This window comes from Triticum urartu, chromosome 3 (assembly GCF_003073215.2).
Source record: "Triticum urartu cultivar G1812 chromosome 3, Tu2.1, whole genome shotgun sequence".
Lineage (NCBI taxonomy): Eukaryota > Viridiplantae > Streptophyta > Magnoliopsida > Poales > Poaceae > Triticum > Triticum urartu.
The window spans coordinates 623379782-623444392 of record NC_053024.1 but is presented as its reverse complement, the minus strand read 5'-3'; the positions used below and the strand labels follow the sequence as shown (position 1 = coordinate 623444392).

Genomic DNA, 64611 nt, shown 5'->3' with positions numbered 1-64611 from the left:
ACTGTTGGTAAGAGTGAGAAGGCAACATTGACCTTATAGAATGGAACATAAGCCAGTTATCAATTGAGTCAAAAGTGCAGGATAGCTCAGTTGGTATAGCCTTGAAGATCTTAGTTCTTTCGCGAACTATTAATATTGGAAAGTCGAGGTATTTGAATTCAAGAATTTCATTGAGCGGGAACAAGAAGAATTCTCACGACCGTGTCTGAGCCCTCTTTTCCAAATCTTGTACTTTTACAGATTATATAATTTATATCGATTCGAAAGATTCTTTTGATCTCCTTTTTTGGCGTCTATGCATGCAACTGATTTCGTTTTGTTGAATCTCAACCGATGTATCTCGTCCGCATGAATGGATCAAGGGACTACCTTCTATTTGGCACATGGTCTGTTTTAATAGGACAATCTAGCCTATTTGTCACTTTACCCGCCTTTCGAGCTTTCAAGGGGTAGGCAAAACCAGCTCTTTGTTACTCGGAAGCCGTTACGCATCTGTTTTCTCGCTGCAAGCGAAGCATTAGAGATAGATTAGGAATGAAAGTAGGCGATCGATCGAAGCTTAATGGCGGATCGATAGAATGCCTTTCACTATGCGGCGAAGGAAAAATAAGAAAGAGATGAACTCCCTTGCTTTGGCCAACTAGATTAGTATGATTTCACTTCCACAGTCTTATGCTTTACCGCCATCTTCGAATTATGATTCCCGCCATTAAATAACCTATTACTATTTATGCATTAATGAGATTGTTTCAGATGTTGAATATAACCTCCGCAATAACAGGGATTCATGTTTCCAATTTCTAGAGAAGAAGGATCCAACTAGCCGGTTGGGCAACGCACAACCCCAAAAGGTGTATTTGAGTAAGAGGCGTCCCCCTCCCTAATCGATCAGAAGTGAAGAGATAGGGGTCATGGATTCAATACGCCCGCTAGACCCATTCTTAAAGCAATGCGTAAGGCTTTCGGCTTTCACCATATGTTAGGTTCCTCATCTCTCTCAGATGTAGTGGTTCCAGTTGCTCTGGTTGTCTCAATTCATTCTATTGTGATAAGGCAAGAAAGCTAATAGTTGAACAGGTGGTGAAGTCACCAATACGGTAATGATGCTCGGCATGTGGAAGTTCTCGTTTCTCAACGTGCCATTTGGTCTAACGAATTGAACTACAAACTGGCTTTCCTTTATCCTCCTTGTACGCAAACCTACTGACAAAACATGATTTCTAGCTGCCTCCTCCGGTGAAAACGAACCAGTAAACATATTATTAGACCTAGGAAAATCTGAACTCGTCGAACAGAAGAACCGAGTACTATAGAATATGAAACACACATATGGTCTTATCAATGAGATTTCCATTTACACAGGATCTAGGCATAATTCCTAACCCATTCTATATAGAATTGTTTTCATTTCTTCACAAAAATAACATAAAAACAAACACATTCGGCGCTAGGGTTATGAACTTATAATCATGAAATCGACTCGGTCATCAGATTATAAGTTCATTCCATACCGAACCAGACGATGCACATTCTTATTATGAGAAGGGGTCATTCGAGCCTATGGAAATAGGATACTCTGTTTACATAGAAATCCCTACGTCCTTACATAACAAAGTAATAGAACTTAGTAGTTGGTTGAAGTTCCTGCATTTGTTATTGCAGACCAATAAACATTTTTAATTTGTAGATTCAACCTAACTAGTATATATCTTTAAGATGTTTCATTCTGAACAAAATATTAAACACTTTTTAAATTCACACCGAGTTATTTCTCTTGTTTGACAATTTTCTGGAAATAAAATGTATATGCACACCTCTACAAAATATTATTTGCGCTTCATAATTACTATGTGATATGATATAACATAGCAAATATATTGGCATGTTAATACGATTTCTCAAAGCATCCGTCGTAAGATCAATTTTGTAAATGTGGCACGCTATATTTATACAAAATGGGATTAAATGAATATTTGCTACTACCTTTGTAAAGGTCCTATATCACTTTACAAAGGGAGTACATCTTATATGAGTTCAGCTACTCAACCTTAAAATCCTATTGGGTTTCCAAGTTAAATAGACCAATCGGCAATATATAGAATCCATGTCCGCTCTTCCATTGGGGAAATATTTACTTTTTAATGACATGAAGGGGAGTCATCTAGAATTGCAACGTGGGCATGATATAGTGCACAATGAAGTTGATGGAACGACCAATGATGCTTATGTGTTGATCTGACTTTTTTTAGGGAATACCATCATGTGTAGCTTTATTAACATTAAAAAACATTTACATCGTTTACGAGCTTACTGACCAGTCAATCAGAAGGCTCGTCCAACTAACTAAAAAAGGACTTACTACAAAAGCCAAAGTTCGCTAGCACATGAGCCGATTGATTATAAAAATGAGGACAATGCTTATAAATGTCCTTCCCGATCAAGAACTGATATCAACGCACTCCGCAAAATTTGCCGCCGCCGAATCCCACCGTCTTGTTTACCCGGAGCAATGCGTTGATCTGACTTATTATTAGCAGGTTTCTCATTTCTACTCATCACTAGAAACCTTTTTATGTGGCATCTTCATACCATAATATTGGAGCATCCACAAGGCAGACCTTAAACATGGGCGTCGGGATTTTGATCCTAGCTGGTGAGCAGTTTGGAGGTAGAATCCCGATCTCTTATATATGGTGTCAACGCAAAAAATAGGATTGGGCACTTCTTTTTTTTTTGAAAGATTTAGCAAATTGCTTACTTCAATTAGATTTAGCAGAAAGCAGCGGAAGAATAATATAGGGAGGATCCGAAGATCAAAGAAAAAAGAAGAAAAACGGTAACCCTATTGGCTGCAGAACAACACTACGCTTACACGGTGGATCGCCCTCCACCCACAAAAGAACAACACAGCTCCGACTCCAGTGAAGAACTACAGAGAAACTAAGACAAGATTGGCGTCACGAAGATCGCCGAACGGACCACCTGTTGCCAGTCATCGTACGCCACCGGGGCCCCGCACCGCAGCTTCAACTTCACAGCAACAGACATCCGAGGTAAACTCATGGACACGCCAGAGAAGAGCCGACTACCACGACCAATGCCACGCATCCAACTGCTCACCACCATCATCGTTGCCAAAGAAGCCCAACCGAACACGACCGGCAGCAAGAAACACCTCCCACCTATCACGGGTCTCCCTGGCCGGCAAGAAGCTCCTAGAACGATGCCCCAAGAGGTGTGACGCACGTCGCCATCATCGCCCGATCCCACGGGATCGAGGGTTTCCCCTGAACTTTCTTGCGTAGTGGAGCGAGCAAAGACGCCTCAGCGACGCCTTCTAGAAGGAAGCGGCGCCCGCAGGCGTCACCGTCGCCTGCCCCGGCTCCAAGTCCGGCAGCAAGGTCTTCACACGGCGTGCCGACAACCACCAACCCGGCCAGTCCACCACCACAGCCACCCGTCCGCCGGCCGCCGGCCCCATGCGCCCCACTGTGACACCCTCGATTTGACCGTACACTAATCATACACGCAAATGTATACGATCAAGGTCAAGGACTCACGGGAAGATATCACAACACAACTCTAGACACAAATTAAAATAATAGAAGCTTTATATTACAAGCCAGGGGCCTCGAGGGCTCGAATACATAAGCTCGAATACACAAGAGTCAGCGGAAGCAACAATATCTGAGTACAGACATAAGTTGGACAAGTTTGCCTTAAGAAGGCTAGCACAAAAGCAACAACGATCGAAAAGGCAAGGCCTCCTGCCTGAGAACCTCCTAACTACTCCAAATCGTCATGCGGTCGTCATGTAGTAGTTGGCATCCTCCGAGTAGTAGTAGTCATCAGTGACATCGTCTGGCTCCTGGGAGGCCACAGGGAGGCCACTGGGCGCGGGCGCGCGCGTTGTACAGGCAAAGTAGGAACGAGGCGGCGCGGCGCACGGGGACAAGGGGCGCGAGCGCGGCGCAGGCGAAGCAGAGCAGCTGAAGCAGGGGGGCGACACGGGCGGGACGCGGGCGCCGGTGCGCGGCGCGCGCGGCCACGAGGCCATCAGGGGAGCGAGGGGACGCGGACGGGCGTGGTCCGCGCGCGGTGAGCGCGAGGCCACGGCGTGGGACAGCGGCTAGCGGCGGCACCGGCAGCAGAACAACGAGCAGCAGGGGGCGGGACGCGCGAGCTTCAGCGCGGGCAGGTGCAACGTTCGGGGCGCGACTCGGCGCGCGTATGGTGTGGTGTGTGCATGCGTGCTGTGAATGGCGCCGGCGACAGAAGGGAAGGAGGAGAGCTCACGGCGATGCGTAGGGACAAGGGCAGCGGTGCTCGGGGAGGTTGACGGGGACGGTGTGACAGAGAGGAGGCAACGAGGTCGGGGTGGCGCGGGGTTCCGGCAATGTCCGTGGAGCTCCGGGCGGCGGTGAACAAGGACGAGGCGGCGGCGTACGGCGGGTCGGGCGCGGCGTCGGGGCTCCCAGATCGGGAGAGGGGGAGGCGAGGAGGACGGCGGTGGGGCGGCGCCGGCGGTGTTCGACGGGGCCGGAGCAACTGGCCCGAACCAGATCCAGACGGGATCGGGTGAGGGAGGGGAGTGGGGGACGAGGAGGAGTGGGGGGGGGGAGTAGTGTTGGGGAACGTAGCAGAATTCAAAATTTTCTACGTGTCACCAAGATCTATCTATGGAGAGATCCAGCAACGAGGGGAAGGAGAGTGCATCTACATACCCTTGTAGATCGCTAAGCGGAAGCGTTCAAGAGAACGGGGTTGATGGAGTCGTACTCGTCGTGATCCAAATCACCGGAGATCCTAGTGCCGAACGGACGGCACCTCCGCGTTCAACACACGTACAGCCGGTGACGTCTCCTGCCTTGATCCAGCAAGGAGGAGGGAGAGTTGATGGAGATCCAGCAGCACGACGGCGTGGTGGAAGTAGCGGGATTCCAACAGGGCTTCGCTAAGCGCTGCGGGAGGAGGGAGATGTGTCACGGGAGGGAGAGGGAGGCGCCAGGCCTTAGGTATGGTGCTCCTCCTTTTCTCCACTATATATAGGGCCAAGGGAGAGGGGGGAGGCGCAGCCTTGGCCCTTCCTCCAAGGAAGGGTGCGGCCAAGGGGAGGAGTCCCTCCTCCCCAAGGCACCTCGGAGGTGCCTTCCCCCTTTAGGACTCTTCCTTTTCTTTCTCTTGGCGCATGGGCCTCTTGGGGCTGGTGCCCTTGGCCCATATAGGCCAAGGCGCACCCCCTACAGCCCATGTGGCCCCCCGGGGCAGGTGCCCACCCGGTGGACCCCCGGGACCCTTCCGGTGGTCCCGGTACAATACCGGTGACCCCGAAACTTGTCCCGATGGCCGAAATAGCACTTCCTATATATAATTCTTTACCTCTGGACCATTCCGGAACTCCTCGTGACGTCCGAACAGCTTTCGGGTTACCGCATACTAATATCTCTATAACCCTAGCGTCACCGAACCTTAAGTGTGTAGACCCTACGGGTTCGGGAACCATGCAGACATGACCGAGATGACTCTCCGGTCAATAACCAACAGCGGGATCTGGATACCCATGTTGGCTCCCACATGTTCCACGATGATCTCATCGGATGAACCACGATGTCGAGGATTTAATCAATCCCGTATACAATTCCCTTTGTCTAGCGGTATTGTACTTGCCCGAGATTCGATCGTCGGTATCCGATACCTTGTTCAATCTCGTTACCGGCAAGTCTCTTTACTCGTTCCGTAACACATCATCCCGTGATCAACTCCTTGATCACATTGTGCACATTATGATGATGTCCTACCGAGTGGGCCCAGAGATACCTCTCCGTTTACACGGAGTGACAAATCCCAGTCTCGATTCGTGCCAACCCAACAGACACTTTCGGAGATACCTGTAGTGTACCTTTATAGCCACCCAGTTACGTTGTGACGTTTGGTACACCCAAAGCACTCCTACGGTATCCGGGAGTTGCACAATCTCATGGTCTAAGGAAATGATACTTGACATTAGAAAAGCTTTAGCATACGAACTACACGATCTAGTGCTATGCTTAGGATTGGGTCTTGTCCATCACATCATTCTCCTAATGATGTGATCCCGTTATCAACGACATCCAATGTCCATGGTCAGGAAACCGTAACCATCTATTGATCAACGAGCTAGTCAACTAGAGGCTTACTAGGGACATGGTGTTGTCTATGTATCCACACATGTATCTGAGTTTCCTATCAATACAATTATAGCATGGATAATAAACGATTATCATGAACAAGGAAATATAATAATAACTAATTTATTATTGCCTCTAGGGCATATTTCCAACAGTCTCCCACTTGCACTAGAGTCAATAATCTAGTTCACATCGCCATGTGATTAACACTCACAGGTCACATCGCCATGTGACTAACACCCAAAGAGTTCTGGGTTTGATCATGTTGCTTGTGAGAGAGGTTTTAGTCAACGGGTCTGAACCTTTCAGATCCGTGTGTGCTTTACAAATCTCTATGTCATCTCCTAGATGTAGCTACCACGTTCTATTTGGAGCTATTCCAAATAACTGTTCTACTTGGAGCTATTCTAAATTGTTGCTCCATTATACGTATCCGGCATCTCTACTCAGAGCTATCCGGATAGGTGTTAAGCTTGCATCGACGTAACCCTTTACGACGAACTCTTTTACCACCTCCATAATCGAGAAAATTCCTTAGTCCACTAGTTACTAAGGATAACTTTGACCGCTGTCCTGTGATCCATTCTTGGATCACTCTTGTACCCCTTGACTGACTCATGGCAAGGCACACTTCAGGTGCGGTACACAGCATAGCATACTGTAGAGCCTATGTCTTAAAGCATAGGGGACGACCTTCGTCCTTTCTCTCTATTCTGCCGTGGTCGAGCTTTAAGTCTTAACTTCATACCTTACAACTCAGGCAAGAACTCCTTCTTTGACTGATCCATCTTGAACACCTTCATGATCATATCATGGTATGTGCTCATTTGAAAGTACCATTAAGCGTTTTGATCTCTCCCTATAGATCTTGATGCTCAATGCTCAAGTAGCTTAATCCAGGTTTTCCATTGAAAAACACTTTCCAAATAACCCTATATGCTTTCCAGAAATTCTACGTCATACTGATCAACAATATGTCAACAACATATACTCATCAGAAATTCTATAGTGCTCCCACTCACTTCTTTGGAAATACAAGTTTATCATAAACTTTGTATAAACCCAAAATCTTTGATATCTCATCAAAGTGTACATTCCAACTCCGAGATGCTCACTCCAGTCTCAGAAGGGATTGCTGGGAGCTTTGCATCCTATTAGCATTCTTTTCAGGATTGACAAAACTCCGGTTGTATTACATACAACCTTTCCTCAAGAAAAACATCGAGGAAACAATGACATCCTATCTGCAAGATTTCATAAATAATGCAATTAATCGCTAATATAATTCCAACAGACTCTTAGCATCGCTATGAGTGAGAAAGTCTCACCGTAGTCAACTCCTTGAACTTGTCGGAAACTTCTTAACGACAAGTCGAGCTTTCTTAATGGTGACATTTACCATCATTGTCCGTCTTCCTTTTAAAATCCATCTGTACTCAACAACCTTACGACTATCGAGCCGTTCTGCCAAAGTTTACACTTTGTTTTCATACATGGATCCTCTCTCGGATTTTATGGCCTCGAGCCATTTATCGGAATCCGGGCCCACCATCGCTTCTCCATTGCTCGTAGGTTCATTGTTGTCTAGCAACATGACTTCCAAGACAGGATTACGTACCACTCTGAAGTAGTACGCATCCTTGTCATCCCACGAGGTTTGGTAGTGACTTGATCTGAAGTTTCATGATCACTATCATAAGCTTCCACTTCAATTGGTGTAGGTGCCACAGGATCAACTTCCTGTGCCCTGCCACACACTAGTTGAAGAGACGGTTTCAATAACCTCATCAAGTCTCCTCCATCCTCCCACTCAATTCTTTCGAGAGAAACTTTTCCTCGAGAAAGGACCCGATTCTAGAAACAATCCCTTATTGCTTTCGGATCTGAGATAGGAGGTATACCCAACTGTTTTGGGTGTCCTATGAAGATGCATTTATCCGCTTTGGGTTCGAGCTTATCAGCCTGAAACTTTTTCACATAAGCGTCGCAGCCCCAAACTTTTAAGAAATGACAGCTTAGGTTTCTCTAAACCATAGTTCATACGGTGTTATCTCATCGGAATTACGTGGTGCCCTATTTAAAGTGAATGTGGTTGTCTCTAATGCCTAACCCATAAACTATTGTGGTAATTTGATAAGAGACATCATGGTATGCATCATATCCAATAGGGTGCAGTTATGATGTTCGGACACACCATCACACTATGGTGTTCCAGGCTGTATTAGTTGTGAAACAATTTCCACAATGTCTTAATTCTGTGCCAAACTCGTAATTCAGATATTCATCTCTATGATCATATCATAGATATTTTATCCTCTTGTCACGACGATCTTTCAACTTCACCCTGAAATTACTTGAACCTTTCAATAATTCAGACTCGTGATTCATCAAGTAAATATACTCAACATCTACTCAAATCATCTGTGAAGTAAGAACATAACGATATCCACTACATGCCTCAGCACTCATTGGATGCACACATCAAAATGTATTACTTCCAACAAGTTGCTTTCTAGTTCCATTTTACTGAAAACGAGGCTTTCAGTCATCTTGCCCATGTGGTATGATTTGCATGTCTCAAGTGATTCAAAATCAAGTGAGTCCAAACGGTCCATTTGCATGGAGTTTCTTCATGCATATACACCAATAGACATGGTTCGCATGTCTCAAACTTTTCAAAAACGAGTGAGCCCAAAGATCCATCAACATGGAGCTTCTTCATGCGTTTTATACCGATATGACTTAAGTGGCAGTGCCACAAGTAGGTGGTACTATCATTACTATCTTTTGGCATGAACATGTGTATCACTACGATCGAGATTCAATAAACCATTCATTTTAGGTGCAAGACCATTGAAGGTATTATTCAAATAAACAGAGTAACCATTATTCTCCTTAAATGAATAACCGTATTGCGATAGACATAATCCAATCATGTCTATGCTCAACGCAAACACCAATCTCGATGGTAGAGGGAGCGTGCGATGCTTGATCATATAAGCATTGGAAACACTTCCAACATCTATCGTCAGCTCACCTTTAGCTAGTCTCCGTTTATCCGTAGCTTTTATTTCGAGTTACTAACACTTAGCAACCGAACCGGTATCTAATACCCTGGTGCTACTAGGAGTACTAGTAAAGTACACATCAACACAATGTATATCCAATATACTTCTATCGACCTTGCCAGCCTTCTCATCTACCAAGTATCTAGGGTAATTCTGCTCCAGTGGCTGTTCCCCTTATTACAGAAGCACTTAGTCTCGGGTTTGGGTTCAACCTTGGGTTTCTTCACTAGAGCAGCAGCTGATTTGCCGTTTCATGAAGTATCCCTTCTTTGCCCTTGCCCTTCTTGAAACTAGTGGTTTCACCAACCATCAACAATTGATGCTCCTTCTTGATTTCTACTTTTGTGGTGTCAAACATCACGAATATCTCAAGGATCATCATATATGTCCCTGATATATTATAGTTCATCACGAAGCTCTAGCAGCTTGGTGGTAATGACTTCGGAGAACCATCACTATTTCATCTGGAAGATCAACTCCCACTCGATTCAAGCGATTGTTGTACTCAGACAATCTGAGCACAAGTTCAACAATTGAGCTTTTCTCCCTTAGTTTGCAGGCTAAGAAAATCGTCGGAGGTCTTATACCTCTTGACGTGGGCACGAGCCTGAAATCCCAATTTCAGCCCTCGAAACATCTCATATGTTTCGCGACGTTTCAAAAAACCGTCTTCGGTGCCTCAACTCTAAGCCGTTTAACTGAACTATCACGTAGTTATCAAAATGTGTATGTCAGATGTTCGCAACATCCATAGACAACGTTCGAGGTTCAGCACACTGAGCGGTGCATTAAGGACATAAGCCTTCTAAGAAGCAATGAGGACAATCCTCAGTTTACGGACCTAGTCCGCATAATTGCTACTATCAACTTTCAACTAATTTTTCTCTAGGAACATATCTAAACAGTAGAACTGAAAGCGCGAGCTACGACATAATTTGCAAAATCCTTTTGACTATGTTCAGGATAATTAAGTTCATCTTATGAACTCCCACTCAGATAGACATCCCTCTAGTCATCTAAGTGATTACATGATCCGAGTCAACTAGGCCGTGTCCGATCATCACGTGAGACGGACTAGTCAACATCGGTGAACATCTTCATGTTGATCGTATCTACCATACGACTCATGCTCGACCTTTCGGTCTTCTGTGTTCCGAGGCCATGTCTGTACATGCTAGGCTCGTCAAGTTACCTAAGTGTTTTGCATGTGTTCCGAGGCCATGTCTGTACATGCTAGGCTCGTCAACACCCGTTGTATATGAACGTATGAATCTAACACCCGATCATCACGTGGTGCTTCGAAACTACGAACTGTCGCAACGGTGCACAGTTAGGGGGAACACTTTCTTGAAATTTTAATGAGGGATCATCTTATTTACTACCGTCCGTTCTAAGTAAACAAGATGCAAAAACATGATAAACATCACATGCAATCAAATAGTAGTGACATGATATGGCCAATATCATATAGCTCCTTTGATCTCCATCTTGGGGCTCCATGATCATCTTGTCACCGGCATGACACCATGATCTCCATCATCGTGTCTCCATGAAGTTGTCACGTCATCTATTACTTCTACTACTACAGCTAACGGTCAGCAATAAAGTAAAGTAATTACATGACGTTTATGTTGACACGCAGGTCATAAATAAATTAAGACAACTCCTATGGCTCCTGCCGGTTGTCATACTCATCGACATGCAAGTCGTGATTCCTATTACAAGAACATGATCAATCTCATACATCACATATATCATTCATCACATCCTTTTGGCCATATCACATCACATAGCATACCCTGCAAAAACAAGTTAGACGTCCTCTAATTGTTGTTTGCATGTTTTACGTGGCTGCTATGGGTTTCTAGCAAGAACGTTTCTTACCTACGCAAAAACCACAACGTGATATGCCAATTGCTATTTACCCTTCATAAGGACCCTTTTCATCGAATCCGATCCGACTAAAGTGGGAGAGACAGACACCCGCCAGCCACCTAATGCAACTAGTGCATGTCAGTCGGTGGAACCGGTCTCACGTAAGCATACGTGTAAGGTTGGTCCGGGCCGCTTCATCCCACGATGCCGCCGAATCAAGATAAGACTAGTAACGGCAAGCATATTGAACAAAATCAACGCCCACAACTACTTTGTGTTCTACTCGTGCATAGAAACTACGCATAGACCTGGCTCATGATGCCACTGTTGGGTAACGTAGCAGAAATTCAAAATTTTCTACGTGTCACCAAGATCTATCTATGGAGAGACCAGCAACGAGGGGAAGGAGAGTGCATCTACATACCCTTGTAGATCGCTAAGCGGAAGCGTTCAAGAGAACGGGGTTGATGGAGTCGTACTCGTCGTGATCCAAATCACCGGAGATCCTAGTGCCGAACGGACGGCACCTCCGCGTTCAACACACGTACAGCCCGGTGACGTCTCCCATGCCTTGATCCAGCAAGGAGAGAGGGAGAGGTTGATGGAGATCCAGCAGCACAACGGCGTGGTGAAAGTAGCGGGATTCCAACAGGGCTTCGCTAAGCGCTGCGGGAGGAGGAAGATGTGTCACGGGAGGGAGAGGGAGGCGCCAGGCCTTAGGTATGGTTGCTCCTCCTTTTCCCCACTATATATAGGGCCAAGGGAGAGGGGGGAGGCGCAGCCCTTGCCCCTTCCTCCAAGGAAGGGTGCGGCCAAGGGGGGAGGAGTCCATCCTCCCCAAGGCACCTCGGAGGTGCCTTCCCCTTTTAGGACTCTCCCCTTTTTCTCTTCTCTTGGCGCATGGGCCTCTTGGGGCTGGTGCCCTCGGCCCATGTAGGCCAAGGCGCACCCCCTACAGCCCATGTGGCCCCCGGGGGCAGGTGGCCCCACCCGGTGGACCCCCGGGACCCTTCCGGTGGTCCCGGTACAATACCGGTGACCCCGAAACTTGTCCCGATGGCCGAAATAGCACTTCCTATATATAATTCTTTACCTCCGGACCATTCCGGAACTCCTCGTGACGTCCGGGATCTCATCCGGGACTCCGAACAACTTTCGGGTTACCGCATACTAATATCTCTATAACCCTAGCGTCACCGAACCTTAAGTGTGTAGACCCTACGGGTTCGGGAAGCATGCAGACATGACCGAGACGTTCTCCGGTCAATAACCAACAGCGGGATCTGGATACCCATGTTGGCTCCCACATGTTCCACGATGATCTCATCAAATGAACCACGATGTCAAGGACTTAATCAATCCCGTATTCAATTCCCTTTGTCTAGCGGTACGGTACTTGCCCGAGATTCGATCGTCGGTATCCCGATACCTTATTCAATCTCGTTACCGGCAAGTCTCTTTACTCGTTCCGTAACACATCATCCCGTGATCAACTCCTTGATCACATTGTGCACATTATGATGATGTCCTACCGAGTGGGCCCAGAGATACCTCTCCATTTACACGGAGTGACAAATCCCAGTCTCGATTCGTGCCAACCCAACAGACACTTTCAGAGATACCTGTAGTGCACCTTTATAGTCACCCAGTTACGTTGTGACGTTTGGTACACCCAAAGCACTCCTACGGTATCCGGGAGTTGCACAATCTCATGGTCTAAGGAAATGATACTTGACATTAGAAAAGCTTTAGCATACGAACTACACGATCTAGTGCTATGCTTAGGATTGGGTCTTGTCCATCACATCATTCTCCTAATGATGTGATCCCGTTATCAACGACATCCAATGTCCATGGTTAGGAAACCATAACCATCTATTGATCAACGAGCTAGTCAACTAGAGGCTCACTAGGGACATGGTGTTGTCTATGTATCCACACATGTATCTGAGTTTCCTATCAATACAATTATAGCATGGATAATAAACGATTATCATGAACAAGGAAATATAATAATAACTAATTTATTATTGCCTCTAGGGCATATTTCCAACAGTTAGGGTTACTGGGAGGGAGTGATAAGGAGGCCCGACTGGGCCTGGTGGGCCGGCCGATGCGGCTGCCAGCTGGGACGTTCGGTCCAGCGTGGGGGGGGGGGTCTTTTCCCCTTTTTAGCATTTTCCCTTTTTAAACCAAAAACCTTTTCTGTTTTCCTTATTAAAGGGCATGTAAACACTTTTAAAAAAATGGTTCCACCAGCAAAATTAGTTAAGGATTATTTGCCACATGACGAACATTTTGGATTTCATGTGTGAGCAATTTTGAATTTCCCTCATAATTTGAATTTGAAATTTGACTTTAATTTTTCATCAAGTGACAATTAGCTCAGTAAGTATGGTGACCTGGCATCATTAATAGGTGATTACTGTAGCATGACACTGGGGGTGTTACACCCACGTCCACCGAAACCTTCAGATCTGAACGTCGGGTCCCAGATCTACACCATTGCTGCCGGTCCACGCCGGAAGGCCGTCAGCCCCATGCGCCCGACGTCCATCGCAGCCACCCGCAGAGTAGGACACCGGGGCCCGATCTGCCACAGCTCCCGCTGGAGCTCGTATGGAGCAGCGTGACCGTGCCCAACTCAACCCCGTGTGCTCCAGTATGCGGCATGACGCGTTGCCGCCATCATCGCCTTCCCGCCCGCGCCTCTCACCAGCACCTCCCCAGGCGGAGGAGCTCCCCCTGTCACTTCCACACGCCAGATCCACGCCACGCGCCAGATCCGCGCCCTGCGGCCTGCGCGCCCGCGCCTCCGTGCGCTGCCTCGCCGGCCTGCTGCGCCGTCCCGAGCGCACGCAGCCACTCAGGCTCCCACCGGAATCCACCGGCCCGCGCCAACACCTTCGAGCGAAAGGAGGAAGGGGCCCGCCGCCGCCGAGCCGCACGGGCTTTGCCCGGCGACCGCTGCCGGCGACGGCGAGGGGAGGGAGAGGTGGTAGTGGGTTGCTGGCGGCGGCGGATAGGTTTGCTCCCAAGCCGCCCGCGGGAGCGACACGGGAGCCCGCTTCTTGTTTTTTGGCTTGCGTCATGAAAATCAGAGGGGTTGGTCGTTGGTGTTTACCACCTCCTTTTAGCGCACTGCGCTAGTCAGGACTCGGGAGTGAGTAGCTTCGTTTTTTTTGAGTGTTTAATTTTGGTATTTTATCTATTTAAGCGCGTACTTAAGCGTCCTGCGATGAAAGATGACCCTACTATACAACATCGGCGGTTTGCGCATTTCTCCTCGCCACTTCTAATAGAAGGGAGAAAGGACACCCATAGATACATCAGTTTACCTTATACATCCTGTGTTGTTTTAAATCCCCGCAGAGTTGCAGATCAAGTATGTGGTTATTTCAATTCATTTGACTCGGTATATCATATGTACAGACGTCCAGTAAAATATTCCGGGAGGGTCTGAGGTGCAGTTTTCTTGGGCAGTTCACGCTTCCATTCTATCAAAAAAAAAGGTTTTATTTCCGGCGGCTATGTACCGATCGTACGTGGTGCTACCTGCAACAAGGCCTGGTTAGGTTTTTTGTCAGCTAGCTAGCCAGCCAGTGGCAGAAAGTAAATAATTCTTTAAAGCAGCCGAGGAGGGGAAGAATACATATATAGCAGAATAACGCTGAAATGATGCGACAGACATATTTTATTATCTTAAAAAAGAGCCAATTGTTCAGCCAAGTACTGTTGCGAGTTTTTCTTTCTCAAGGAATCGGTACTGTGGCGGGTTGGGAAAAGAAAAGATCTCTAGAGCAGAGACTCGACAGAGAAAGATTGGCGCTCCGCCGGGCCACCCGCCAGCAGCATGGCCAGCTTGTCTTCACATGCGTACAGTCGGTCAACTCGGCAGCAGACTTTCGTCACAGTACCAAAGCCGTGACAAGTTCTCATTTTTTACCGCTCCATGCCGTCCGACGTAGTACCCCTGCCGCTCTGACCTCGCTGCGCAGAAATTAACCACCCACCGTCCAGTCACGCTCACAGGGAGCCATTGATGCATGCATGCATGCATGCAGCCAGCGCTCGTCCCTCCCAGTCATTCCCAGGATCCAATCTGGATACCATCTTGCGACGACGCTCACGCGCATGGCAAAGCAATGGCGTAGCCTGCCGCATTCCACACGTAGTACGTGCACGCCTGGGCAGCTCTCGCGGCATGCATTTTCACCTTCACTTGCACGGTCTCGGCCCGTTTTCACGCAGGCCGACGTATAATTATCCTCTTCACATGCTCGTCCTCCTCCTCCCCGGGCTCGCCGCACTGTTCATGTCACCCTCTCTTTACTCGCCCTCGCCGTTTACTGGCCTCGCTCACGCCCTCACATGGCGCCCCATTAATATATAGCGCCACAGCCCCCCGCTCCAAGCTCCGAGAACTCCACCCGCACTCCCAGCTCACTCACTGCACGGTGCACCTTCCTCGCTCTAGCCAGCCGCCAGCCGCCAGCCAAGCGAGCTAGCCCGGTGGGCCGTGCGGTGCGGTGCGCGCTGCCACGCACGCCATGTCGAGCAAGCCGTCGTCCAGGAGGGGCAGCTTCGCGCTGCGGCAGCCGCCGGTGGTGGACGTCGGCTGCAACTGCCGCCGCCCGAAGCTCTTCTCCAGCCTCTTCTCGTCCTCCCTGCCGTTCCGCGGCGGCCGGGGCGGCAAGCCCAAGTCGCCCAACGCCTCCTCCACGTCCACCACCACGGCGTTCACGGCCACCACCCTCGGCGGCCGCAGCGGCACCACGGCCACCTCCGCCGACTCCGCCTCCTGGGGCCCCGCGTCCTTCACCAACAACTCGCTGTACGAGGACCCGGCAGCCGCCGCGCGCCGCCGCGGCCAGGAGCCGGAGCAGGACACGCGGCGCCGTCGGAGGCAGCGGCGGCGTCGCAGGCGCGCCGCGTGGGACGGCGCTGGGCACGGGGAGCAGGAGGCGGAGGCTCACGGGCGCGTGGCGCGGGAGAGCGTGCCGGTGGCGGTGGAGTCGGCGGAGCCGTACGAGGACTTCCGGGAGTCGATGGTGCAGATGGTGGTGGAGAAGGAGATCTACGCGTGGGACGACCTCAACGACCTGCTCACCCAGTTCCTCACCCTCAACTCGCCGCGCCACCACCCGCTCATCCTCCACGCCTTCGCCGACCTCTGGACCCGCAACGGCCTCTTCTCCCCTCCCTCGCCGTGCCAGTTCTAGCTACCCTCCTGCTCCTAGCTCAAAGCTAGCCGCCGCCGGTCAGCATTACACCGCCACGGCGCCATGCACGCACGCACCCACCCTCGTCACACTCTTACCACCAGTACCACTCCTGTTTATTCTTTACTGTAACCATTAGTGTTGTAATTCCTAGTAGTAGCACCTGATCGACCGTCAGTCTGTTAACTAGCTAGCCACCCGTAGTACTCCTCCATGTCCATCACTCCATGGCCGGCCGGGGGAGGTTATTAATGGAGATCCCGGCCGGCGAGATGCGCCTAGTCTTCATCTCAAGCTAGTAAGCATGATGGTGTAATCCAAACCAATGTAACCGTTATTATTCATGCATGTAATGCAATGATGCGTGCGCGTGGCGCCATGGCGTTGTAATGATATAACTACCACTACTCCTCATGTTGTTTGTGCATCAAGTAGTACGTGTGCTACTACTAGCTATGTAATCGTTCACTGCTCAACCATTTTTCTTGTCGGTCATCTTTCACTGTTTTTACCGACAGTGCCACTGGGCTGCTAGCTAGCCATTTTTACCGCCGCTTTTGTTGCGATTCGTTTGCTCACCGTCCTGTCAACTCGTGAAATATACGTGCCACTACGTGCCGCACTTGTCACGTCCGCCCAAGCCCTTTCCGCTCTCGTGCATGCGTGCGTACGTGCGTGGGTTGGTGCGACCGCGCGCGCCGTGAACCAGGCGCAAAAGCTGCTGCGCCCGAGGCCGATTTGTGTCCCCGGCTCCTCCGTTGGCTCCAGCGCCCAGTTGTTTCACTGTGCGGGCGAGCTGACGGGTGCAACGACAAGCAGCTGCGCCGCTGTTGGGGCCTGGATGAGGTTGGAGTGGATAGCAGGCGTGCGAATCAACGGCTGGATCTCGCCACAGTGCCCTCGCACTGTGTGGGCTTCATTGCGTCGGGGCCTCGGCCCGCAGGCCTGCTGCCCAAAAGCTCGACGGAGCCACAGTGCCGGCTCGTCTCAGCGTATTCATGGGGGTAAATTTTCATTGGCCCCGTCATAAAGCGTCTACGTGTACGTGCTCTGTCGCGGTCCTTGCTACGTAGTAGTAGTAGTAGTAGGATAATACTGTGCCTGCATGCTGGTGCATGCCAACCGCTCCTGGCATCGGTCGGTCGGTCGACGATCGAACCATTAGGTTCTGATTTATGGCGCCACAGGAACACTTTGCTACTATCAAGTACTCCGATACGTATGCGTGTCAAATTGCATGATCGTATTCATTGGCCATCATTCAATTTACAAACCAAAGCCGGACGCCAAATTTTTTTGATGCTTCGGATTCAAGCGAGCAGAGAGGAATTTTGATTGTTCACTACGCTAGGCAAAACTTTTGACCCCGTGGTACAGTAGTTATAGTAGCAGCAGTACCGTGGTACTCAGGGTCCAAGTAGCCGTACTCGTACGTACCGAGGCAGTAAAGGCATGTACAATAGTTGATAAGATAGTCTTATCTTAAGTTTTGCATGTAAATTAGAGATGACAAAAAAACAAGTCTACAATGAGTCATCTCTTAGTCTTATCTTCAATAATTAGTTGTTCCTAAAAACATGGTGAGACAAATTGTGCCAAGAGATCATCTTTTGTCTTTTCTTAAATAAGAGAAGACAAGCCTTCTCTTATGATTTCTCTTTCCTCCAACTCATTATTTATCCTACGTGGCACTTTAAGATAGAACCATAGTACATGCCCTAAGAGGACGCGGCGCAACTGAATCCCCATCCCGCCTCGCCCGTGTCCGCTCAAAAGGAGCTGCGAGCTGTGGGATTTGACCGACTGATAAACGGACACGCACAAGTGCATCGCATGTGGTGCATGCGTACGGAGAATACGTTTGAACCCGCGTACTGTAGCTCTCCAGGTATCAAAGTCCACATGAGGCCGTACAAAACCGAAGGTACGTACGAATACGTATAGTGAAGTGCGTACAGTTGGACGCTGTGTTCCGCTGGGGTCCTTGGTAGGATAGCGCTGGCTGCACATGCACGCGTGGATCGACCGATGGACGGTCTCTGGTTTATGACCGCCACAGGAGCAAAGTTATACATACTGGCATGCATACACATGTCAGACTGCATGACCGTATTCATTGGTCAGGCTGTCGTTTAGTACAAACTAGCAAAAAAGCCCGTGCGTTGCAACGGAAGAAAAAACTACACGTCCCTAACACAATAACCATGACTGAAGACTCCAATAGATCCACGGTGCATCCCATCTGTGTTGCCACTTATCCTTCTTTCTTCCTTTGTCAACGGTGACCGCTGTGCTCACACAATCATAACACATTTGAATGTGGTCAATTCTAAGATGTCTGTCTCTCCGCATAAGATGAGGAATCTATTTTTTTTCCTGGAAGGTTTGCCAAGGCGTGCATGCATGGTAATAGATGATTTCTTTCGCCTCCAAACTTTTTTTGCCGAGGTTTTGATTTCCAATCCGGATATATGCCGGTATGAAGGAAAGCTGGATCGTGCACTGTTGATTAAAATTGCATCCTAAATATCATTAAATAAATATTTAACAGGTAAAATGACATCATATTCAGATTCTACATATTTTTCTAGTCAATTTTTATATATAACATGCAAAATTAGAGTTAGGTTTAAAAGATATATGGATATTTTTAAAAATCATTTGAATCTACCCAAAAATAGTGGATTGGCCGTGGGTTGATTAACCAAAAGATTATAGGGTTTTCTAAAAAGAAGAGCAAATCGTTGGCGGGCAGATGCACTTCTCCCTTTATGAGTAGATATAGATTAAAATAGGACCGCGGGTTAATTTCAAAGAATGGCAGGGGGTTTTCCGCAAAATTACGACGGATGGGCAAAAGTACTTCTCCCTATATTAGTAGGTATAGTAAAAGAAACTATGTGTTGCAAAGGAAGAAATAAATCTGTACACACCACTAACGATCCAAACCGTGGAGATCTTATGGAACTCAGCCTAGAAAGCAAACTTTACCTGAATAGATATCGTTAACGACGAGCCAACAGAAGTGCAAATAAGGTCGAAGTGAATCAATGGAGATGTGGATGGAGGTGTGGTCAAAGAAAAGGTAGCCGTTGATGATGAATCATATGGACCCATTGGCGACACGAAGAATAGCATGCGACACATGGTGGCATGGGCGAGGTCGGCTTGAGGGCCTTATCATTGATGGATGCGTGGGTCAGTGTTGTGAACGAACTTCCTGTTCTTGTGCTTCATGGCATATGCTCTGATCCATCATAGTGTTTTCCATCATCCAAGTGACCGATCTCGTAGCCGTCGAAGTCCTAATCACCTATGGTCGCCGCCGGTGTAGACACAACCTCCACGATATTGACGATGGACGTGAACATTCAATCTTCATGGCTAACTTGTCTTTTTTTTTGTTAAATTAAGTACTCATCGGTCCAACTCAATTTTGCCAAGAAAAATGTTGCGTATTCGATAATTATAGTTTATTTGGTTTGTGCCACAAAGTAACTTATCGGCAAAGAAATTTGAGTTTATATTGTTGATGCGCCATTTCGAAATGGTTGGAATCATGATGTAAATGGAAAAGATGTAGTTAAGCGGAGTAAAATTCCATTTTAAAACGGCAAGACCTACACCATTTACTTAAGAGAGGAATAACGTTATTACCAACTACACACCATGAGATTCATGAATAAGAGGTTGATGCATTTATATAGTCTAGATATAGGTTAGACTTAGTCTGCTCTCACCCTTACGTCATATAGTTCAAACTTAATCTACATCCGCATCGCTTGTTTAAATTCACATGATCAAGCTCGTAACTCAACCAAATTAATTTGTTCCTTTATACCTTCCATTTGATATTGCGTACTCGGCGACCTACTCTCCTTATGCAAGACGAGTATAAAAAAATTCAATACTTTTGGACTTAATTTGAACTTTCACAAGCTATTATTTGTTGTGCAGGGCCGGTCCTAAGATTTTTGAGGCCCTAGCCGCAAACATGCGAAGTGTGAGCGGCACCGCGAATAAGCGCAGAGGAATAGTGGGTAGACCACAGACCCTAAATTATTCCCAACAAATCACATTTTCCTTTTCTTTCTTTTTCTGAGCCAAACCTAATCATGTTTTCCTATCCTAGCAATCAACTCTTTGGGCCTAGCCCATCTCGATTCCTCCACTTTTTCTTTTCTATTTATACAAGCATACCAGATCATGGTCCCCTCCTCCGGCCGGGGCCCTGGGCGGTCGCCCCTTCGGCCATACACCAGGGCCCGGCCCGGTTGTTGTGTATGGAGAGGTACATTACGGAATCAATCATGAAAAAATTGCATAATGGATCAAATTAATGGGAGCACGCTGCATACACACACGTAATAGGAAATTCCATGACACTGAGGCAATATACGTAGCTTATTAAGGGCACTGTCATTGGGGCAAATAAAAATAGTAACTTAAGACACGTTTCCTGCAGAAAAAAGTAACTTAAGACACGGTAATCCACTTCTGAGCCTAGACTCAGTTGCACCCGCCCTTACGAAAAAATCAAAACAAATACTAAAAAAATTCAAAAGCTTCCAATTTTTTTGTGTGTGGTAGACAATTTGATGCGTGAGGTCCGCTCCAATTTTCAAATCATTTGGACATCTGAGCAGCTCTCGGCAAAAAAAGACAAATTCGGGGTTTGTAAAAGTGTTTACTGTTCATGCACTGTTCTGAGTTCTGATCCGATTTTTCTTTTTTGCTGAGAGCTTCTCAGAAGTCCAAATGATCTAAAATTTGAAGCGGACCTCATGTGATAAATTGTCTACCACGCAAATGCAGATTGGAATTTTTTGATTTTTTTTTTGAATTTTTTGATTTTTTTTCTGGGCGGTTGCAGATGAGTCTGGTCACCGAAACGCCGCACTCCTTAAGACACGTACTGCTTGCTGATTGGAGGTAGACAGTGACCAAGAAAAATGTTGAGCAAGCGGCCCGCATGAGGTCTTCTCGTCGTGTGCCCGCCCCCACACGGGGACTGGGCTGCGCCTTTTGCTCTTTTAAGGAGTCCCGTATCTCCTACAAGCGGCCGGTGTTGTGCAGCGGATTTTTTCTTATAATATGGCTCTCTTTGCTTGTTTGTTGATGCGGCTGCTCTTTTATAGGTGAGTGACTTTCTTCGTTTAGTCGTCCTGATGAATTGATGCGTCGTTTCAGCTGCTCTTTTATAGGTAAATCTCGTGGCTGATCCTGTTTAACTACAGCTGCGTAGCTCTTCTATACGGCGGACATGGACATCGTGACTCCCTGGTCAAACTCCAAGGTGGCTGGGACGTGATTGTGGGCATGCATGGCTCTTGGCTCTATAATTAAGTTGCTCTTCTCGCAGGGAGAGCCATGCATGTCCCCCGAGTCCTTCTTTTATTGGCCGTCCCTTTTTTCCACTGGCTGCTTGATTCTCGTACAACTGGACGGCCTAGCACAGGCAATACATGGCGTGATTGGTTGTAGGCCAAGAGATGGAAATAAACGTCCTGGGTTCGATCCCCACCAAGACCATTGCGTTTGGTTGGTTTGTTTGATGGGCTGAGCCCACGGTAGCTGGTTGTGGCGTATCAGGTTTCGTTTGGACAGTACCGCACTAAGTTTTCAATGGTAAGAAACAATAATAACACCTTGGATGTACAAAATAATATAGGTGAAAAAAACTGAAAACGTAAATTTACGGGAAGAAGCGTATTGTGACGGTGAACCCACGGAGTCAATCCGTGCTTTATTATTATTTAGTACAAATGAAACGAACCCGCCGAAATACTACTATTTCCACTCTTGCATGCTTGAGGTATACTCAAAACAGAGGGCTTTCTTTCTTAGCAAGGACAAGGCGACACGGAGGAAATTAGATTGTTCATTACGCCACACGAAACATTGTCGTCCTGCCATGTTTCAGAAAATTTACGCTGTCAAGTTCATAACCTTGTGATAGTAGTCGTATAACAGCCCGCCTTGAACTTTGTGCGTGCGAACGACATGACGTGACACGACATGTGCGCGCGTACAATACAAATATCTTCCCCGTACTATATCAGTACGCCAGGTATAAAAGTCCGCGTACGTGCAGTACAGAACCGAACGTGCGTACACTTTGTAACATGTACTACCAGTAAGTGCACGTACACGTAGGGCCGTAGCTCAGGCGACGATTTACCAGCGGCCAAGTTAAGAAGCACGCAAGCGGGCGGTGGAGCCCATGCATGCATGCATGCACGCGTACGCCCCATCACGGGACAAGGCTGGGCCGCGAATGAATGAATGGCAACTTGCTAGGCCGCCTCGTCCGCATCCGCCAGCAAGCGAGCCAGCCCGGTCGGTCGGCCGGCCGGCGGGCCGGCTGGCGGCTCCTCTCAGGCGGTCGTCCGGGACCCTGACAGCGGTCAGTGTGGGCGGCGCAAGCCGCCGAGCGAGCGCGCCCCACCGGATCCCGCCGTAGCCGGAAGGTTTTCTTTCCCCGCTGCGGCGTCCTTGTCCGGTCCAGCCGCGACGGGGCAGGGCAGCGGCGCGGGGAGGCAACACGTCCATCAATGCTGACAAGGTCTTAACGCCGGGGGGGTCACGGGGAGAGGCCCGGCCGTACGCTACGAATCGCGTGACCACGAGACGCCGGAGCGGGCGGCAGGCAACACGCGCGCGTACGCCGGCCGCCGCCGCCCACCACGCCGGGTGACTGTGGGGCGAGTGAGTAACCCGTGCCGTTGAGGAGACTTCCCGCTGCGCTGATCCCGATCGGGCATATCCTGTGACGGCTAGGGCACGCGCCGAGAGCATCTTAATGACCTAATGGGCCGCGGCTCGTCGCCGTCCAGTTTTGTTTTTCCTGTGGCTGTGGGTTTCTTCTTGTCCTTACTGAAGAACGCAGCAGGGTGCACTAATGGTATGGTCTCGTTCACGGGGTGGAGTTGTTCTGTGATTTAATTGGCCTGACAGAGTCATGCATGAGCATCAACATGTACTGTTTGCAAGTGCTGATGTAGAGACTTTCGTCCGTTTGCAACTAGGGAAATTTTGCTGATTGCTGTCAGGTTGACCCGTTTTCCTCTTATGCGTTATGAATATATACTTACTGATTAGTGATTTCCATGTACTGCCCGTATGTTACTTAGAAACATTTTCCTTACTCACTGTTTCAGTGTTTCTGGTTTAAACGGAGGCAAACTGTAAGCAACTCCTCGCTGTTGTAAATCTCAAGATGAAACACCCCGCAATTTTTAATAAAATCTAACGATGCTACGTTCGTTCTCCTTTCTTCCCCATTTTTCAATAGTTTTGGGACGACATGCATAAGTACTGATTCTTTTTTTTAATGTGTAGTGATTCTTTTTCGAACTCGTACATACTGAATTGAAAAGGCTTGCCGTTGATGGTCTGCGCGCTGCATGCTCAGGCCCACGGTTTGCCAGCGCGAGCAATGGGAGCTCCTAACCGGTCCCTTCGTCTAAAAATAATTGTCATCAAAATGAATAAAAAAAGATATATTTAGATCTAAAATACGTCTAAATACATCCTCTTTTACTCATTTTAATGATAAGTATTTCTGAATAGAGGGAGTACAACGCACCGGGGCGTGCAGGCATGGGATGGCCTATGAATGGACGAGACTTGCCTACTCCCTACGCGTGTGCTCATCTGTGCTCCTGCGTACGTGGCTTGATTTGATTGAAACAAAATAAGGTCCAGCCTCATTCCCTTCAAATCAAGGGAGAGATGATTAGATTAGAAATAAAAAAAAGAAAAAAATACAACTGTAGGATGAAGTGGGAGCACGGATGGGAGCATGAGGAAGGAGCAGTCAAGCCGGATCCCCTATGAATCGCCAAGTTCGTACCTCCCTCGTAGGACTTCCCTCGCACGACTGACACTTGTCGTTTGTTCGTTCGCACAGCGGCACAGCTCACCCTTTTTTCGCTCGTTATGTAGAAATCTATTGGTCCAGAGAGAAAAGCAAGAACGGTTTTTCTAGTAGTATTAAAAATCTGTCTGTTTGAAATTGCTTTAACCAAATCATTGACTTAAAAAAAAGTTCACAAATTGAAAAACATTCATCGATATTGAAAATTTTCTATTCTTTTAAACAAGAAAACAAGCACAGAGGGAAAGTTTTCCCGGGTGGTTACCATGGTTGTACATAGCCTGTGGGGTGCGGTGTTCGAATCTTCATGGTGCTCAATTTTTGAAAGGTCTTATAGAAAAATAAAAAAAAGAATAAGATGGTCCGGCACGGCGTGGATGGGAGGGTGTGCGCCCCGTTTGCGGGGTTCAAAGAGCCGGGCGCTTAAGGCGCCGTTTAGGAAATGCCGCAAGCAAGCTCTAAAGTTGGATCATCGAATAATCACGGCCCCGGCAGGAATGTATTTAGGGGCTTATAGGGCTAGTTTGGCAAGCCCGAAACGAGCCACAAGAACATCTAACCTCAAGGAAGCTGTAAATGGGCCGGCCCATAAACAAGCAGGACCAAGGACATCCGTTTTTGTTCTTTTTATTCATTTTATGTATATTTTGGAATTATAAATACATATATTCCTCAAAGATTCATGAACTTGAGTTTTTAGAAAATATTCCCCGTGAATTAGAAAACAATTACCGCATTGTAAAATGTTGCCTAGTGTAATTAAAAAAAATGTTAGCCGCATCGAACAAATGTTGGTAAAAATCATAACATGTTCATACAATGTAAAAGAAACGTTCGCATAGTTTACAAGATTGTCGGTATCATGGAAATAATTGTTGAAATGAGTATTTAAATATTCTTAACAAGTATTCCTGAAAACTATCAAAAAGTTGATTTGATAAAAATGTTTAACGTGTATAAAATATGATTTATATGCATACAAAATGAATCATGTCTATGAAGAAATTAAAAATCAAATCATAAATTTGAAAAAATATTAATCATGTATTTGAAAAATGCTAAACATGTAAAAAGATGATCCTGGTGTAGAAAATTTATAGATATGTGTTGAAAGAAACCCAAAGGTAACCGGTGAAAACTGACGAAAAAATAAAAACATAAAATAGAGATAACAGAAGGAAAGAGCTTCAAACAGTGAAAAAACCAATAATGAAAGCACAGAGAAAAAACTCAGGCTGCAGCTACAGTACTAGGCTGGCCCAGTAGCTTCAACGTAGGGGCGTGCCGGAGCTACGTTTCACTGTAAGCGGGATATAGCTTGTCTAAAAAAAGTGAGACATACCTCCCATGGACATTTAAGAGCCAACGGTTGTATTTCATATTAGTTGCCAAAAGAATCACATTGGTCATCTTGTTTTTATCTACTACAAAAATTCTTGATTTTTTTCAAAAGAAAAATAATATATGATTTTTTATTTCCCTCTTTCTTTTTATTCATCCATCTATGTTTTTTCCTCTGTTCTTTCATTGATATGTTAGCATGTTCCTCCTTTTTTTTCCAGTATTGTTACATGAAGAATTAACCTATTGATTTTGTATCCAATTTTCCATGCCATTTCGTTTTCGTTTTCTATATTTTAAATATGCATAAACTTCTCAGGACAAACTTTCTCTTTTTCTCTAGTTTACTTTGTCCCAAATAGTGAACATTATCTTTCATTTTTCCTGTACCATGTTCACTTTCACTTTTTTATCTAACGTTTGGTCTCAATTGTAGTGACGAATTTTATATTTCTATTTTGGTGTGGTTTTGTAACAACCAACATTTATGTCTTGAGCATGAACTTTTTGTTCTACCTAATCCAAGTATATGCTGTAGAGCATGGAACTTCTGTTCCACCTCCGAATAAAATACGATTAGTTTGTAATGGTATTTGTACTCTCACCGTCCAAAAATACTTGTCACTAAAATGGATAAAAATAAATGTATCTAGAATTAAAATACGTCTAGATACATCCCCTTTTATCCATTTTGATGACAAATATTTCCGGACGGAGGAAGTATCATATATGGAAGCAACTGTATATCAGTCACCTGATTTTTTTTATCAGCCGGTTTTGCGTGCTCATCGTCTTCTGCTTCCTCCCCTTCATCTTTCTCCCCCCACCCACATCAGCTTGCCCTCCAACGCATGCCTAATTGACGTCCTAGCTAGCAATGGTGATTCTATGTGTAAGCGGTGGGGTCAGCTAACCCGACAACCTTTTTTATTACTCACTTAGATTTGTTGTTTTTTGTGTAGAAAATTAGAAGACACTAGCGAGATTGATGGCGCCACTATGTGTGGCCTCGTCGCCTTGTTCTACCCGAACCGCCTTCTTCATCCACCTTCCATCGGTCAGGACATCCCATAATCCCACCCCTAACCCTGCCCATCATGCACCCATACCTGTCAACCCTCTACCGAGCTTCCGCCGGTGCCTGTGCGACCAGTCGTGTCTCTTCGTCTCTGGCCCGGTTTTGCCACACCCTTGTCGGGTGTGTCATGGCCTCCTTGATGCGGCGCGTCTTGGGAAATTGACTGTTTCTTCGTGCGTCTGAGAATTGGAAATGTGTTCAGATATACAGTAGTACATTGTATCATTATCGCCGATGGTTGTGTTTCTGTCCATAACTGTGCTGATTTATTTTATTTTTTGCAACGTGCTGCTTTGTTATGTTTCTTATTTCTTATTTTCTCTTGAAACATTCTGTTCTCATTCCCGCGTTGGGCGTTTGAGTTTTGACATCACAAACTCGGCGTATACGCTAGCGCACAAATTTGGTACAGTACTCCCCAACTGCCATCGTGCGGTACGGTAGCAATACTAGCTCCATCGTAATCACTGCAGGTTAACTCCTAGCGAGCAGTACACTCAGGTGGTCCTTCACTTGCACAACTACAAGATCTTTTACTGTACTCTCGATCTCGAACGACGACGTCGTGAACCCATTGCCATACGTGCAATGCAAACATCGACCCATCACATGTTGGCACGAGATTTCAGCTACCACGAAGAAGCTAGTAGTTAAAATTAATTAACTTTCATGCTCGTGCACGTTCTCCATCGAGCTCGTACAAACAAGTGTTCGGCACGTACCGACGTACGTGATCTACTCACTCATCTATCACACCCTCACCACATTAACCATGCCACGGAAGTAAGTAAGGTTAGTTTACTGATCCCCGTCGACGGACGCGCAGGAGGAGCTCCGGGACGAGCAGGAGGAGCCGCGGCCGGGGTCGGCGACGGAGACGACGACGTCGACGAAGGCGGCCACGATGGCGCCGTGCGTGTCCTTGCCGTTGGCGCGCAGGTACCAGCCCAGCATCTCCTCCAGCCAGCCCCAGCCACAGCCCCAGCCGCCGGCCCCGTGCGCGGCCACCATCTCCTGCATCGACGCCCGGAAGTCCCCGTATGGGTCCGCCGACTCGAACGCCACGGCCAGGCCGCCCACGAACGCCTCCGCCGGCACCTTCTCCTCCAGTATGGAGCTGGTGGCCCCCGACGCCCCCGGGTCGAACAGGAGCCGGTCGGAGGGGCGGAGCGGCCCCACGACGGCGGCGTCCTCGGCGGCCGTGACGGCGTCGCCCCCGCCCTCCGCCGACGCCTCGGACGCCGTGGAGGGGCTGTCGGAGCAGTCGCGCCGCGCGGAGGAGTTGGTGAAGGAGCTCTCGGCGGAGTCGAGGAAGATGGAGGCGAGCGTTCTCGCGCCGGGCGGTGGCGGCGCGTCGTGGAAGGACCGCGTTATTGGGTGCTTGCAGGACGGCCACGCCCACGCCGGCGCCGCGGCCGGGTCGCCTCGAGGAGGTGACGGCGAGGCCTCCTCCTTGGGCTTCGTGTGGAAGAGGGAGCTCAGGCCCAGCTTCCCGATGACCATTGTTGTGCCTCTCAGGAGTGGAGCTGACCCGGAGGAGGACAAGTGACGACTGGCGAGGATGAAGGAAGGTTTTGGTGCGTATGGTGTTTTCAAAACCGGTGCACCCATTATATCCGACTGCCGTCCGTGGTAGTTTGGTTTTAAATGAGCTCTGGGAGGGGAGAGGGCCTACACATACTGGCATACACCTACCTACGTGGTTATGTCAAGACTTTGGAGAATTAATATACAGTATTTTTTTGTTGGTTTTCATATATCGTATGCAACAAATGCAAACTTTCAGAATATATGGGAGCGGGTACCAGCTCGCTTTACCGAAAGGGTGTATGTTGAGTACGGTTTTGCCGAGTGTAGCACTACCTCTGTAAAGAAATATAAGACCGTTTAGATCACTATAGAGGGAGTACTTGAGAAGATTTTGCCGATTTCTTTTCAGCCTTGGTCGAGTATTTGCAGTACTCGGCGCAAGGTCTCTCTTGTAGTGCACTATTGTAAGTGTAAAATTATCATTTTGCATGATGCATGTGGCTAACATACGTAAAATCATGCAAGGAGATCACAAACCCCATCCATCTATATATTAAGAGAGCTACACTCAACACTAATTAGCTCATTTCTTTTCAAATCGCTAACACTAGCGGGTCACTATTAGAATTTTCGAGCTTCACTGTATTTTTCACCTAAAACAAAATACTGGAACACATACACATTTCCATTTCAAATGGAAAAACACTAGCACATCATTAGTTCGATTTTCATTGTTTGTAAGGACTTGTATGGTTTGCCATGAAAATCATCGAGAAAATCACTTTCCTTGAAAATATTAGCTCAGTTTCAAATAGAAAAAACGTCCCGTCATATTTTTAAACAATATCGTGACTTGTTTCTTTCAAAGCGGGGATCTTGGACCAACACTAAGCCACCATAGAACTACATTACCGTTTTTGCAGGGTTTTAACCTTTTATCACGCAAACCTCTTTCCTTACAGAAACATTTCAATCTCCTTACACTACAGCCATGTGGAGATGCCGATGACTCCCCGCCAAAATTCGGAAGACACACATACATTTTTTCCTGCTAAACTACTAACCTGGTTCATTGTTCTCCCAAACATCTATGGACTCACTTAACCATCTAACTATCATTTTACCCCTGCATGTTTTTTTCATGAATCACCCAAGGGGAGAGGGGGGTTCTCCCACCTTAATATATTACTCAAAGCTGTAACCATCATACAAACGATTTGCATAGGTGAATTACATAGGCATGACTAATCGTGAAGATAGGTGTCCGCCACGAGAAAGTGGAGCCCTGCAAGGTTTTGTGAGGCATGGGTCATTCATGTTTTTATTAAAAAAATCATAAATGCAGTTTCTGGCATGATTTCATGTGAAACTTGTCTACAAATACATGGTTACAAACATCAATCTCAAAATTTATCGGCGCAATCTCTCAGAGATGCCAACAAAGGTAAGGTGTACATGTGTTTTCATAATGACAAGTGTGCCTATGTTTGTACTGGTATTTTTCTAGAAGAGTAAAACAAGTTCAGCTTTCTGACAAAATGAAATACTAGAAGCGTGGCACTAGAAAAACCCGTGCCTATTGGCGTCGCGACACTTGTGCACGCAACGGCGACAGGACACCCGGACATGACAACCCGGGTACATACGCGGCCATCGAAAGCTGGAAGGCCACCGCGCCTCGCAAATGGAAGCCCGACCTGGCCGGGGTTTTCAGCACGGGAGCATGCAAAGGGTCGCGTCCTTCCGGCGAGTGTTTTCCGGCCCTCCTCGTAGCCAGTCGTACGTAGAGATGGGAGAAGCTTGACCCCGGCTGCCTTGCTCTTTCATGCCCTTTTTTGTGAGCTCGTTCGTACCCTTGCGTCGTTGTCCCGTTGCCTCCTGCGCCGCCGCGGGGGCAACTCAACTGTTTCAACTTTGGTTCTCTCACGTAGTACGTGTGGCCTGTACTGTACCTGATGGCTCCATTCGTGAGTGAAAAGATGGATCGCTTGGCGTGCGGGCCACTAGGTACTCTACGTGGCCTACGTTACGTCGGAGCAGCGATGCATTGGTCATGATGCAACCGGACCGGTCAGGGCGAGAGCGTAGCCTAGCCCGCTGGCCGCTGCCAAGTCTCGCCGCAAAACCGTGCATGGCAAAACGTATGTGCAGGCCCCGGCAGACTGACCTGGCTCAGGCGAGAGCACGTGAAGTGAAATGGATAGCTCACCCACCCTGGCGCTGCCTCCCGCCCTTCGTCCCTTGACGCCATGATCTTCCTTCACGCTTCGACATCGCTCCGGTGGGAGAGGAGTAGTAGATTAGATGCAAGCGCTGCCTTGCAGGTCTTCAGGACGCATCATGCATGCATGCATGCGTCCCATTCAAATTTCAAGATGGCGACGTGTCTCGTCTCATTCATGCCTTCATTTATGGTCGCCGTCCCTGACAAAGAGAGGGCTTTGTTTTGCCCACATCATCGGCGCCGTGTTTGTCTGGATGGACCATCCCATTTTTTCGGTTTCGCGGTTTGGCCTTGTGCGCTGGCGCGTGCCTCTCCATTCCGAGCCGTCAAAAGGCGTATCTGCGGCAAAACGTTTACATACGTATATACCGACGGCCGCTCAGCGCACACCGCCAGAAGGTTTACTGTCCGGTGCATACTCGAGTGCAGACTATGGCCGAGACGGGACAGCTGAACATTGAAAAGTCAGCCGACTCTCTTGGCACCATCGATCTTTCGGGGTCTAAAATGACTTGTTTTGGACAGAGAGTCCTTTTGGCACTGTCCTCGCACGAAAACACAGCTCCTCACCACAAGCCACGGGCTGCAGTACGTCGTTAATTAGTGCATGGACCTTTCTGGCTAGATGTCACGATGCATGATGATGATTAAGCTGTACTACCTCCGTTCCTAAATGTAAGTTTTTATAGAGATTCCACTATAGACTACATACAGATGTAGTATATAGATGCATTTTAAGTATAAATTCACTCATTTTATTTCGTATGTGGTCTATAGTGAAATTCTTCAAAGACTTGTTGGCGCAAATTTCACCTTAATTCATCAGTTGTGCTCCACAAAACATCTCTCTTTACATGCTTCTACTTCTGATTTTGCTATAGTATTTCTTAGTTGGCTCGAAATCAAATTCGCGTCGGTCTATTTCGATTTTCAAGTGAAGCCCCGAGGGAGAGACGGGACGCCGCGGTATCCCCGGAGAGGTCTCGCCTAGAGCGAGTCTTGAGACGGGCCGCGACGACGACGTGATAGCGGCGTCGTAGATAAAGGTGGTTTCGATCGAAGCTTGAATGCTCGGGTGTGGGGAAGTAATCGGTACTGCAGTTCGGGGCGGAGTTTAGACCATCTCTAGCGGCCCCCCTATTCTGCCAAACTGTAAACGCAGTTTACAGCTCGCGCGGTGGGGTCTGTACAGGCTCAAAATCACCGCGACATATCAGAATCTGTATCCAAAACCGTAAACTTTGAGAAATTTACATAAAAGCTCGCCAGAGCATAGAGAAATTTAACACAAAAGCTCGCCGGAGCATAGATCATTCTTTATATAGGGGCAAATTGTTCGTACACAATATAGATATATTTACATAAAAGCTCACCGGAGCTACGCTACCCTCGCACTAGACAAAATGGAGCTCGTTGGAGCTCGTGCAGTAGCTGACCAGCTGCGGCGCTCAATCGGAGTCGTCATCGGAGGTGACGTCAAAGAAGATCCGCTCCTGCTCAGCGGCCTCGCGGCGCCACTCCTCCCACGCGCTGCGCGCTAGCATCGCGGGCAAAATGGCGTCCGCCTGCGCCGAGGGAAGGAAGTCCTCCGGCCCGACGACGCCACCGGCACGTTGCTCCGGTCCCGCCTCAGCCTCCGGCTCCCTCTTCACCAGAGTGATAGAGGAGCGCGAGCTGGACGCCCCGGAGGAGCTGCCGGTGCTGGAGAAGAGGCGCCCGCGTGCGCGGTCGTACTCCTTCACCTCGCGGCGGAGGAGCGACCGCCCGTGGTGTGTGTACCGCAAGGCGACACGCTTCCGCGCCCCGTTCAGATCTGACGCGACGCGCCCGCTCGGGGTCCTTGTTGGCACGGCGGGCGGACTTGGCCATCGCCGTGGCGGATTTGAGGAGTGGGCGACAAATCTGAGGGGCCAGCGGTGAGGGATTGGGGGATTTTTGTGGTGGCGAAGGGATAGGGTTCCGGCCCGTATCCAGCAGCCGAACCCCCACATATACTGGTCGAGGGGGCGCGTTTTCGGGCCACCGCAAAAGTTTTACGAGACGGGCGTTACGGTGATTTATACGGGGCCTTCTAGAGATGCTCTTAGAGGGGTGGTCGAGGTAGGAAGTAGGGACAACCCGTTGGAGGAAGCGACTTGGGCAGGGTGCGCAGCAGCGTTTGCCTGCCTTGGTTTGCAGAGGCATATGGGAACGCTGGGGTACACCTACGGCTCGAGGAGGATGATGAACACTACCGAAGGGAAGAGGAAGAACCCATGGCCATTGGATCTGACTGTAACCCCTTTCAAAGTTGACCAACGCACAGATAGTCCAATCTAATTCTGCAGGCCTTCACTAGGGAAGTCTCCGACTATACTCTTATGTTTTAGGACTCTAAAAATCGTTACACTGCTCAACGCATTTTCAGATTTGAGAATGCTTGGATGCTTGGGGATGGCCTTATGGATTTTTTCACAAAATTTGAGGTGATGAATACTATGGATCTAAACTAGACAGATGGCAAAGATATTGGGAATACTTAGGGAAAAGTTAGGGGTGGGATAGAAATGTTGATACTTGTTATAGGTAGGTTAAACTTGAAATCCTGACCAAATTAGGCAACATTGATAAAAAAATGCTAAGTTGTTGGCCTTTATGCTTGTGATAGACAAGAATAGAAGGAGCCTAGAGATTAAGGAAGATAGATGTAATAGTAGGTAGCAAATGGCTGGAGAAGAAATAATAGAATCGCTAATTTGACACAAGAGGAGGGGTTAATTGAGGGATAGGAGTTGTGTATGTCTTATGGTACAAGCTGATAGTTTTAAGATTCCTTTGCAAAATTAGGACATGCCTCAAATCTCTCGCAGTCTTGCTAAAAAGCTTATTTGAGACTTTTTCCTTGGAAGAACTACATAGTGTAATCTTTTAGATTGAGAAACATAAAAGTCCACGTTCTGATGGACTTTGTGCCGATTTTTTGGCAGAATTTTGGGGTGTGGTAAAAATGGGACCTTAAAGGTTTACTTGATGATTTTCATAATTGGACCTTAGATATTGCTAGGCTTAATTATGGCATTAGCACTCCGGTTCCAAAGACTAATGATGCCAAACAAATTTCAAAATTTTAGACTTATTTGTCTCCTGAATGTTAGTCCCAAGATTATCACTAAGGTGCTCACGAACCTATCAAGCAGGGTGGTTGATCCTATCATTTCTCTAACTCAAACTGCCTTTGTGGAAGGTAGATCATCATGGAAGGTGTAGTTGTTTTACATGAAGCTATGAATTCCATTCGTTTTAAGAAACACAATGCTTTGCTATTTAAAGTATATTTTGAAAAGGCTTATGATAAAAAATAAAATGGCTTTTTGTCCACCCAATTCTCATGATTAAAGGCTTTCCCAGTAAATGATGTAATTGGTTTGTGGTAACCATGAGAGGGGTCTTGTCGAGGTTAAGGTTAGTAACAGGTCGAGGTTAAGGTCAATGACGTCGAAGGAGGAGATGTCCGCCAGACCGCCAGGTTTTCGAACGATTTCGTGTGGGACCTTATTGTCAGCCCGACGTGGCAGACGCGCCCGGGCGTCCCATATCCGCCCTACGGTCCTTGATTTGAGCTGGATATGTTTGATGCCGGTCAGCCCAAGCGTTTGAGACCCGTTTGAGGAGCCCGTCTAAGTCGGGTTTTTGGGGCTGTTTGGTTTGAGACTAACTTTGCCAAAGATTGCCACACCTAAGCTTAGGCAAGTTTGACCAACTTAGGTGAGTGTTTGGTTCAAGCCACACCTTTGGCAAGCCACACTTAGACCCCACATGGCATACTCATAAAAAGTGTGGCAAGATTCCCTTAAGCTTGCCAACTTGTGGCTTTCATTTTGATGAACTAACCTTAGGCAAGCTTGGCAAAAATGTGTGTGGCAAAGTGTGGCAATGCTAGTCCTAGAACCAAACAGCCCCTTTGTGACTGGTCACTAATCGTTCATTTAAGACGTGTTTAAGGCGCCTGACTGTAGTTGTTCTTAGATAGATTGGAGATGAAGGGGCTGTTTGGTTTTAGGACTAGCATTGCCATGCTTTACCATACATTTTTGCCAAACTTGTCTAAGGTTAGTTCATCAAAATGAAAGCCACAAGTTGGCAAGTCTAAGGGAATCTTGCCACACTTTTTGTATGTATGCCATGTGGGGCACGAGTGTGGCTTGGCTAAGATGTGGCTTGAACCAAACACTCATCTAAATTGATCAAACTTGCCTAACCTTAAGTGTGGTAATCTTTAGCAAAGTTAGTCACAAACTAAACAGCCTCGAACTAAACCCCAGTTTTTAGCCGCAGGGCAGGCCACGCGAAACCAGCACAGGGTTCCGACGCAAAATCCACCAAAAAGATCGCCACAGTCCACACGGAGGCCAGGCTTGTCTCGTATAGTAAGCGAGGCCAGGGAACAGCAGCTGCGCAGGCTTTCTTGCGCCGTCCCATGCAAGGTCGATCCTCGCCGGGGCTCCATCTCCATGAATGCTGCCACTGAGGTACTGACTCTCCGGCCATGGACATGATTACATTTGTCCATGACCGTGACCAGCGCCCGCCGCTGCTACGGGCCAGAACACACTGTCAGCCGTCTGAGACTCTGAGCGATAAACAGAAAATTACCACGCACGTACTGTTGGAAACCCCCAAAACCATGGCGCGTGCACATGCGCCGTGTGGCTGTGCCGCTGCGCGCCGGGTCAAGAGGGACAACCCGAAAAGGCACTGGAGGCCTGAGCGTGCGTGCAGCGAGGAGCTCTTCACGCACGCATGGCTGCCGCGGCCGGGCACCTAGCTCGTCGCACGCTCTGCGGCTTTGCATGGCGCGAGGAACGCGGCGATGCGGCTGCTTGCGCGAGTACAGCGGCGCTGCCGCTGCGGCCACCTGATCAGCGATCATAGCCGGCGCGGCGTCCGACGGGGCCGAGGCAGAGGGCTCATGATGGGGGCGGGGCTCCGGCGATGTGCGCCATCCGGACCCGGTTTGACCTGCTGCTGCTGCCATGCGCTGACGGACGGCTATGCCGATGCATGCAGCATGTAGGCATGTGTCATGACATGTGCACGCCGACATGTTTTTGGTGCTCGTTACAACTCTGAGTACCTGTCAATCGCAGTCTTTGTACCTCGGGGAAGCCGAGGGAGATGACAGTTTTTCAGGTGGTACCGCCGAGGAGTGGCCAGCCAGAGATGAGCCAAAAATGGTGGACGCGGTGCAAATCATGAAAACTTGGCCGGTTTCGGGCAGTGATCCGTACGAGAGCGGAAGGGATTTTCAGGTGATGGAGACGGGTTGGCGCTAGACCCAAAATGGGCTGGGAGCGGTTGCTCCATCTCCATAGGCTACAACCGCACAAGGGCCACTGTGCTGCTACCATCGTTCCGTCCAGTTCAGTCCATCTACAGCTCCGGTAGGCGCCGCTTGCAAGACGAAAGTAGGAATGGAGGCAGGCCGGCGACAAGACAGGTGATCCGATGTTCGCGGCCCGACAGCTTGTCCTCGGCGTGTTCGGCGGCGTGGCGCGAATCCACGGCGAGCCGACCGGGAACACTGTCGTCGGTGTGCTCGGCCTTCGGCGGCGTGGTGCGAGTCCACGGCGAATCGACCGGGAACAGCCTGCAACAGTGAGGCCACGCGTGTGCAAACCCTGTTAGCGAATAGTGAGGCCGGCATTGGCGGTACAAGTCCTCTCAAGTTCCTGCTCAGAATTTCACCACATGTGTCATGAGATTTTTTTTTTTTTTTTGCAATTCAGAGAGCTTTTATTCAAACGAAGACATTCTTAGGACAATCAGCCAGAAGGCTCGACACTAGGAAGTTAGGAGTCTCATCGAGTCAGCTCTCAGTAATGTTCAATGTGCAAGCACAGTTGACACTAGGGGTAAATGCGCTAGGACATGTGTTGATCGACTTACATGTTGAACATAGAAAAAGAATGAGAAATTGCTAACTAGCTTCCCAATTCAATCGTATTTGCTTCTGTGATTAGGTGCTTGTAGTTGTTCCCGGTTGTCCCGGGATACAATGGAAACAAAGTTAATTGGAATTTTCCATGAACAAATGTATTTATAGGGTCGCCGCAAAAAAGTGTATGTATAGGGATAGGAAAGTCCGGCTCTCTTTTTCCGTGGGAATGCCATTGGGCTAGCTTTATTGATCAATAAACGCAATTACATCGTTTATCATTGCTGGCAGGACTAAACTAGGTGGATCATCATCCCACACATCAGTTACAAAATTCTAAAAATTACATTCCCTAGGACAATGTTTGAACTCAATGCGGGACCAACCTGAAGCATGTATTGTATAGTCATATAGAAGACATCCGCAACAGATCTACCTGAAAGCCCTCCATCCTTCACAGTATCAATGACATGCACATTATCTCACTGAATTACAAATTTATTTAAGCGTAGACGATGAGCCAAAGAAAACACATCTCTCACAGCATATGCTTATGTTGCCGAACGGTTCTTTCATTTGGTTCAGCTCATTTATCTTTTGAGAAACACTTGGCGAACATGAATTATGAAACATGGTTTCACATGCACCCGTTATGAATAGTAAATTTGAAAAAAATCAAAAAAATATGATTTTCTTTTTGGTTACACTGTCAACCATTTTCCTCATGTATGAAGTTTCACAAAGAAATGAAGCCCATGGCATTCTAGGCAAAAATGATAACATGGAAGCTATATTCGGAAACACTGTTTGAAGGAATAGTGAGGTCGAATTGTATTTTCTTCACCATGGAATACCCCGGTGTTATTCCTTCACGAAAATTTCATACACAAGTAGAATGGGCGACCAAGTTTGATATTCCAAACTTTCAGATTTTTACTTTTTTCTAGCATTTTTTTAATTTACCATTCGCCTGTTTTTTAGGCAAACATGTAAGCTTTATTATGTCGTCACAATTTTTACAGGGATCGGGTACCGTAGTAGCAAAGCAAGTGAAATATGCCAAAGGGAACCGCTCGGATATAGACGGCAAGGAAAAACTTCGGCTAAAGAACATAACTATTCTATTGTATTGATGGCCCCGAAAGAAAGTGGATCTGTGAGTGGAGGCCATCCATCCCTTTCTGATGAAACCTTTGTTGCCCTAGCTTGAATTGAAGGTTTGGCTAAGGATGGGGATCCGGTGTCTTCATCTATACCATCAGAGAAGAAGGCTTGCCAAGAATGGACGAAGGTATGATTCTAGGAAATCTAGATTTGAAAGAAGGAAGCACCCGAGGAGCAATCAAACGGACATTTATACGAGTGAACTCGCTAAAGCTGAAGATCCACCATCCAATTTAGGCATTAGGCAGAACTCTCTCAATCTAGGAACTAGCTCCTATCTCGATGATTCCATTTCTCTTTTTCAGAGTTAGCTTCTTTCCTATGGTGAAGAGTACTCTTGTTTCCTAGTCGAGGGATAATCAAGTCATTTCGAAAAGGGATTTATCCGTTCCCCTAGCCATCGAGCAACTGCGAGAAGAGAAGATCACTAGGTTGACCTAACCATACATGCCAGCCAACTATAGCTGGCCAAATGGGCCGTGCTAACTGGGCCGGCCCGGTAGCACGCAGGAATGGCACGGCCCAGGCACGGCACGTGGCACGTCATGGGCCATGCCTGGGCCTGGAGGCTGGGCATGCGGGCCGGCACGACACGGCCCGTTTAGCTTTTTTTTGAAATATATATAAAAATATGTCCTATATAAATACCTAGTACTCTAATATATAAATGTTCAATGATTTTGTAGTGCATGCGTACATTTGTAGTGCTCTAATATATTTCTTTTAATCTTTTAGTATTTTTAAAGCATAACTTGTACTCTTTTACTTCTTTGGGATGGAAGGTTTTAATGAAGCAAGCGCTAATAAACTCTAGATTTATCCCACATAATGCTCTACATTTTTTTTTTGCATTTTTCTACATTTTTTGGATATTTTTTCACTATTCAGAGGGGGGGAAACGCGCCAACCGAGGTAAATATGCGCCAGGCGGCCCAGCGTGCCATAACGGGCCGGCGTGCCGCGTGCCGGCCCAGATAGGTTGTGTGCCGTGCCTGGGCTGCGAGCTCCCGCCCGTGGGCCGGCACGGCACGGCCCGGCTAATAATCGTGCCGTGACGGACCGTGCCGTGCCAGGCAGGATTGCCGCGGGCCTGGCCGTGCCGGGCCGTGCCGACCCGTTTGGTCAGGTATACGGTCAACCCATAAAGCTAAAGCATGTCTTGTAAGATTGTGAGCCTTGACATTCGAGGTTCAAAACTAATGATTAAAACTAAAAAAATTGAGAAACAAAACTACAATAAATAAAAGCAGTAGAATGATGTTCACCTGTGCATTTTCGAGCATTTGGCCCGGTTTAGAAACAAAACTACAATAAACAAAAGTGTGTGCCATCCGGACCCGTTTTGACCTGCTGCTACTGCCATATGCTGACGGACGGCTATGCCGATGCACGCACCATGTACGTATGTGTCATGTCATGTGCCGATGTGAGCATGTACTCTGAGTACCTGTCAATCGCAGTGTTTGTACCTCGGGGAAGGCGAGCGCGATGACAATTTTTCAGGTGGTACCGCCGAGGAGCGGCCAGAGATGAGCCAAAAATGGTGGACACTACACAAATCATGAAAACTTGGCCGGTTTCGGGCAGTGACCCGTACGAGAGCGGAGGGAATTTTCAGGTGACGGAGACGTGTTGGCTGGCTGCACGGGGGGCTGGAACCAAAATGGGCCGGGGGTGGTTGCCCCATCGGCTACAAGAGCCACTGTGCAGGAATGAAAACTACTGCTATCGTTCCGTCCGGTTTATTAGTCCATCTACAGCCCCGGTAGGCGCCGCTTGCTAGACGAAAGTAGGAATGGAAGCAGGCCGGCGACAAGACAAGTAATCCGATGTTCGCGGCCCGACAGCTTGTCGTCGGCGTGTTCGGCGGCGTGGTGCGAATCCACGGCGAATCGACCGGGAACAACATGCAACAGTGACCAAGGCCACGCGCGTGCGAACCCTGTTAGTTAGGCCAACTCCATCGCACGCCCCTATCATGTCCGGCCCCGTCTGTTTGAGATAAACGGACGAATAGCGCGACCCAACGCGCGGTTTCAAACGGATACATATCCAGATTTCGTCCGTTTTTGATCCATCTCCGGTCCAAATTTGCGTTCGGTTTAGAGTGAAATGGACGCGCGCGGACGGCCTGGACGCACCCCCTTGTCCCCCCGTGGCCCGTCCGTCGGGGACACTAGCAGATACTCCGCTCCCAACGCTTTCCCCTCTCTCTCCCGCCCCGCCCCGCCGCCGGCGCCGCCGCTATTCTCCGGCCGCCTCCTCACCGCGCAGCCTCCGGCCGTCCCTACCAAACCACTTATCGACATGGCCGCCACCACGCCAGTGCTTTGGCCGTAGTTTTGGCCGTCGATCGGAGGTGTGGCCGTCGCCGTCTTTGCCGGCCAAAGAGGGGACAGGACCGCCGGCGACGCACCGTGGCGGCCTCGGCAGCTTCCGATGAGAGCTCCAGAGCGGCCAGTAGCCGGCCGGCAACCACCCCAACTGCGTCGAGCTGATCATCGCGGCCTCTTCGCCACCACGACCACAAGGTGTTCGACATTTTGCCCACAAAGGTATGGACAGTGGAGACGATTTTTTCTTCCATCACTTCCTTTGTTCATCGGAAGATTCGTCGTCGGATGATGACGATCTTATGGTGGCTGCATTGGTCGTTCACGACCACATTCAACGACAGCTTCCTCGGTACAGGGGGTCAGCCCCTGGCCGTGCTCCCAACCTGAACTGCAACAGGGAGAGAGGCCACGCCCTGCTCTATGCTGATTACATTGCCAACACCCCGCTCTTCAAGCCGGATAAATTCCGTCGCCATTTTTGAATGGCAAGGCATGTGTTCAATTGTATACGAGAGGGAGTGGTTGCTCATGACCCATACTTCGAGTGCAAGACGGATGCCCTTGGCCATCCGCATGCTTGCATATGGAATTCCAGGCGATCTGGTGGATGAGTATGTGCATATGAGTGGGACAACATGTCTAATGTCAATGTACAAGTTTTGCCAGGCTGTGATCGAGGTGTTTGGCTCAGAGTACTTGAGGCAGCCAACTGCCGTTGATACAGAGAGATTGTTGGCGACCAACGCAACTAGAGGCTTTCCAGGCATGCTTAGCAGCATAGATTGTATGCACTGGGAGTGGAAGAACTGCCCATTTGCTTGGCAGGGCCAGTACAAGGGGCATGTCAACAGGTGCACTATCATATAAGAAGCGGTGGCATCGCAGGATCTTTGGATATGGCATTCTTTCTTCAGCATGGCAGGTTCTCACAATGATATCAATGTGCTGCAGCGTTCTTCAGTCTTCGCGAGGCTTGCAGAAGACCACTCCCCACCTGTCAACTTTGAGATCAACGGTCACCAGTACAACAAGGGATACTATCTAGCTGATGGTATATATCCTCAGTGGTCAACTTTTGTGAAGACAATCTCGAAACCCCAAGGTGAGAAGAGAAAGAGATTTGCCCAAATGCAAGAGAGTGTTACAAAGGATGTGGAATGTGCTTTTGGTGTGCTTCAATCCTGGTGGGGTATCATTCGAAACCCTGCACTGTCATGGGATGAAAGGAAGCTTTGGGAGGTGATGACTGCTTGTGTGATCATGCACAACATGATTGTCGAGGACGAGCGTGATGAGAGTATCTTTGACCAAGGATTTGATTATCAAGGTGAAAATATTGAGTCCCTGCACCAAGACCCGACCACATTTGAATAGTTTGTCCAATTTCACCGTGAGATGCGTGATTGGCACACCCATTTGAATCTTCAAAATGACTTGGTTGAGCACGTGTGGGATCACATTGGCAACCAATAGATGTATTGGTCCATTTTATGTTCATTCAAGACAATTTTGATTTGGTTGTAAAACTATTTTATTAAAGACAATTTCAATTGGGTTGTAAAATTATTTTAATTTTCAGACAAAAAATTGGGTTGGAAAACTAGTTTTGATGAAAATATGAGCATTTTTGGCCCTAACGGACAGGATGGGGAGCGCACGGTCACCGCATCCCAGGACACACCTGTTGGGGAACGTAGTAATTTCAAAAAAATTCCTACGCACACGCAAGATCATGGTGATGCATAGCAACGAGAGGGAAGAGTGTTGTCCACGTACCCTCGTAGACCGAAAGCGGAAGCGTTATGACAACGCGGTTGATGTAGTCGTACGTCTTCACGGCCCGACTGATCAAGCACCGAAACTACGGCACCTCCGAGTTCTAGCACACGTTCAGCTCGATGATGATCCCCGGACTCCGATCCAACAGAATGTCGGGGAAGAGTTCCGTCAGCACGACGGCATGGTGACGATCTTGATGTTCTACCGTCGCAGGGCTTCTCCTAAGCACTGCTACAATATTATCGAGGATTATGATGGAGGGGGGCACCGCACACGGCTAAGAGATCAATGATCAATTGTTGTGTCTATGGGGTGCCCCCTGCCCCCGTATATAAAGGAGCAAGGGGGGGAGGCGGCCGGCCTAGGAGGAGGGCGCGCCAAGGGGGGAGTCCTACTCGGACTCCTCCTTCCCTTGTTGGAGTAGGAGAGAAGGAAAGAGGGGGAGAGGAACAAGGAAAAGTGGGCTGCACCCCTTGTCCAATTCGGACCAGAGGGGGGGCGCACGCCTCCTTCCTTTTGTCCTCTTTCCTCTATTCCCGTATGACCCAATAAGGCCCATATACTCCCCGGCGAATTTCGTAACTCTCCGGTACTCCGAAAAATACCCGAATCACTCGGAACCTTTCCGATGTCTGAATATAGTCGTTCAATATATCGATCTTTACGTCTCGACCATTTTGAGACTCCTCGTCATGTCCCCGATCTCATCCGGGACTCCGAACTCCTTCGGTACATCAAAACTCATAAACTCATAATATAACTGTCATCGAAACCTTAAGCGTGCGGACCCTACGGGTTCGAGAACAATGTAGACATGATCGAGACACGTCTCCGGTCAATAACCAATAGCGGAACCTGGATGCTCATATTGGCTCCCACATATTCTACGAAGATCTTTATCGGTCAGACCGCATAACAACATACATTGCTCCCTTTGTCATCGGTATGTTACTTGCCCGAGATTCGATCGTCGGTATCTCAATACCTAGTTCAATCTCGTTACCGGCAAGTCTTTTTACTCGTTCCGTAATACATTATCCCGCAACTAGCTCATTAGTTGCAATGCTTGCAAGGCTTAAGTGATGTGCATTACCGAGAGGGCTCAGAGATACCTCTTCGACAATCGGAGTGACAAATCCTAATCTCGAAATACGCCAACTCAACAAGTACCTTCGGAGACACCTGTAGAGCACCTTTATAATCACCCAGTTACGTTGTGATGTTTGGTAGCACACAAAGTGTTCCTCCGGTAAACGGGAGTTGCATAATCTCATAGTCATAGGAACATGTATAAGTCATGAAGAAAGCAATAGCAACAAACTAAACGATCAAGTGCTAAGCTAACAGAATGGGTCAAGTCAATCACATGACAACTCATATCTATGGTTAGGAAACATAACCATCTTTGATCAACGAGCTAGTCAAGTAGAGGCATACTAGTGACACTCTGTTTTGTCTATGTATTCAGACATGTATCATGTTTCCGGTTAATACAATTCTAGCATGAATAATAAACATTTATCATGATATACGGAAATAATTAATAACTTTATTATTGCCTCTAGGGCATATTTTCTTCATTTCTAACAAGTCTGTTGCTCGCTCCATTGTTCCGGAGAACGGAGTCTTAGTCATCTTGCCCATGAGGCATGGTTCGCAGGCATCAAATGATTCATAATCAACTGATTCCAAAAGCCCATCATCATGGATTTTCTTCATGCGCTTTACACCAATATGACCTGGTTCGCAAGTCATGAAGAAAGCAATAGAAATAAACTAAACGATCATAGTGCTAAGCTAATGGATGGGTCTTGTCCATCATCATTCTCTAATGATGTGATCCCGTTCATCAAATGACAACACATGTGCATGGCTAGGAAACTTAACCATCTTTGATTAACGAGCTAGTCAAGTAGAGGCATACTAGGGACACTCTGTTTGTCTATGTATTCACATATGTATTAAGTTTCCGGTTAATACAATTCTAGCATGAATAATAAACATTTATCATGATATAAGAAAATAAATAATAACTTTATTATTGCCTCTAGAGCATATTTCCTTCAACGCCCGGACACGTCCCCATTGTCCTACCCAAACAGATAGAAACCGGACAAAACGAACGTCCATTTAAGATCGCGCGGTGAAGTTGACCTTAACTAGACCAAAATGGGCTGGGGAATGGTTGCTCCATCGGCTACAAGATCCAGCCACTGTGCGCAGCTCGTTCCGTCCAGTTTAGTCCATCTATAGTACTACAGTTCCGTTAGGCCGTTTGGTAGACGAAAGTAGGAATGGAAGCAGGCCGGCGAAAAGACAAGTGATCCGATGTTCACGGATCGACAGCTTGTCGTCGGCGTGGTCAGCGCCGTGGCGCGAATCAGCGGCGAATTGACCGGGAACAGCCTGCAACAGTGGGTGAGGCCACACGCGACGAACCGTGTTAGAGCATTTCTAGTAGACCTTTTAAAAACATATTTAAAGGACCCTTTAAACCGTTTTTACGATGCGAAACTAGGCCGAAAAGAACAGACACCGTATCACGAACTGTATCCAGAATGATACAACAAGCAATCGTCCTGCTCCGATCAAACTCGTCCTGCTCCGGCCGTGCTCCCCATTGCTGTGCCGCGCCTTGGCCATGCCTGCCCTGACCGCCGCCACCAGCACCCGCCCGTCCACCCCCGGTCATGCACGCCCTGGCCCGGCCGCGCCCGCCCCCGCCCCCGTCGTGCCTCGCCCCGCCCCTGCCCGCCGCCGCGCTCCGCCCCGGCCATGCCCGCCCTTGTCGCGCCTCTCCCGCCTCCACCGCGCCTCTCTTGCCCTTCTCCGGCGCCGCCCCGCCTTGATTCGGGTCGTCGGCCGCCTGCTCCACCCAGCCCGTGGCCGGCCTCGCCTTGGCGGTGAAGGTCAAGCCGGCCACAATTGGACCGGCAGCGACACATTCCGGCATGCGGCGACCTTTTGCGATGTGCGGTGACGGATTCCGGCGAGTTTCAGGTTGATTCCGGCCAGTTCCGCGGCGGCGCATCTGCTCCGACGAGGTTTGACTGTTTATGGGTTGAAACTGTATACTCTCTTCCAACATGTACATATAAGGTTCTCTGATGGATTCTCGGTGCCCCTTAAAAATTTTAAGGGTCGATCGAACTTTACGGGGTCTGTTAGGGACCATTTTTTCAACCGAAACTGTAAATACCGGATTTTTTCGGGTTTGACCGTTTTTGAGGGGTCTGCTAGAGATGCTCTTACGTGGTGAATATTGAAGCCCGACATTGACGCTACAGGTCCTCTGTAATTCCTGCATAGAATTTCGCCATTCCAATGCGGCATGTGATACTCCATAGCGAGTAGTTTTTTTTCAAGGAAACGCCCTTTTGGGGTAGTGAGTAGTTTACTTTCACTCGTGTTTGCTCCTAGATTTGGTCATCGTAGTTTTCCTGATTTTCCGGAAATACAATGGATACAAAGCTTTAATTAAAGACCTAGATATCAAGAATGTCAGATTCTTAAACATGGCAAATCAAACATTTTTCATGGCAAGTTGCATTTGCCAAGGATGACAAATTTAGTTGATGAGCATGACACTTCTGTTTTACTTTATTTTTGGGCCATAAAATTGCCGTATTTGTAAACTAAATTTGTCACTCTCACGCCAATATAAATTATCATTAAAAACGTTTGATTTTCCATGTCTACTAATTTGACGTGGGATATTTAGCCTTTCGTTAATTAGTAGTATTTCCATGAAGAAGTGTATGTATAGGGAGGCGAAATCTGACGAGTCTTCCATTTGGTTTAGCTCAATCTTATTTTGAAAATATTTGGTCAATTTTTTTAGTCGATGAAAATACGGCTCATAAAATAGCCCCCATGAAAGCCCAGATATGGCCCATGAATAGCCCCCATCCCCTCTTTATTCATAATCGGCCCATGATAACCGCCACTGGGCGGAGGGTACGAGAGGACGGAATCGCCGGTGGCATACGAGCGCCTTCTACTTGGCGAAGCCACCGGGGCGGTTCCGGCAGCCACCCGGACGGGACGACGCCGGCGTGGCGGCGGCAGCCAACCAACACACGGTTGTCTCTGATCTCCAGCGACTCCCCGCTCCACGAGGCACGCACTCTTTCGTCCTCCTCTCGCGTGCCATCTTTGGTGCGTTTGTCCCGCTAAATTAAGATATGTAAGAACACATCGTGCACTTCTTCTTATCCCAAGAACTCCAGTCGCATTGGAACCTGGTAGGGTTATGTTTCGCTAGATAGCTTGCACCAGATTTCGTTCGATTCTGGTGTACCGAAGATTAAAAACCCGAGGTTAGGTTCAGTTGTTTGTTTGATTTCTTAGATGGAATTGATCAATGTACTCCCTCCGCCCCACCATAATATAAGAGCATTTGTGACACTACACTAGTGTCAAAAACACTCTTATATTATGGGACGAAGGGTGTAGGATGGATATGCCAATGACTCGGCTTTGATTTGGATGATCGAGATCATGTGCAAATGGTTGATGGAATTACTCCCTCCGATCAAAAAAAAAGTGTGAACTAAAGCCACGACACTTTCTTTGGATCGGAGGGAGTAAATAATTTTAGGTTTGTCCACATTAGCACTGGGTCGAGGTATTGTTGTCAATGGAGCCAGAACTGCACCTGCTCCTTATGATTTGTGTATGACACTAGGCAACACAGCAGAAGCATTTACCACCTTTCTCATCTCACACTGAAAAATCTACATGGTTTCTAAAGATAAGCACTTGGCAAAAGAAGTACCCTGCATTTCTTTTCTGCATGTTATTGTATTGCCTGAATGGCTGGAAATGAAAAATCCACCGATGAGTTTGAATTGCTTTCGAGGATCTTTTCCTTAGAGAGTAGGAATTGTGATGACATGGCCCATCATGATCCTTGCTGCTTTGTTTGGTGTTTTTATTCTTATTTTGCTTCATGTTGTTGTCTGAACAACCCCCCCTCCCCCCCCACACACACACCCAATGAAATTATATATTTGTACAAGTGTATAACAAGTTTATTAATATGCAAGGACATTCGTGGGTTCTCTATGGTTAATAGATTACATATGGAAAATGATTATCTATGACTAGCAAATTATCTATCCATTATTTTTATTTTTGCATTTCTTGACCAATTCATCTCTCTAATCTTATGGCCTTGAATTTTACTATGTTTTGCAGAGAGTTTGTCATGATGCAAAGCCCCAGCAAACTGTTTGCCACCTCTATCTACAAACACCTTGTTGTGTCCACCCTCCAAGGCTGGGCAGACCTCCCAGATGGCCTGCTGCACTCAATCGTTGCTATGTTGGGCTCCTGCTTTGACCTTCTTGCCTTTGCTGCCACTTGCCGCTCTCGGCATGCTGCCTTCTTCTCATTCCCATCGAAATCTTCCTTGTGCACCTTATGTCCCCCTCTCCTTATCCGGAAACACCCCTACATTCCAGCTCCTAGTAATGGTCGCCACAAGCCACGTACATTTCACTTCATCGATCCAGCCAACCCGAACACCAACCGTCACTGCCAAATTTGGGAAGAAATTCTGCAGAAATTTCGTTTTGTTGGTTCTTCCTATGGTCATCTCATCTTCATCCACCACAGACATTGTCTTCTTGTTGATGCATTCAGTGGTGCAGAAGTTTCACCACCACGTCTCCCTGAGTTGTACCGCGATGTGTTTTGTTAGGTGTCTGATCTGCTTTCTCATTCACTCCATTACATATACAGATCGAAGGTCGAGCTCTCTGTCTTGGTTACAACTTGGAAAGAACGAAAGAAGAAAAGTAGAAGAAGCCAGCCGTGTCGTTGCCGTGTTCCTGCTCCAAGCCCGGATGCTTCTCACCTGAACTTCCTCTCTTTAAGTAGTGTTCAGCCAGGAGGGTCCCACGTACTTGCGATTAGGCTGAATCAGTCGACGTGGCCGGCCGGTGACACGCCCTTCTCCCTGATTGGTTGGTGTTGCTGAGTCAGCTACCAATCGATGACCACTCGCCCCGCTGATGCTCTTCTCTGCTGTCTTGGCCGCTTTCTTGTCGTTGGCACTTGGGACGCTGACATCCCCCCTTGTTGAGCTACGGCTTGTCCCCAAGCCGCCACATTTGGGAAACGCTCTTTCAAAGCAATGGTATCTTCCCAAGTAGCGTTGAGGACAGCAGGGTCAGACCAGCGGACAAGGACTTGCTCACGGCGCCCAATAGGTGTTTGGTGCCACCGACGCATGATGATTTCCACCGGTATAAGAACATTGTCAGAGGGTTGAGGCAGCTCTGAAGATGCCGTAGTGCCAGGGGACAGAGCAAGACGGAGTTGTGAAACATGAAAAACGGGGTCTACCTTTCATCCTTCACGCAAGTCCACTTTGTAAGAAACAGGGTTGATCATTTGCAACACTCGAAAAGGTCCAAAATATTTGAATGCCAGCTTGTGATTTGCCCTGCATTCCACTGATGTTTGCACATATGGTTGCAGTTTGATGAAAACTGAATCACCCGGTGTGAAAGTTCTGTAGCTGCGCTTCTTGTCGGCTTGTGTTTTCATGATGTTGCGGGCTCGACTGAGGTGCTGTTTCAGAATCTGTTGCATTAGTTTGCATTCCTCGAGCCAGTCCTTGAGAGAAGGAACTTTGCAAGTCGATGCAGCTTCAATCCCCCAATGATGTGGTTCGTGACCATATAGAGCAGCAAAAGGGGAGGTGTTTAGAGCAGAGTGGAAACTCGAGTTGTACCAAAATTCCACGAGGGAAAAAAATTGACTCCATTTGTTCGGGCAAGCATGTATGAAACAACGCAAGTATACTTCCAAACACTGATTGACGTGTTCCGTTTGAAGGAAATATACCCTAGAGGCAATAATAAAGTTATTATTTATTTCCTTATATCATGATAAATGTTTATTATTCATGCTAGAATTGTATTAACCAGAAACATAATACATGTGTGAATACATAGACAAAATAGAGTGTCACTAGTATGCCTCTACTTGACTAGCTCGTTGATCAAAGATGGTTATGTTTCCTAACCATAGACATGAGTTGTCATTTGATTAACGGGATCACGTCATTAGGAGAATGATGTGATTGACTTGACCCATTCCGTTAGCTTAGCACTTGATCGTTTAGTTTGTTGCTATTGCTTTCTTCATAACTTATACATGTTCCTATGACTATGAGATTATGCAACTCCCGTTTACCGGAGGAACACTTTGTGTGCTACCAAACGTCACAACGTAACTGGGTGATTATAAAGGTGCTCTACAGGTGTCTACGAAGGTACTTGTTGGGTTGGCGTATTTCGATATTAGGATTTGTCACTCCGATTGTCGGAGAGGTATCTCTGGGCCCTCTCGGTAATGCACATCACTCAAGCCTTGCAAGCATTGCAACTAATAAGTTAGTTGCGGGATGATGTATTACGGAACGAGTAAAGAGACTTGCCGGTAATGAGATTGAACTAGGTATTGAGATACCGACGATCGAATCTCGGGCAAGTAACATACCGATGACAAAGGGAACAATGTGTGTTGTTATGCGGTCTGACCGATAAAGATCTTCGTAGAATATGTAGGAGCCAATATGAGCATCCAGGTTCCGCTATTGGTTATTGACCGGAGACGTGTCTCGGTCATGTCTACATAGTTCTCGAACCCATAGGGTCCGCACGCTTAAAGTTCGGTGACGATCGTAATTAGGGTTTTTGTGTTTTGATGTACCGAAGGTTGTTAGGAGTCCCGGATGTGATCACAGACATGACGAGGAGTCTCGAAATGGTCGAGACATAAAGATTGATATATTGGAAGCCTATATTTGGATATCGGAAACGTTCCGGATGAAATCGGGATTTTACCGGAGTACCGGGGAGTTACCGGACCCCCCGGGGGTTATTGGGCCTACATGGGCCATAAGGAAGAAGAGGATGGCTGGCCAGGGCAGGCCGCGCGCTCCCCCCCTAGTCCGAATAGGACAAGGAAGGGGGGCGCCCCCCTTTCCTCTTTCTCCCTTCCTCCTTTCTTTTCCAACAAGGCAAGAGGGGGGAGTCCTACTCCCGGTTGGAGTAGGACTCCTCCAGGCGCACCCATAGGGCCGGCCGCACCTCCCCCTCCCCCCCTTTTATATACTGAGGCAAGGGGGCACCCCATGACACACAAGTTGATCCTCGTGATCGTTCCTTAGCCGTGTGCGGTGCCCCCTTCCACCATATTCCACCTCGGTCATATCGTAGCGGTGCTTAGGCGAAGCCCTGCGTCGGTAGAACATCATCACCGTCATCACGCCGTCGTGCTGACGAAACTCTCCCTCAACATTTTGCTGGATCGGAGCTCGAGGGATGTCACTGAGTTGAACGTGTGCAGAACTCGGAGGTGCCGTACGTTCGGTACTTGGATCGGTCGGATCGGGAAGACGTACGACTACTTCCTCTACGTTGTGTCAATGCTTCCGTTGCCGGTCTACGAGGGTACGTAGACAACACTCTCCCCTCTCATTGCTATGCATCACCATGATCTTGCGTGTGCGTAGGATTTTTTTTGAAATTATTACGTTCCCCAACAGTGGTATCAGAGCCTAGGTTTTATGTGTTGATGTTATGCACGAGTAGAACACAAGTGAGTTGTGGGCGATATAAGTCATACTGCTTACCAGCATGTCATACTTTGGTTTGGCGGTATTGTTGGATGAAGCGGCCCGGACCGACATTACGCGTACGCTTACGCGAGACTGGTTCTACCAACGTGCTTTGCACACAGGTGGCTGGCGGGTGTCAGTTTCTTCAACTTTAGTTGAACCAAGTGTGGCTACGCCCGGTCCTTGCGAATATTAAAACAGCACCAACTTGACAAACTATCGTTATAGTTTTTGATGCGTAGGTAAGAACGGTTCTTGCTAAGCCCGTAGCAGCCACGTAAAACTTGCAACAACAAAGTAGAGGACATCTAACTTGTTTTTGCAGGGCATGTTGTGATGTGATATGGTCAAGACATGATGCTAAATTTTATTGTATGAGATGATCACGTTTTGTAACCGAGTTATCGGCAACTGGCAGGAGCCATATGGTTGTCGCTTTATTGTATGCAATGCAATCGCGATGTAATGCTTTACTTTATCACTAAGCGGTAGCGATAGTCGTGGAAGCATAAGATTGGCGAGACAACAATGATGCTACGATGGTGATCAAGGTGTCGCGCCGGTGACGATGGTGATCATGAAGGTGCTTCAGAGATGGAGATCACAAGCACAAGATGATGATGGCCATATCATATCACTTATATTGATTGCATGTGATGTTTATCTTTTATGCATCTTATCTTGCTTTGATTGACGGTAGCATTATAAGATGATCACTCACTAAATTATCAAAGTATAAGTGTTCTCTCTAAGTATGCACCGTTGCGAAAGTTCTTCGTGCTGAGACACCACGTGATGATCGGGTATGATAGGCTCTACATTCAAATACAACGGGTGCAAAATAGTTGCACACGCGGAATACTCATGTTTAACTTGACGAGCCTAGCATATAACAGATATGGACTCGGAACACGGAGACCGAAAGGTCGAGCGTGAATCATATAGTAGATATGATCAACATATTGATGTTCACCATTCATACTACTCCATCTCACGTGATGATCGTACATGGTTTAGTTGATTTGAATCACGTGATCACTTAGAGGATTAGAGGGATATCTTTCTAAGTGGGAGTTCTTAAGTAATATGATTAATTAAACTTAAATTTATCATGAACTTAGTACCTGATAGTATCTTGCTTGTCTATGTTTGATTGTAGATAGATGGCTCGTGCTGTTGTTCCGTTGAATTTTAATGCGTTACTTGAGAAAGCAAAGTTGAAAGATGATGGTAGCAATTACACGGACTGGGTCCGTAACTTGAGGATTATCCTCATTGCTGCACAGAAGAATTATGTCCTGGAAGCACCGCTAAGTGCCAAGCCTACTGCAGGAGCAACACCAGATGTTATGAACGTCTGGCAGAGCAAAGCTGATGACTACTCGATACTTCAGTGTGCCATGCTTTACGGCTTAGAATCGGGTCTTCAACGACGTTTTGAACGTCATGGAGCATATGAGATGTTCCAGGAGTTGAAGTTAATATCTCAAGCAAATGCCCGGATTGAGAGATATGAAGTCTCCAATAAGTTCTATAGCTGCAAGATGGAGGAGAATAGTTCTGTCAGTGAACATATACTCAAAATGTCTGGGTATCATAATCACTTGACTCAACTGGGAGTTAATCTTCCTGTTGATAGTGTCATTGATAGAGTTCTTCAATCACTGCCACCAAGCTACAAGAGCTTCGTGATGAACTATAACATGCAAGGGATGGATAAGACGATTCCCGGGCTCTTCGCAATGCTAAAGGCTGCGGAGGTAGAAATCAAGAAGGAGCATCAAGTGTTGATGGTCAACAAGACCGCCAGTTTCAAGAAAAAGGGCAAAGGGGAAGAAGAAGGGGAACTTCAAGAAGAACAGCAAGCAAGTTGCTGCTCAGGAGAAGAAACCCAAATCTGGACCTAAGCCTGAAACTGAGTGCTTCTACTGCAAGCAGACTGGACACTGGAAGCGGAACTACCCCAAGTATTTGGCGGATAAGAATGATGGCAAGGTGAACAAAGGTATATGTGATATACATGTTGTTGATGTGTACCTCACTAGAGCTCGCTGTAGCACCTGGGTATTTGATACTGGTTCTGTTGCTAATATTTGCAACTCGAAACAGGGACTACGGATTAAGCGAACACTGGCGAAGGACGAGGTGACGATGCGCGTGGGAAATGGTTCCAAAGTCGATGTGATCGCAGTCGGCACGCTACCTCTACATCTACCTTCGGGATTAGTATTAGACCTAAATAATTGTTATTTGGTGCCAGCGTTGAGCATGAACATTATATCTGGATCTTGTTTGATGCGAGACGGTTATTCATTTAAATCAGAGAATAATGGTTGTTCTATTTATATGAGTAATATCTTTTATGGTCATGCACCCTTGAAGAGTGGTCTATTTTTGATGAATCTCGATAGTAGTGATACACATATTCATAATGTTGAAGCCAAAAGATGCAGAGTTAGTAATGATAGTGCAACTTATTTGTGGCACTGCCGTTTAGGTCATATCGGTGTAAAGCGCATGAAGAAACTCCATACTGATGGACTTTTGGAATCACTTGATTATGAATCACTTGGTACTTGTGAACCGTGCCTCATGGGCAAGATGACTAAAACGCCATTCTCCGGTATTATGGAGAGAGCAACAGATTTGTTGGAAATCGTACATACAGATGTATGTGGTCCGATGAATGTTGAGGCTCGTGGCGGATATCATTATTTTCTCACCTTCATAGATGATTTAAGCAGATATGGGTATATCTACTTAATGAAGCATAAGTCTGAAACATTTGAAAAGTTCAAAGAATTTCAGAGTGAAATTGAAAATCATCGTAACAAGAAAATAAAGTTTCTACGATCTGATCGTGGAGGAGAATATTTGAGTTACGAGTTTGGTCTACATTTGAAACAATGCGGAATAGTTTCGCAACTCACGCCACCCGGAACACCACAGCGTAATGGTGTGTCCGAACGTCGTAATCGTACTTTATTAGATATGGTGCGATCTATGATGTCTCTTATTGATTTACCGTTATCGTTTTGGGGTTATGCTTTTGAGACGACTGCATTCACGTTAAATAGGACACCATCGAAATCCGTTGAGACGACGCCTTATGAACTATAGTTTGGCAAGAAACCAAAGTTGTCATTTCTGAAAGTTTGGGGCTGCGATGCTTATGTGAAAAAGCTTCAACCTGATAAGCTCGAACCCAAATCGGAGAAATGTGTCTTCATAGGATACCCAAAGGAGACTGTTGGGTACACCTTCTATCACAGATCCAAAGGCAAGACTTTTGTTGCTAAATTCGGAGTTTTTCTAGAGAAGGAGTTTCTCTCGAAAGAAGTGAGTGGGAGAAAAGTAGAACTTGATGAGGTAACTGTACCTGCTCCCTTATTGGAAATTAGTACATCACAGAAACCGGTTTCTGTGACACCTACACCAATTAGTGATGAAGCTAATGATAATGATCATGAAACTTCAGATCAAGTTACTACCGAACCTCGTAGATCAACCAGAGTAAGATCTGCACCAGAGTGGTACGGTAATGCTATTCTGGAAGTCATGCTACTAGATCATGATGAACCTACGAACTATGAAGAAGCGATGGTGAGCCCAGATTCCGCAAAATGGCTAGAAGCCATGAAATCTGAGATGGGATCCATGTATGAGAACAAAGTGTGGACTTTGGTTGACTTGCCCATTGATCGACAAGCAATTGAAAATAAATGGATCTTCAAGAAGAAGACTGACGCTGACGGTAATGTTACTGTCTACAAAGCTCGACTTGTTGCAAAAGGTTTTCGACAAGTTCAAGGGATTGAATACGATGAGACCTTCTCACCCGTAGCGATGCTTAAGTCTGTCCAAATCATGTTAGCAATTACCGCATTTTATGATTATGAAATTTGGCAAATGGATGTCAAAACTGCATTCCTGAATGGGTTTCTGGAACAAGAGTTGTATATGATGCAACCAGAAGGTTTTGTCGATCCAAAGGGAGCTAACAAAGTGTGCAAGCTCCAGCGATCCATTTATGGACTGGTGCAAGCCTCTCGGAGTTGGAATAAACGCTTTGATAGTGTGATCAAAGCATTTGGTTTTGTATAGACTTTTGGAGAAGCCTGTATTTACAAGAAAGTGAGTGGGAGCTCTGTAGCATTTCTGATATTATATGTGGATGACATATTATTGATTGGAAATGATATAGAATTTCTGGATAGCATAAAGGGATACTTGAATAAGAGTTTTTCAATGAAAGACCTCGGTGAAGCTGCTTACATATTGGGCATTAAGATCTATAGAGATAGATCAAGACGCTTAATTGGACTTTCACAAAGCACATACCTTGACAAGGTTTTGAAGAAGTTCAAAATGGATCAAGCAAAGAAAGGGTTCTTGCCTGTGTTACAAGGTGTGAAGTTGAGTAAGACTCAACGTCCGACCACCGCAGAAGATAGAGAGAAAATGAAAGATGTTCCCTATGCTTCAGCCATAGGCTCTATCATGTATGCAATGCTGTGTACCAGACCTGATGTGTGCCTTGCTATAAGTCTAGCAGGGAGGTACCAAAGTAATCCAGGAGTGAATCACTGGACAGCGGTCAAGAACATCCTGAAATACCTGAAAAGGACTAAGGATATGTTTCTCGTATATGGGGTGACAAAGAGCTCATCGTAAATGGTTATGTTGATGCAAGCTTTGACACTGATCCGGACGATTCTAAATCGCAAACCGGATACGTGTTTTTACTGAACGGTGGAGCTGTCAGTTGGTGCAGTTCTAAACAAAGCGCCGTGGCGGGATCTACATGTGAAGCGGAGTACATAGCTGCTTCGGAAGCAGCAAATGAAGAAGTCTGGATGAAGGAGTTCATATCCGATCTAGGTGTCATACCTAGTGCATCGGGTCCAATGAAAATCTTTTGTGACAATACTGGTGCAATTGCCTTGGCGAAGGAATCCAGATTTCACAAGAGAACCAAGCACATCAAGAGACGCTTCAGTTCCATTCGGGATTTAGTCCAAGTGGGAGACATAGAAATTTGCAAGATACATACGGATCTGAATGTTGCAGACCCGCTGACTAAGCCTCTTCCACGAGCAAAACATGATCAGCACCAAGGCTCCATGGGTGTTAGAATCATTACTGTGTAATCTAGATTATTGACTCTAGTGCAAGTGGGAGACTAAAGGAAATATGCCCTCGAGGCAATAATAAAGTTATTATTTATTTCCTTATATCATGATAAATGTTTATTATTCATGCTAGAATTGTATTAACCAGAAACATAATACATGTGTGAATACATAGACAAAACAGAGTGTCACTAGTATGCCTCTACTTGACTAGCTCGTTGATCAAAGATGGTTATGTTTCCTAACCATAGACATGAGTTGTCATTTGATTAACGGGATCACATCATTAGGAGAATGATGTGATTGACTTGACCCATTCCGTTAGCTTAGCACTTGATCGTTTAGTTTGTTGCTATTGCTTTCTTCATAACTTATACATGTTCCTATGACTATGAGATTATGCAACTCCCGTTTACCGAAGGAACACTTTGTGTGCTACCAAACGTCACAACATAACTGGGTGATTATAAAGGTGCTCTACAGGTGTATCCGAAGGTACTTTTTGGGTTGGCGTATTTCGAGATTAGGATTTGTCACTCCGATTGTCGGAGAGGTATCTCTGGGCCCTCTCGGTAATGCACATCACTCAAGCCTTGCAAGCATTGCAACTAATAAGTTAGTTGCGGGATGATGTATTATGGAACGAGTAAAGAGACTTGCCGGTAACGAGATTGAACTAGGTATTGAGATACCGACGATCGAATCTCGGGCAAGTAACATACCGATGACAAAGGGAACAACGTGTGTTGTTATGCGGTCTGACCGATAAAGATCTTCGTAGAATATGTAGGAGCTAATATGAGCATCCAGGTTCCGCTATTGGTTATTGACCGGAGACGTGTCTCGGTCATGTCTACATAGTTCTCGAACCCGTAGGGTCCGCACGCTTAAAGTTCGGTGACGATCGTAATTAGGGTTTTTGTGTTTTGATGTACCGAAGGTTGTTCGGAGTCCTGGATGTGATCACAGACATGATGAGGAGTCTCGAAATGGTCGAGACATAAAGATTGATATATTGGAAGCCTATATTTGGATATCGGAAACGTTCCGGGTGAAATCGGGATTTTACCGGAGTACCGGGGAGTTACCGGAACCCTCCCGGGGGTTATTGGGCCTACATGGGCCATAAGGAAGAAGAGGAGGGCCGGCCAGGGCAGGCCGCGCGCCCCTCCCCCCTAGTCCGAATAGGACAAGGAAGGGGGGCGGCGGCGCCCCCCTTTCCTCTTTCTCCCTTCGTCCTTCCTTTTCCAACAAGGCAAGAGGGGGGAGTCCTACTCCCGGTTGGAGTAGGACTCCTCCAGGCGCACCCATAGGGCCAGCCGCACCTCCCCCTCTCCCCCCTTTATATATTGAGGCAAGGGGGCACCCCATGACACACAAGTTGATCCTCGTGATCGTTCCTTAGCCGTGTGCGATGCCCCCTTCCACCATATTCCACCTCGGTCATATCGTAGCGGTGCTTAGGTGAAGCCCTGCGTCGGTAGAACATCATCACCGTCATCACGCCGTCGTGCTGACGAAACTCTCCCTCAATGTTTTGCTGGATCGGAGCTCGAGGGAGGTCACCGAGTTGAAGGTGTGCAGAACTCGGAGGTGCCGTACGTTCGGTACTTGGATCGGTCGGATCGGGAAGACGTATGACTACTTCCTCTACGTTGTGTCAACGCTTCCGTTGCCAGTCTACGAGGGTACGTAGACAACACTCTCCCCTCTTGTTGCTATGCATCACCATGATCTTGCGTGTGCGTAGGAATTTTTTTGAAATTACTACGTTCCCCAACACCGTTTGTCCGTCAGTCTAAGGGTGATATGGAGTACTCATGTTCAATTCAGTCCCGATGATCCTGAATAACTCCTTCCAAAAATTACTGGTGAACACCGGGGCACGGTCTGAAATTATGGCTGCAGGAAGGCCATGGAGTTTGTATACGTTGTCATGGTATGAGTGAGCTACCTTGGCTGCGGTAAATGGATGGCTGAGAGGAAGGAAATCAGCATATCGAGTATACTTGTCCACAACCACCAGTATGCAATTGTATTTATGTGACTGTGGTAGACCATCAATGATATCCATAGTCACCACTTGCCAAGCTCCTGCAGGTAACGTCAATGGTTCAAGTAACCCTGGGTACTTAACCCGTTATGGTTTAGCCTGTTGGCAGATAGTGCAAGTTTGCACATACTGGCGAATCTGCTCTTTCATCTTAGGCCAGGCAAACAGATGGCGCAGTCTTCTGTAAGTGACTGGGAACCCCGAGTGTCCTCCTATAGAGCTGTCATGGAAGGCTTGTAAGATCTTCTGCTGAAGTTCTGGTGCACCACCCAGCCACAATCAGCCTCGAAAGTATAGGAGACCTTGAACAACGGAGAATCTGTTTTTGGGACCGGGTCTGACAGCTAGTTTTGCAAGGATGTTCTGCACTTGGGTATTGTTGGTGTAACTTGCCATGACTTCATCTAGATAAGCAGGTTTGCATTCAGATATAGCAGTCAGTTGCGTGTCAGGATGTCGATGACAAGTTAAGGCATCAGCAACATTATTTGTTGTTCCTGGTCGATAACAAATTTTGTATTGCAAACCCAGCAGTTTGGTGAATGCCTTTTGCTGCCAGGGAGTCGACAATCTCTGGTCATCTAAATTCACCAAGCTTCACTGATCTGTTCTGATGATGAACTCCCTGGTTTGAAGATAGGAACGCCACTGGTCGGCCGCCATGAGAATAGCGAGTCATTCTTTCTCGTAAGTCGAGAGGCCACGGTTCTTGGGGCCCAGGGGTTTGCTCATGTAAGGAATTGGGTGACCACCCTGATGTAACACCGCTCCTACCCCATAATCACATGCATCTGTATCGATCATGAAGGGTTTTGTAAAGTCTGGTAACTTAAGAACAGGAGCTGTTGTCAAACTATTTTGCAGCAGATGAAAGGCAGTATCTGTCTTGGATGTCCAAAGGAATGGCTGGTTTTTCTTGAGCAAATTGAAAAGAGGGCGTGCGATGATACCAAAGTGTTTGACAAATTTTCTGTAGTATCCGGCCAAACCAAGAAAACTACGGACCTCTTTGGCTGATGTTGGTGTAGGCCATTGCTGAATTGTACGAATTTTACCTGGGTCTGTGGCTACTCCCTCGGCACTTATCACATGTCCCAAATAGGCAATTTGTCTCTGTCCAAATGATCATTTGGATTGCTTGATTTTCCAGTGGTCTGCATGTAGGAGTTGTAGAACTTGAGTGAGGTGTTGGATGTGATTGCGTAAGGTTTTACTGAAGACCAAGATATCATCAAAGAATGAGACAACACATACTCTCATGACTGGTTTTAGTGTTATTTGCATTGCGCCCAGAAAAGTTGCAGGACCAACAGCTACTCCAAATGGCATGACTCTATATTCGCAGTGCCCAGAGTGCGTCTGGAACGCTGTCTTATACTCTTCTCCCTCGGCTAAATGTATCTGATGATAGCCAGCTTGTAGGTCAAGTGTGGAGAACCACGGTGCTACCTGGAGTTCATCAAGTAGTTCATCAATTAGTGGGACAGGGTATTTACTGACAATGGTCATTGAATTCAGACATCTGTAGTCCACACAAAGACGCCAGGTGTCGTCCTTCTTTTTAACTAGTAGAGCCGGGGATGAAAAAGCACTAGAGCTCCTCTGAATAATGCTTGCGTCCAACAATTCCTGGACCTGACTCTCGATTTCTGTCTTGAGTTCTGGATTGTATCTGTAGGGTCGTAAATTGACAGGCTGAGCTCCAGGGATCAGGGGAATTCTGCGGTCACAACTTCTTCTTGGAGGTAGTGATTTAGGCTCTTCAAACACATCTATAAACTGTTCCAGCACGCGCAAGATATCTTGTGGAATTGGTGTTTCAGTGGTACCATCCTCAGCTAAAGCAGATAAGTGAACCACATAGGCCACCGACCCCTGTTGGAAATTCTTCAGTAACTCGGAAGAAGATATGACAGAGCATTGTTGTTGTTGGGAAGAGGAGATCCCTTGAATTGCAACTTGTCCATTTGGTGTTGGGACTCGCAGGTGCCGGGCTTCCCAATCAACTTGCATCGGGCTGTGTTTGCGAAGCCAATCCATGCCCAGTATAGCGTCATAGGCCCCAAGTGAGATGACCTTGAAATTGGTGGAAAACTCATGGCCTTGAGTAAACCACACGCAAGCTGGTATGTAACTATAATACTGAATGATTCCCCCGTCGGCCACTTTTCACTCTGCAGGGTGTGGGAAGATTGATCTGCCCTTGCTACCTCTTGAGCACTGCGTTGGATTTCCTTGAAGAGGAAAGGATGATGCAGCAAAGTAGCGTAAGTATTTCCCTCAGTTTTTGAGAACCAAGGTATCAATCCAGTAGGAGGCTACGCGCGAGTCCCTCATACCTGCACAAAACAAATAACTCCTCACAACCAACGTGATAAGGGGTTGTCAATCCCTTCACGGTCACTTACGAGTGTGAGATGTGATAGATATGATAGAATATTTTTTTTGGTATTTTTGTGATAAAGATGCAAAGTAAAATAAAAGCAAAGGAAATAACTAAGTATTGGAAGATTATATGATGAAGATAGACCCGAGGGCCATAGGTTTCACTAGTGGCTTCTCTCAAGAGCATAAGTATTTTACGGTGGGTGAACGAATTATTGTTGAGCAATTGATAGAATTGAGCATAGTTATGAGAATATCTAGGTATGATCATGTATATAGGCATCAGGTCCAAGACAAGTAGACCGACTCCTGCCTGCATCTACTACTATTACTCCACTCATCGTCCGCTATCCAGCATGCATCTAGAGTATTAAGTTCATGAAAACAGAGTAATGCCTTAAGCAAGATGACATGATGTAGAGGGATAAATTCATGCAATATGATAAAAAAAACCATCTTGTTATCCTCGATGGCAACAATACAATACATGCCTTGCTGCCCCTACTGTCACTGGGAAAGGACACCGCAAGATTGAACCCAAAGCTAAGCACTTCTCCTATTGCAAGAAAGATCAATCTAGTAGGCCAAACCAAACTGATAATTCAAAGAGACTTGCAAAGATAACCAATCATACATAAAAGAATTCAGAGAAGATTCAAATATTGTTCATAGATAATCTTGATCATAAACCCACAATTCATCGGTCTCAACAAACACACCGCAAAAATAAGATTACATCGAATAGATCTCCACAAGAGAGGGGGAGAACTTTGTATTGAGATCCAAAAAGAGAGAAGAAGCCATCTAGCTAATAACTATGGACCCGAAGGTCTGAGGTAAACTACTCACACTTCATCGGAGAGGCTACGGTGTTGATGTAGAAGCCCTCCATGATGGATGCCCCCTCCGACGGAGCTCCGGAACAGGCCCCAAGATGGGATCTCGTGGATACAGAAAGTTGCGGCGGTGGAATTAGGTTTTTGGCTCCGTATTTGATCGTTTAGGGGTACGTCGGTATATATAGGAGGAAGGAGTACGTCAGTGGAGCAACAGGGGGCCCACGAGTGTGGAGGGCGCGCCTAGGGGGGGAGGGGTAGGCGCGCTCCCTACCTTGTGGCCTCCCTATGGTTGCTTGACGTAGGGTCCAAGTTTCCTGGGTCTTGTTCGTTCCAAAACTCACGTTCCTGAAAGTTTCATTCCGTTTGGACTCCGTTTGATATTCCTTTTCTTCGAAACCCTAAAATAGGCAAAAAAAACAGCAATTCTTGGCTGGGCCTCCGGTTAATAGGCTAGTCCCAAAAAATAATATAAAAGTGGATAATAAAGCCCACTAATGTCCAAAACAGTAGATAATATAGCATGGATCAATCAAAAATTATAGATATGTTGGAGACGTATCAAACATCCCCAAGCTTAATTCCCGCTCGTCCTCGAGTAGGTAAATGATAAAAAAGATAATTTTTGATGTGAAGTGCTACTTGGCATAATTTTAATGTAATTCTACTTCATTGTTGTATGAATATTCAGATCCGAAAGATTCAAGATAAAAGTTTAATATTGACATAAAAATAATAATAATACTTCAAGCATACTAACAAAGCAATCATGTCTTCTCAAAATAACATGGCCAAAGAAAGTTATCCCTACAAATCATATAGTCTGGCTATGCTCTATCTTCACCACACAAAGTATTTAAATCATGCACAACCCTGATAACAAGATAAGCAATTGTTTCATACTTTTGACATTCTCAATCTTTTTCAATTTTCACGCAATACATGAGCGTGAGCCATGGATATAGCACTATATGTGGAATAAAATGGTGGTTGTGGAGAAGACAAAAAGGGAGAAGATAGTCTCACATCAACTAGGCGTATCAACGGGCTATGGAGATGCCCATCAATAGATATTAATGTGAGTGAGTAGGGATTGCCATGCAACGGATGCACTCGAGCTATAAGTATATGAAAGCTCAACAAAAGATGCTAAGTGGGTGTGCATCCATTGCTTGCTCATGAAGACCTAGGGCATTTTGAGGAAGCCCATCATTGGAATATACAAGCCAAGTTCTATAATGAAAAATTCCCACTAGTATATGAAAATGACGAAATGAGAGACTCTCTATCATGAATATCATGGTGCTACTTTGAAGCACAAGTGTGGTAAAGGATAGTAACATTGTTCCTTCTCTCTTTTTCTCTCTTTTTTTGGGCCTTTTCTCTCTCTTTTTTATGGCCTCTTTTCTTTTCTTTTTTCTTTTATTTTATTTTTCATCCGGAGTCTCATCCCGACTTGTGGGGGAATCATAGTCTCCATCATCCTTTCCTCACTGAGACAATGCTCTAATAATGATGGTCATCACACTTTTATTTTCTTACAACTCAACAATTACAACTCGATACTTAGAACAAAATATGACTCTATATGAATGCCTCCGGCGGTGTACCGGGATATGCAATGAATCAAGAGTGACATGTATGTAAGAATTATGAATGGTGGCTTTGCCACAAATATGATGCCAACTACATGATCATGCTAAGCAATATGACAATGATGGAGTGTGTCATAATAAACGGAACGGTGGAAAGTTGCATGGCAATATATCTCGGAATGGCTATGGAAATGCCATAATAGGTAGGTATGGTGGCTGTTTTGAGGAAGGTATATGGTGGGTGTATGATACCGGCGAAAGGTGCGCAGTATTAGAGAGGCTAGCAATGGTGGAAGGAAGAAAAGTGCGTATAATCCATGGACTCAACATTAGTCATAAATAACTCATATACTTATTGCAAAAATCTACAAGTTGTCAAAGCAAAGTATTACGCGCATGCTCCTAGGGGGATAGATTGGTAGGAAAAGACCATCGTTCGTCCCCGACCGCCACTCATAAGGAAGACAATCAAAAAATAAATCATGCTCCGACTTCATCACATAACGGTTCACCATACGTGCATGCTACGAGAATCACAAACTTTAACATAAGTATTTCTCAAATTCACAACTACTCTACTAGTACAACTTTAATATCACCATCTTCATATCTCAAAACAATTATCAAGCATCGAACTTCTCATAGCATTCAACACACTCATAAGAAAGTTTTTACTATTCTTGAATACCAAGCATATTTGGATTATTTAAGCAAATTACCATGCTACTTAAGACTCTCAAAATAATCTAAGTGAAGCATGAGAGATCAATAGTTTCTATAAAACAAATCCACCACCGTGCTCTAAAAGATATAAGTGAAGTACTAGAGCAAAACTATATAACTCAAATGATATAAGCGAAGCACAAAGAGTATTCTAACTGTTGGGGATCGTAGCAGAAATTTAAAATTTTCTACCCATCACCAAGATCAATCTATGGAGTCATCTAGCAATGAGAGAGAGAGAAGTGCATCTACATACCCTTGTAGATCGTGAGCGGAAGCGTTCAAAAGAACGGGGTTGATGGAGTCGTACTTGTCGTGATCCAAATCACCGATGATCCTAGCGCCGAACGGACGGCACCTCCGCGTTCAACACACTTACGGAGCGGAGACGTCTCCTCCTTGATCCAGCAAGGGGGGAGGAGAAGTTGATGGAGATCCAGTAGCACGACGGCGTGGTGGTGGAAGCAGCGGGATTTCAGCAGGGCTTCGCCAAGCGCTACTGTACGACGAAGTGGTGTCACGGGAGGGAGAGGGAGGCGCCAGGGCTTAGGGTGCGGCTGCCCTCCCTCCCCTCCACTATATATATGGGCTAGGGGGGCGCATGCCCCCTTGGAGATCCCTTCTAGAGGGGGGCGGCGGCCCCTTGGGGGGCAACGGCCTGCTTAGGGTTTCCAACCAGGGGGGCGCATGCCCCCTCGGGGGGGCAACGGCCCCCTAGGGTTTCCAACCCTAGGCGCCTTGGGCCAATGGGTGGGGCGCACCAGCCCACCAGGGGCTGGTTCCCACACCACTTCAGCCCATGGGGCCCTCCAGGATAGGTGGCCCCACCCGGTGGACCCCGGGACCCTTCCGGTGGTCCCGGTACAATACCGGTGACCCCCAAAACTCTCCCGGTGGCCGAAACTGGAATTGCTATATATAAATCTTTACCTCCAGACCATTCCTGTAACGCCCTGAGACCGTTGCGCCAGTTCCGTCCGTTGTCTGTTCTGAGCCCAGAGACACTTGCACGCCCCTGCGGCATGTCCGAAATATTATTTTATAAGTGGCTGGAAAATGTTCTCGGAATGGGATGAAAGTTGGCGTGCGGTGTTTTTATGTTGTAGGTAGGCCGCCTGTCAATTTTCATCGCATTCGGAGTTCGCTTGACGCCCCAACGGATAAATATAGCGGCAATAGTAGCTGGCCTAACGTCGGATGTTTTCGGTCTCCAGAAACAGTCGTCGGGCCCCTCTCTCTTCTCTTCTCTCAGCTCGAGACCGTCTACACAGCTCACTACCTACCGCCAGGTCCAACCTAACCTCTCTCGTCAGCCCGCAGCCCCCCTCGCGCGCGTCCGAAAGTTGTCCCGAACCCGACCCGGACTGTCGCCACCGTTGTGTCCGGATCATCCCCAAACATCTACAAAACATCACCGTTTTCTTATTTGGAATCCCTAGCTATTTTTTTCGCGGCCATCCGATTAAGATCGGAGGGACCAAATGCCCCTATCCAAAAATCCACTTGTTATTTATATATCAGATCAATCCTAAAACCTAGGAGTTTGTCCCATCGCCACCGCCACCTGACCAAATCCCCCATCAGGATCCTCCCATTCCTCCTCCCACCAACCAGAGCTCGACCCCAAGCTCTTCGATTCGAAGCCACCAGAGAACCCCGCCGCCTCGATCGAGAG

At 47.0% G+C, this 64611-nt stretch overlaps 2 protein-coding genes across 2 annotated transcripts; one reads left to right on the top strand and one right to left on the bottom strand.

Annotated features, from left to right (window-relative positions):
• Positions 1 to 15516: 15516 nt before the first annotated feature.
• LOC125548875 (transcription repressor OFP8-like) lies at positions 15517 to 16746 on the top strand. Its single transcript, XM_048712400.1, has one exon. It carries the CDS (start codon positions 15661 to 15663, stop codon positions 16330 to 16332), a length of 672 nt encoding a protein of 223 aa, XP_048568357.1. The 5' UTR covers positions 15517 to 15660; the 3' UTR covers positions 16333 to 16746.
• Positions 16747 to 27253: 10507 nt separating this feature from the next.
• On the bottom strand, positions 27254 to 28226 carry LOC125548873 (transcription repressor OFP13-like). The gene has a single exon (XM_048712398.1). It carries the CDS (start codon positions 28131 to 28133, stop codon positions 27429 to 27431), a length of 705 nt encoding a protein of 234 aa, XP_048568355.1. The 5' UTR covers positions 28134 to 28226; the 3' UTR covers positions 27254 to 27428.
• Between the last annotated feature and the right edge of the window lie 36385 nt (positions 28227 to 64611).

Excerpts from the sequence above, each read along its gene's own strand:
- LOC125548873 (XM_048712398.1), bottom strand. The coding sequence starts at position 28,133 with ATGGTCATCGGGAAGCTGGGCCTGAGCTCCCTCTTCCACACGAAGCCC.
- LOC125548875 (XM_048712400.1), top strand. The coding sequence starts at position 15,661 with ATGTCGAGCAAGCCGTCGTCCAGGAGGGGCAGCTTCGCGCTGCGGCAG.